A 67,805-nucleotide genomic window follows, 5' to 3' on the forward strand; every position below is an offset into this window, starting at 1 on the left:
TGCTAGAGGGAATGAACAGAACAGGTCATCATCAAGTGATCCATCCCCTGTCGCCTATTTCCAGCTTCTGGTAAACAGAGGTTAGGGACACCATCCCTGCCCATCCTGGCTAACGGCCACTGATTGACCTATCCTCCATGAATTTATCTAGTTCTTTTTTTAACCCTGCTACAGTCTAGGCCTTCAAAACATCCTCTGGCAAGGAGTTCCACTGGTTGACTGTGCATTATGTGAAGAAATTCTTCCTTTTGTTTGTTTTAAACCTGCTGCTTATTAATTTCATTTGGTGCCCCCTAGTTCTTGTGTTATGAGAAGGAGTAAATAAGTAAATATGGAGTAAAATGATCCTGAAATATACATAGGTCATGGTTTCTTTCACTCTAGTGTCCCACATGGGGTCACAGTGACATACTGGATCAAAAGCCGAATTGAATTCTCCATTGATTTCAGTGGGTTTGCATAGGGTGTAAGAACCTAATCCAAAACCCACTGAAGTCAAGGGGGGTCTTTCCATTGAGGTTTTGGATTGGCCCCTACATCAGTGCAGAATAGTGGTGCTAATGGTATAATCTGGCTGCTGTGAAAAGTTTTTGTCCTCTGATGATTGTGCAATGGTGGAATTTGTTGGGATTGTGCAATAGTGGAATCATTTGGGATTTTAGCCACATGTAATTAAAGCAGCGACTATTTGTAACGACGTCTCCTGGTGGAGACTGCCATTCTTTGAGAGAACCTGATCACGGGAGGAGTGAAACACGATAATGCTTAGCATTGACACCTGGAAGCGAGCCTCACAACACCTCTGTGAGGGAGATGGGCAAGTGCTAGAATTCCCTATCCCCACAGAATTGCATAGGTGAGGAAACTGGAACCGCATGTGACTTTGATTCATAGACTCTAAGGCCAGAAGGGACCATTGTGATCATCTAGTCTGACCCCCTGTAGAACACAGGCCAGACGATTTTCCTCAAATGATTCCTGTTTCAACTAGAGCAGATCCTTTAGCAAAGCATCCAATCTCGATTTAAAAATGGTCAGGGAATGAAACATTGTTCAGCCCCAGGCTGGGCACTGAGCCGGGATTAGAACTCAGGCCTTCCTCATTCTTTCCCCTACACCAGGCTGGTTTCTAACATCAGCTGTAGCTTAGCAAGACAGTAGTGGGGTTAACCTCATGTGGGGTGGGGGGTGGGGGGGAGAACCAGATCTTTCATTAAGTGTCTCTCCAGCAGATTGCTCCCTCAGCCAGCTTCTAAGATTAGCTCCGGCTGAAAGTTCCAGCAGGTGCAGCTGCACGTTAAATTTAGACTCTTAGGGAATGGATTCTTTTTTCTCCAAGTGCACCGAAGGCAGAACTGGCCTGCACGGTCACACAGAGCTTTGCCACTTGAGTCATTCCTTCTGACACCCGTGGCTGGCTGAGCTCTGACTGCTCTTGCCCGAATAGTCTGCGCCCTGACTCGAACCTCCTGGGGACAGACCAAGGGATCAGCACAAAGCAACTCAATACATCTTCAGCCTCCTTCTGGAGGAGACCTGCATTTCATTAAGAGGAGAAGTGACTCTTCTGACTGTGTTTCTGTCACTGATGGGTAAATTTTGCATCTCTGGGGCTGTTGGCTGTGCCAAGAAACATGGGCCAAGGAGGCCCAGCAGCAGAACGTACGTTCGGGTAGGGGCTGGCATCTGAGTGGGTTATATGAGATTATACAAGGGAGAGACTCCACCAAAAGACAGTGCCCGTCCTCATCCCCCACGACATTGGACCAGATCCTCAACTGGAGCACATCAGCCTGGCTCCTTGATTGTCTTACAAGACATCCTGACACTATGAGCAGGCGTCGCTCCAGTTTTATGACAGTGTAACTCCTTTGAGTTCAGTGGCATTACAGCAGCATGAAACTGGAGTAACAGAGAGTGTGTGTCTGAGTCAGATCTGTGTGTCACTCCATGGGGCCTGATTGTCCTCTCGGGCCTGCTGGTGTCAACTGGAAGTCACTCCAGTAACGTTAGTGAAGTTATATCTTGCGTAAATGAGTGTGAGTGGAGAATGAGGGCCTGTGGGCTCCTGTATGGTGGTTTTACCCTGATGCATCAGTGGAGTTACACCAGCGGAAGTGAGGTCAGAATCAGTCCCCTCCATGTGTGTCCAATCACATCATCTTGTCCCTGTACACAGGGAACTTCATAAAGTCCCTTCCCCCCGAGGATCGCAAAGCTCCTCCAGAAATATTAATGAAGTCAGCCTGAGACTGAGAGGGATAGGAATAGTCCATGGGGAATCTGAACTGCCCCAGGGTTAAGTGACTTACCCAAGGTCACAGAGTGGTACTGAGTCTAGTCTCACTTACACAGATATGAATCAGGAGTAAGATCATGAAGTCATTGGCATCTACATGAACATGTGTGAGACCAGTGTCAAGCCAAGCAATTCTATCGGGGAGCCAGGAGTAAGACCCAGATCTCCTGACTTCCAGTGCTTTAACTACAGGATACATAGATTCCAAGGCCAGAAGGGACCATTGTGCTCATCTAGTCTCACCTCCTGTATAACCCAGACCATAGAACTTCCCTGAAAAAATTCCTGTTGGAACTAGAACATAATTTTTAGAAAAACATCCACTCTTGACTTACAAATTGCCAATGATGGAGAATCCACCACGACCGTGGCAAATTGTTCCAATGGTTAATTACCTTCCCTGTTAAAAATGTATGCCTTATTTCCAGTTAGAATTTGTCTAGCATCACTTCTTAATCTTCTCTTTGTAAGGCTAAACAGATTGAGCTCCTTGAGTCTGTCACTGTAAGGCAGGTTTTCCAATCATTTAATCATTCTTGTGTCTCCTCTCTGAACCCTCTCCAATTTATCAACATCCTTCTTGAATTGTGGCCACCAGAACTGGACACAGTATTCCACAGTGGTCACACCAGTGCCAGATACAGAGGTAAATATAACCTCTCTATTCCTACTCAAGTTTCCCCTCTTTATGCATTAACCCAGTGGTTCCCAAACTTTTCCCCTTCACGACCCCGTTTTCAGATATATTGCTTCCCGTGACCCCAGACAGCCTAGAGGACTCGTTTTTAAAATGGCGTTCTCCACACAGCATGAGCTCACACACGTCCTGTACACGAGGTCATGCTCCATGGAGGATGCCATTTTGTAGAGTAAAATGACATCCTCCATGCGGCGTGACCTGGCGAACGCCATATTGCACGCTCATGCTGTGCAGAGGATGCTATTTTACAATCCCGCACATTCAGGATTGCTGCACCCCCATCCGCTGATGGCGTGACACCCCCCCCCCACTTGGGGTTGCGACCCATAGTTTGGGTACGGCTGCATTAGCCCTTTCGGCTGTCGCATTGCACTCGGGGCTCTGTTCAGCTGATTATCCACCACAACTCCCCAGAGCTTTTCAAAGTCACTGCTTCCCAGGATAGTGTCCCTCGTCCTGTAAGCAAGGCCACCATTCTTTGTTCCTGGTTGAATACATTTACAGTTGGCCCTATTACAAAGGCCTATTGTTTCCCTGTGTCCAGTTTACCAAGCGATCCAGATTACTCTGCATCAGTGACCTGGCTTCTTCGTTGTTTGCCACTCCCCCAAGCTCAGTGTCATCTGCAAACTTTATTGGTGATGATTTTATGTTTTCCTCCAGGATCATCGTCCCCTCTGACATAGCTGTGTGTATAAAACACATCCACATGCACTAATTCAATATATTTCAAAGGAGCAGTTTCCCAAAGCCACACAACATTTCTCAGCTGATCAGCGTGTGTGTTTGCCCATCAGCTTCATTCAGATTAAGCCTCTTGAGTCTGTGTGTGCATCTGCTCATCCATTCACATCACCGGCTCAGACTGTGAATCTGTCGGAATCACTCAAGCATTATATGGAGGGTCTCAGCGGCTGAGTGGTGGGAGTTTCTTACTTCTCAATCACTTGTCTGAATTTGATCCTAAGCCTTTTCAGTGGCCAGGACAAAGTAAACTAGTGTGTCTCTGTTTGATTCCTTGGGGACAGGTATCTGTGTCACAGAAACCAACATCAAAAATGTCATGGAGGTTGCACTACTCTCCTAGCCCCATCGGTGGTGCCCTTCAAGTCAGGCTCGAGGCATATTGGTGGAGCGTTGGGTGAGACGTTTGCACTATGGTTGCTTGTAAGTGCCCATTCTGGAGGTCAGGACAAGGCCTCGCTCTCCCAGGGTGTCATTCAGGCACCTTTCACCAGCGCTAAATAGACGTAAAAATGTAATTGATGTTAGAGGAATTTAAAAAGAAAGGCTAAGGGCCTATTTTGCAGCAGAGTTGAGCACTCACTGATGCTGACTTCTTTGCATCCGTCTTCAGCACAGAAGATGTTTGGAAACCCCTGCTCTTTTCAGCGCTGCTGCTGGCCCTCTTCATTTATGTATTCATTCATAGAGTCTTAGAATTTAAGGGCAGAAGGCACCACTAGTTTGACCTCCTGTATAGCAGATGCATGTCTCCATGCATCTGAAGAAGTGGGTTTTTTACCCACGAAAGTTTATGCCCAAATAAATCTGTTAGTCTTTAAGGTGCCACTGGACTCCTCGTTGTTTCTGTGGATCCAGACTAACATGGCTACCCCTCTGATACTGTATAGCACAAATCCTTCAGTTTCACCTTGTTGCCCCTGTATTGAGCCCAATAACTTGATTTTGACTAATGCACATCTTCCAGAGCGGCATCTTGATCTGACGACATCAAGAGATGGAGAATCCACCACTTCCTTTGGGAATTTGTTCTAATGGTTAATCACCCTCACAGTTAAAAATGTATGCCTAATTTCCAGCTTGAATTTGTTCTTGTTGTGCCTTTCTCTGCTAGATTAAAGAGCCCTTTAGTATTTGCTATTTTTGTTAGGATATAGATATTCAGGCCTGTCTGTAAAGGCCTAGACTCTAAGAATTTAGGTGTATTCTTATCACTTGGCTAGTTATAGAGGTATAAAAGAAAGAATCAAAATCACTGTCTGCCGGTGTAAGGGCCTTCTCTTACTGTGACAGTCTGAGGCCCTGTTCTTAGGCTAAGGCCTTTGGCTAAGCAACAGAGGCAGCCAAAAGCTGGGAAGCGACAGGTCACCTCCTCACATTCCAAACTAGTCACATTGAAAGAAGGTGCTATTGGGCTGTGAGGAATACAATCCTGTCCTGATAATGCCGATCGCCTCCAGAGAAAGGGAAGCGCCTAGAAAATGTAAAAGGAAACTTAGTCTGATGTCATCCAGTCTGGCAAGAACTCACTTATCAATAGCTGGGATGTGAAATCCTCACTTCTGTATTGTTTTGTCATTATAGTTCCCACTTTGCCATTGTTTGTCTGTATAATCTCTGTCTGGTTCTGTGATTGTTCCTGTCTGCTGTATAATTAATTTTGCTGGGTGTAAACTAATTAAAGTGGTGGGATATAAATGGTTACATAATTATGTTACAATATGTTAGGATTGGTTAGTTAAATTTCAGTAAAATGATTGGTTCAGGTATAGCTAAGCAGAACTCAAGTTTTACTATATAGTCTGCAGTCAATCAGGAAGTGTGTGGGGGGGAATGGGAACAGGGAATGGGGGTGGAGAAATTGGAATCATGTTTAGCTAAAGGGGGAAATGGGAACAGGGACACAGGTAAGGCTCTGTGGTGTCAGAGCTGGGAAGGAGGATACTAAGGAAGGAAACTGGAATCATGCTTGCTGGCAGTTCACCCCAATAAACATCGAATTGTTTGCACCTTTGGACTTCGGGTATTGTTGCTCTCTGTTCATGCGAGAAGGACCAGGGAAGTAACTGGGTGAAGGAATAAGCCCCCTAACAATTTTCTTCCCTTGAAGGTACTTATATACCGTAATCAAGTCTGTTTTATTTCTGGCAAGCTGAAGGCTGAGCTCTCTAAGTCTGTCACTGTCAAGCATTTTCTCCAGTCCTAATCATTTTGGTCCTTTAAGATTTTGGGGTTTTTTATATAGATGTTATGTTGGCCTCTGATGTTATACAGAGATTAGATTGAAACATATGCATAGCACCCAGAATGCATTAGTGAAGGGCTGGGTAATTTTCAGATCCATACTAGGAAGCTATAGTTAGATAGGATAAGAAAACAGTAACCAAACTGCATGCTTCAGGGTATAAGATGACCCTCTCTTCTTGGGAACAGGAAGGAATCCTTCCCTTCCTATGGGAAGAACAATTACCCCAGTGCATGACAGGGGAAATGCTTTCTTCTGAAACACCCAGTGTTGTGTCTTGCAGCAGGACCGAATGCTTTAGCTCCACTAGAAGTTGTGGGCTTGAGATGCTGGGATCAGTGGGTGAAAACTTACTGCCTGTGTTATGCAGGAGGTCAGACCAGATGACCATAAAGGTCTCAGCATCTATTAAATGGATCTAAAATAACTTAGCCTGCCATCTGATCGGAGCATATTAAAAGCCTATTAAAGTCTTATGGAAAATCTTTATTTAAGCTAGGTTTTTATTACAGGTGGTTTGTACATGGGTAAGATACAGTCGCTTGATTGCAAATAATGCTGGAGAGCCCCATTTGCAGGGGTCTTGGTCTGGATGGCTGGGAGGAAGTGATGCTGCCACTGAGGTGTCTGGGCCAATCCTCTTCTCATCTCTATGCTGCCTTTTCTTTGTCTCGTTTCTCCTCTTCTATTGCCAGGAGGCGCTCCCTCTCCTTGATCAGCTGCACTCCACAGTAGGTGACGAACCAGATGGACAAGGTACTCAGGGGGAAACCTGCGAGCCAGAGGGACAGACAGTCAGCTTGGCTTGGGCGCTAATGAAAAGGGTGAGGTTCTTCTCCAAAGCTAGTCTGAATGCAACTCAGCATCCTTGCTCGGTGTGGGGCAGGTCCTGAGAGGTGATAAACATGGGGAATCATGTCTGTGCATGATCCACAGCCCACGGCAATCCATGGCCCTCTTTCCATCGACTTCCCTGGGCTTTGGATCTGACCCCATCTGCACTCATCCATTGGGGTGGAGTTCTCCAGGGGTGGGCCCAGATCTGCCAAAGTAGCACGGTCTTCTACAAACCATGAGGCCCTCCCAGCTTTGAATCCTGTGGAAATACTTTCTCAGCTCCCCAAGCTCAGATGGACTCCTTCGTCCCACTTAGGGCTTGTCTGCACGACTGCGTAAGTTGATGTAAGTTACGTCGCTCAGGGGTGTGAAAAAGCCACCCTCCCTGAGCGCCGTAAGGTACATCAACTTAAAGCTCTGTTCACATCGTGCTATGTTGGTGGGACATGCTCCCTGCCAACATCGCTTCTGCCTCTCGTTGAGGTGGAGAGTAATTATGCCGACGGGAGAGCTTCTAGTACAGGGCCATAATTCCACTGGGCACGGGTCTGGCAGCGTTAGAAGCCACAACGGTTTCCATAGCAGAGAAAGAGAGGTCTAGGCCCTGTGCCTGTTAAAACAGGACCTCTCAATGAGTAACACGACTAGCTCTGACAATGAACTCAGCCATCAGGAACTTCTGATGTTCTGAACCCCCCAGGTCACACGTTATCCCCCTCCTGAGCCCCGGTCAGTCCCGTGGGGGAGCCTGGAAGGGGAGGAGACACCACTCAGTCAGCTACTTATAGCCCAGGCTGTTTCAACATGCTGCTGCCACCTCTCGGTGAGAAACACACCGTCAGGGTAAGTTATTAGGGGATGGGAGAATGAATGGGATTTAATAACAGAAGGGATCCAATACAGGTGCCTAAGAAGCTGTTAGAAATACAAGGCTGGTGAGTAATCATAGAATCATAGAAGATCAGGGTTGGAAGGGACCTCAGGAGGTATCTAGTCCAACCCCCTGCTCAAAGCAGGACCAACCCCAACTAAATCAAGAGAGCGTGTGTCTGCCAAATTCATGGGAATAGCAGCTGTAATGGAAGAAGGAGGAAGCGGGGAAATAAATCCCTGTTATTATTATTTATGTTGCAATAGCATTGACAGGTCTAAACCATGGTCAGAGCCGCACTGTGCTAGGCCCTGTAGAAACACGGCAAGAATGATGGTCCCTACCGCAAGGAGCATATACGCTAACGCCAAACGCTCCTCCCGTTAAATCAGGGTGCCAGACTGGGGGGGTCGTTGGTTTGAGTTTGGTGTAGTGACTCCTGTATGCAAAGGAAAAGGGCTTGTTCATCTGAGGGAGACCAGAAGGGCTTTACCTGTCAGGAGGATTCTCTTGGCAACCAGCAGCATGAAGTCCAGGCTGTTGAGGGCAAGGACGTTGTAGAGGACAATGGCCCAGAAGTTTGCAGCCCCGAAGATCCCTCTAATCCGCCGAGACATCGGCTCTGACATGTTGGCCTGCCCGGTGAAACAGAGGGAAAGGAGTGTAAGGGGAGAGCGCTGCCTCCTAAGGGGAGTGGGATTTTTGTTAGCGGTGCTCTCTGAGAGCCCATCTTTCTATCTCAGGTTCCACGACTGTGGTATCTGAACACCACGCCATCTTTAGCCTCAGAGCATCCCCGTGAGGTACAATCGTGCTATTACCCCCATTATACAGATGGGGAACTGAGGTGTGCAGAGACTAAGGCCTCACTCCCACTGAGTTCAGTGGCCCCAAGATCATACAGGGAATCTGTGGTAGAGCAGGGAATCGAACCCAGGTGCAAACAACCTGAACCATCCTTCCTGTTTAGTCTTGTCGCTCCTCTCTCTGGCCCATTCGTTGTCTCCCTCCATTTGGCTCTCAGGCTCCCAATTCTGCCAGGTGTTGAGCCGTGAAGTCTATGGGAGCTGGGGGCACTCAGCACCTTCCAGGAGGGATTCCCTGGACTAGGGCTGCCAACCCTCCAGGATCGGCCTGGAGTCTCCAGGAATTAAAGATTAATCTTGAATTAAAGATGATGTCATGTGAGTCAACCTCCAGGAATATGCCCAACCAAAATTGGCAACCCTACCCGGGACTGGGCCTGCTTCCCACAAAGATCTGCTCTGTGTAAAGTGCCCGTAGCAGAGTGAGGATCCCCCTCGCTAATGGACGGTAGCGTGGGGCAACCAGGCTAATGCGTGAGCTGAGCCAGCCCGAGCCACCACCTTCCATTCTGCGAGCACCAGCCTGCAATGGCGTTTGGTGCTCCGGAGGGGATGGAGCCAGGATGGAGCTGGGGCAGCCGAGTCTGGCCAAGAGAGCAGAGACCCTCAGTAAATTTCATTGTGCTTCACGCTGGCTCGTGCCCACGGCTGACGTGGTCATCCTCATTTTCCCTACGCTCTTCCCCCTGCCTCACGGCTGCCTTTGCCCCTCTCTCCTTCCTCTCCTGTGGCTGCCTGGGCCGTGGTGCTCTCTCCACCTCTCATAGCCACCTTGCCAAGCACCTTGCCCTCCCCACTTCAGTGACCCCCACACCTGTCCTGGCCTGGATTATACCCCTGGGTCATGTCCAGAGTTAGACTGTAGGCTCATCAGGACAGGAAGGCTGATGGGAGTGGAAGAATTCAGCATCTCCCGTCATCAGGCAGGCAGACAGTCCAGGTTCACTCCATACCATAGCTACGTTGTTCTGCGATTCCTTCGGTGAGACAGGGCTCCTTTGCCACCATCCCTCCTGGTCTCCAGAGAGGGAGCCTGGCCTGCAGAGGGGGGCATGGCTGGGATGTTGCTACGTGTGGCTGATCTCCAGTTGCTGGAATGGTTTCCTGGGGCCGTGGGCAGCCAGGTGTAGAATGCAGCAGCGTTTAGGCTCTGTTCACAGCCAGGGATCCCAGGACTGGGGGAGCACAAGGATGTGTTAAAACTTCTCCTCCGGTCCTGCACTGAGTCCCACTCAGGTAGACAAGGGAATGACCCAATGTTTGCAAAGTGCGTACTAGATGATGGGAGGGAATTTTTGCCTCTCCTGTGCACCTTAGTAATAGGAGGCTGCTTTGAGGCACGCTGCTATGGGCACGATCCTTTGTCATGATTGTTATTAGCACTGCCTGGAAGCTGTTAAGATTTAGAAAATCCTAAAGCCCCATGACAACAGCAGAATGTGATAGTCACTTGCACATAATCCTCAGTGCCGCTGCTGTGACTGGAGACGGGAAGTGGTTTTTACAGCAAACTTCAAAGAGAACTAGAAATCCCAGGACCCTTGGAGCTGAGAAGTATGGCGCCTTGGGCACTAACATTTCTCTGGCTTTGTGAGTTATAATCTGGTTACAAGTTCAATTTGAAGAAGCAAGGGGATGGTTAGCTCTGAAGTGTTTCTTTGAAGCGCGTCGGTGTCAGGGCCGATGGTTTAGGTTTGATAAAAACAACAGAAATGTTTCCCTGATGTGATTTCTTGCATCTTTCCCAGCAGCACCCTCCTACTGGCCACTAGCTCCCAGATTTAGATGGGGGTCACTTGTCTTTAGAACGGAGCGAAAAATGGCATTTCAGACCTGCGGGAAATTCCAATATTTCGATGTTTGTTTTCATCCCAGATCGGGATAAAAAGTTGAAATGTCAACCAAAAAAAAAAGAAGTGCAGAATGAAAAAAGGTTCTGGAAAAATTCCATGCGGACACATTTTGTTTCTGGTGGGCATTAACTTTACTTCCACCTGAGTCGCTGTGGGTGCTTCAGGGGTTGTAGTTCTGGGTCCCTCAATGCCCTCTCCATTTTCCCCTAGGGGAAGCTCCAGTTCTGTGGCTGGAATAACTCTCCCCTGAAGCACTGCAGCAGCTCAGGTGGGCTTTGGATCAGGCTCTGGGGGGAGGGAATTTGGACTTTGTGTGTGCATGTGGCTGTTCATGAACGTGGAGGACTTGGAGCACGAAGGCTGCCATGCCGAACCCTTGTTGGTAATCCCAGCAGAAAGGCCATGGACTCTATGGCCATGGACTGAGCTGCCCTCCCTGCCCTAGAGGTGATTCCCTTCAGCTCTACCAGCCTTTCAAAACCAAAACGAGGGTGATCTGAAGTATCCAAAGGGCTTTAGGTGGGAGGGATGGGGTTGTCACCCCTTCCCAGCCAAAGATGGGGAATGTTCCTGTGTTGCGGTGTATAGACCCTACGAGAGAACGGACACTAAGGCTACGTCTACGTAGCTCATGGCAGTGAGACGCCTAGCCCGGGACGACAGCCTCAGGCTGGCTCTACCGTGCGAAAATCAGCTGTGTAGACATTGTGGCTTGGGCTCTGAAGCCTAAGGAGGGGGTGGGTGTCAGACTCTGAGCTCTAGCCTGAGAGACAGCATTTGCACAGCTGTTTTTAGCACAGTAGCGCGAGCCTGAGTCTGTTGACCCCCACGATGGGATGCTCATGTAGACATACCATAAAGGGTTAAAAAAGGGAGTGATCACCTCCCCAGCTGCACCTATGGGTCAGCTACGGACAGGGGAGGATCAAAGGCTGCAGCCCAGCCAGAACAGGGGGGCTGGAGATCCAGAAAGTCCCAGGGTAGGGGCTCAATGGGGTCAGACAGGAGGAAGCTGCCCAGGAAAACCAGTTCTCTGCCAGAAAGGATTTGAAAAGATTATCAGGCAGGAGGAACCGTCAAGGCCATGAGGTAGGAAGCAGCCCAGGGAAGCAGTAGAAGATTTATGTAAACAAGTCCCTGACTGCATCACCCAGGGTCCCTGGGCTGGGACCTAGAGGAGAGGGCAGCCCTGGGTCCTCCTCCTAGCCCCGCACAGAGTACAGACTGCTGAGAACCCTGACCAGAGATGGCAACAATAACAGGAATTCTCAACTTTGCCTTTGTGTTCCTGCTTTAACTTACTTCATTCCTGCCCTGTTGAAGAAAGAAGGGAAGACACCAGTAAAGGGGGCAGCCCCCAAAAGAGGGGATAAGAAGAGAGGCCCCAGGCCGAAAGCCCAAACTCCTGGGACTACTGAGAGAAGGTCCACTAAAGAGACGGGAAGGACTTTGGGTGGGGCCAGACTCCTTTCAGTCCTGAAATGGGAGAGACGCAAGTAACCCAGCCGGAGGACTGGGGTTACAGACGCAGACTGATGGATATAGGTTCCATCCCTGAACAAACTAAGGGAAACCGAGGCAGGGACGACAGCAGTACTGTGGCAGACTGCCAGGGAGTGCGGCAGTGTCGCAGTTCCTCAGTTACAGCTCCCCATTTGACCGGAAATCTAAAATGCTGTATGAAGCCAGCGTTTTGGGCCCCTGGGTGTAAACTGGTACAGCTCCCCTGAAGTCACACGTGTTCTTATCCATCTGTCACCCCAAACCAGATGATCCACCCCACTTGACGGCAGGTTGCCATTGAGTTTCTTACCTCCAGGCTGCCAAAGGGCTCCATCTGGAAACACTTCTGCACCCAGAGCTCGAAGTTGAGTCCGAAGCAGTTGCAGACAGACCAGATATAAACGATCTCGCAGGGGCCCAGCCACAGGGTGGTGACAGCGAAGGTGCAGATGGTGGCCCGAAGCTCCTTCACAACAACATCGTGGTTCTCTCCAAGGTGATCGTACACATACCTAGGGGTCAATAGGATCAGTATTGTTTAGTGGAGATCTGCATTGTATTCCTGGTTCGGCCACTGGTCTGCTGGATGACCTTGGGCCAGAGGCGCCGACACTGAGGGTGCTCCGGGGTTGGAGCCCCCAAGGGGGAAAAATAGGGGGTGCTCAGCACCCACCAGCCACAGCTGTCTGGCGGCCCAGGGAGGGGCTTGGGGAAGGGTGGAGAGCAGCAAGCGGCTGGTGGGCAGGGACCTTGGGGAGGGGACAGAGTGGGGGCAGGCAGTGGCGGAATGAGGGTGGGGCCTTGGGGGCCGAGGCGGAGTGGAAGTGGGGGCTTGGGGCAGAGCGGGGGGGTGGATCACTGGTGGGGAAAACTTAAACTTGGTGCTTTTGCCTTGGGCGAGTCTTGTCACCCCTCTGTGCCTCAGTTTCCCCATCTGTAAAATGGGGATGGTGGTCCTGGCCCTCCTTTGTGCTTTGGGAGCCAGGGATGGGAAGTGCTGTGTAAGAGCTCGTTGTTGTTGTTGTTGTTACTCCAGCCCCTGGGCTAGAGCAGCAGCTCTGCCGCTTGAGCAGAGAATTCCTCCCTGCGTTACAATATGGAGAGCGTTAGCTTCCAACCAAGTCACTCCAGGACTGTCTTCTGCAGGCGTTTTGTCTCCTGGGGATTGTACGGGAGGAGGAAGAATTTGTAGGGGTGCCCTGGCAATGAAAGAGTTACATCTGCTGGGGAGTAAATGGTGGGGAGCTGGGGATGGCTGCTGTCTGGCACTGCGAGGGTTACACCCTGCTGTGGGGCAACTGGGAGGAGAGCCAGTAGGGAATCGCTAAGACTTTTCATGGGGGTTTGCCCTGGGGATGGGATTCTGCAGCAGGAGGGGCCGGGGCAGTGTTACTTGCGGGGCTGACAGGACGGTGTCTGGGAAACCTCCAGCAATGAGTGTGTATCGTATCACGGTAATACAAGCCACTACAAAGCCCCTCTCGCTCTTCTCTCGCAAGGATATGGGTTTTACGATATACAGTTATTGTGACACCTCTTCCTAGGGGGGCCACGTGCTTGGTTTTTGACCAGAAAGGTGGGTTGAAAAGGGAACCTGATAGTGTCCAGTCAGATCTACTGACTGGACACACAAAGTCCAGTTACTGTGGGAGGGGGTGGGGGGGAGGTGCCGGGTCATTACCCATGCCAGCCCCTACTCAGCCGGGGCCGCCTCCTACCTGCATTGGGCGGCTGCAGTTCCCAGCCCCGGCTCTGCAGATGAATCCCTTCCAACCCCGGCAGGGGAGAGAGGGGAATAGCAATAGGAGGAGATGTTTGCGGGATCTTGGGGGGGACGAGGCGGGGCTGGGACGGGGCCTCAGGGGGACAATTCAGGGTGGGGAACGTTCCAGCACTCCTGCTGGAGTGTCCAGTTTTTAAATATTACAAAGTTTGCAACCCTACCACCTCGCCATGTATGAATCATTTACCAGGCTCCCTGGTGCACAAACATTTAATCACAGACCACCTGACACTCTCCTCACACAGTCACTAGCGTGTTATTGTTACTGAAAACAGCTGAAAGGCTGAGGAAGACACGGATGCAGCATAAGCCTTGGGATATGGTCAGAATGAGGTAACCAGAGATCTGGGGGGGCTGGATTTGGCGGAGTGAGAGAGAATCAGACTGGAGGTGAGCCAGGATAGAATTGTTCAGCAAAAAGGTTTGAGACAAGTTCTGGGTGGTGGTTCGTGTTGGTTCTTATTGTCTCCAAACCAGTTGGCTCAGCTCTTTTTAAAAAACTTTTTAAAAAACCAGTCTTTAAAAAGACTGCCTGGATCACAGCTTAGGGAGCTGATCAGCAAAGAGATGAGAACTGAGATGCTTTAGGATTCTCTGTGACCAGAGTGAATAATGCTTAACATCCTTCTGCCGTTGAGAGCCAGTTACATTGCCATTCAGGGAGTCAGTCAGACCATGGAAGAGAAGGCCCCAAACCCCAGTGGAGATGACAGGCCTCCAAAGAAGACTTACTTGCATAGCCAGTCGTTAATCCCTCTGTCAAAGTGCCTAAAATACAGATAGGCGAAATGAGAGAAAAACGTTAACATGGGAAGCGTTAACAATTGCCTTATATTACACCTTCATTCAAAGACGTCTGCTCTCACTTGCACCCATTTTACACTGGTGTAATGCCATTGAATTTACTCCCGATTAACCAGTTTGTCCGCCAGGCGCAGAATACCAGTGTTAACTTTAACTGTCTCCGATGCAAATGTTTCACCAAAGCATCTGATTTTGCAGTTATTTCTCTGCAAACGCCACTGAAGTGAATGGGCCACACTGGGACCTGGGCGTAAGCAGATGCCTCTTCCAGAGCCATCTCTGGGCCACTGACTTCAGTGATATAAACAGTGATGTAAGCTACATTTTGAAGTGGGCCAGAAAAGGGGGGTAATTCTCCTTTCACACCACTGTAACACTATGAATAGTTGGGAACAATCCGACGTTATCCTGACGGATCCACCATTGAAGCCGGAGGTGGGAAAGGTTTCATAGTTCACTGGCTGAATGTACCTCTTGGGGAAGGACGGTTTTCTGCATTTCCTATTGTCTAGTTTTAAAAATGTCATAGGTAATGGGACTTCCACCTCTTCCCTTTGGAGACTGTTCCACATGATAATACATCTCCTTGTCAGGAAGTTCTCCCTGATATTCAGCCTACATGTCCCTTCTCTTCTGTCCATCCCATTACTCCTGCTTACATCCCCCTGGACAACGCTCAATAATTTCTCTCCATCCTATGTGTTTACACCGTTCTGGTATCAGTAGGCAGGGGTAATGGGCCAGGTCCTCAGCTTGTGTAAATCAGTCTAACTCCATAGACTTGAGCAGAGAAATGACTGTTGACACCAGCTGAGGATCTGGGCCTATGGCCACATCTATCTAACTAGGTAACATATGTAGCATATGATCATTCTCCCTTCCTTTGCGACCTTAGCCAATAAGATCTTGGGACTATTTGACCAACTGGTTGCAAGGAGAGAGAAATGACAAAGCCGTGTTCCTTCTCAGTATATTTCCTTTGGACTGACTGGATGAGTCTCCTGCTGCCTGGGTCCATTAACATTTTAGATGCACTCACGTTTCTGCAAAGACGTAGAGCATGGTGATGCATTTCGGGGGCTGCGGCGGGTCCAAGTGATCCAACCTAGCAATGGTGTTGATAATTCCAAACATCACAGCAGCTTTCACCCAGTCATACACCAAGTTAGAGTAGGCCAGGCCAGCTGTATGGTACGTAGCAAAAAAAGGAGTAAAGAGAACTGCCCAGTGAGAGGCAGGCAAACAGTAGCATGATCTAATATTAACACGAGAGCTCTGCAGAAGACAGAAGTTCTGTTTAGCGAAGGATTTTGTGATTTCGAAATCTGGCTTCGTGCTTAATAAGAACAGACCCCAGAGTTTTTGAAATTCTCTGGAAAGGAAAATTCAGAACAAAAATCATTTTGCGTCATTTGAAACGTGTTTCAAGACTGCCCTTTTTATTTTCTACTATGATACCCTACAAAATAAAAAAAATTGAAATGAAAAGTGGTTTCAAACCAAAAAGTTGAAATGTTTCGTTTGGAACATGTCAAAATGGGATGTTTTCATAGTGTCAGAACTCCTCCCCCTCCCCCCCAGTTTTCTTCCAAACCAAAATTCCGGTGAAACTGACCCGATTTCACAAAGTCTTTTTATTTAGATGCACTTGCAAATTCTGATAGAATATGCATTTAACCCGTTCTAGTTAAGACAAGGTGGCTCTCTTTTCCTCTGGGGTCCAGACCTCATATAGAAGTAACTTGGATTGTGAGCTCTTTTGAGCAGGGATTGTCTTTTTGTTGTGAATTTGTATGGCACCTAGCACCACGGGGTCCTGGTGCGTGACTGCGGTTCCTAGTCACTGCCATAATACATTAATAATAATAATAATAATAATTAATAATAGGCTTAGGACTCTGCTACCTCTTCTGAGCTAGCAGACCTGGTCTTTTCAACTCAAGCAGTAGAGGCTTGTGCTTTTATATCTAAAACTCCTGGATTTGGTTCCTGCATATGATCCATCGAGGAGAATGGTTATAGTAGCACCTGCCAGCCATCTCAGCACCAGTATCAGCGGTTAACACACTTTAACACAAGGCATCACACTTTAAAACAAACCAAAGTTTGTTTTTATTCCATTCTCAAACCTTCCCGTAAGTTCAGAGGCTGAGCTTTGGCCTCGTTCTGGTCTCAGAAAGCACCCTGGCAAGTGCACCTTCCACCGGAAATGTACCTCCAGGCTCAGCCAGGGGCAAGTTTTCTCTTTATCTGGTTGTTGCCCGTGGTGCTTGAGTCAAGGCTCTGCCTCCTGTGACACCTCGGCCTGTGCCCACACACCCACATAAGAGGCCCGATTCTGCTCCCGGTTACATCAGTGCGGATCTGGAGCCACGCCACTGAAGTCCTCTGCGTTTTAGCCTCTGGTGGCCTCATGCGCTCAAGCTGGCGGGGCTGAGACCAGAAGCTCAGACTCTGGCCCCGCGAATACAGAGTCATGATAAAGAGTGGGGAAGCCGTTGTTGAACACGACAGTGGATACTTTGACGGTGTCTCTTGTTGTTTTAGAACTTTGGCCTAGGCGCACCCTGGCCAAAATGTTCATACGTGGCCACGAATTCTGGGTTCCCCGGTGCCCCATTCGAGACACCTTGGGGCTGATTTTCAGAGGTGCTGAGCTCCCACGATTCTCACTGAGATCAATGGGAGCTGCTGGGTGCTCAGCACTTCTGCATACCAGGGCCTTTTTACTTTAGCTGCCTAACTAATGATTTAGCTGCCCAACTTCAAGCATCCACGGTTAACCATTTTGGCCTTGATTTATCTTCCCTTATTACATGACATTACTTAGGCACCTGAATAAAAATATTAGTTAACATTTCAGACTCGAGACGTTCCTAAACCTGCTAAAATCAGAGACGGCCAATAAGCAACTAAGGGGCAGGAATGAAAGGTGGTTCTCTGGGTCACTCACCTAAAGCCCAGTCCGAGAGCCGAGTCACGAACTTCACGTCTGCAGGAAGGGTCAAGATGTAGAAGAAGTGGAAAAACACATCCACAGCGACGATCGCTCCCAGGTGGAGAAAAGCGTGGACGCGAATGTTCCACATCTCATTGTCTTTGCGTCTCAGCTCGCTGGTGCTTACCTGTTGGGAAGACGAGCATGGGAAGGGTTGAATTGAAAGGGACGCATTTGCTATGCAACCCAGAGAATGTGCTGAGAGTAAAACAGCCACCTTTGGCCATCTCTAGTAGAATTTCTGAAGCCTTGTCTACACTGGGGTTTTGCCCCAGTTTGAGCCATCGGTGGCCGCTGTTGGTGCATCTGCACCAGTACAAATGCCGACTGTGCACAGGGTAACCTGCTAAAAGTTGATACTAATGCAGTTTAACCCCACTGTCAAGCAGTCCATTGATGCAAAATAGCAGTTTTGCCTGTCTGCATTGGCAATGGGTGCGGCTGAGCTCTGATGACTGTGGCGAGGGCAAATCCAAGCACAGAGGTAATGACTCCTTTTGGACAGAGCGTGTCATTTGTAGGCTACGGCCTTGCTGGTGTGCGAGAAACAGCAACAGAGCTGCTGATACGCTCTTCTGGGCAGGGACTGCGTCCTTCAGTTCTGACGAGTGCAGTGCACTCCCATGGCACTAACACAACGAAATGGAAACAATACATCATTCATTGTAAGGACGGTCTTGAGTTTTTTATTTTGTCAGTGATCTGGAAAAAGGGGATGAACTGGTGATCTCGAGGGAAATGTCACAACACGGAGAACTATTTGAGGGGGAATAAGTGCTTAAAGGGATTGGTTAAAGCTTAACCTCAGACCTAGATTGTGGCAGGCTCTCTGCATGGGTAGGAATGAGGCAAGGGACACACACAGCCCTGCATGCCCTTTGCAAGGGCCAGTCACAGTAATGATTCTTACACTCAAAAGAGCATGGTGACTTGGTCATGCCACCTGGTGTATTACTCACCCCAAAGGCAGCAGGGAGAAAGCAGCCTCTGAGCTCCCCTCCATGTGCTCCCTACACAGGCTAGCTGGTTGGGCATGACAGTGCAGGGGGTACACAGTGATCTGTGTGCACCAAGAAAACAGCGAGGAGTTTGGTGGCACATTTATTTGAGCATAAGCTTTCATGGGTAAAGACCCCACTTCTTCAGATGCATGGAGTAAAAATTACAGATGCAGGCATAAATATACTGGCACATGAAGAGAAGGGAGTTACCTTACAAGTGGAGAACCAGTGTTGACAGGGTCAATTCAATCAGGGTGGATATGGTCTACTCCCAATAATTGTTGAGGAGGTGTCAATTCCAGGAGAGGGAAAGTTCTTTTGTAGTGAGCCAGCCACTCCCAGTCCCTGTTCAAGCCCAAATTAATGGTGTTAAGTTTGCAAATGAATTGTAGCTCTGCAGTTTCTCTTTGAAGTCTGTTTTTGAAGTTTTTTGGTTGCAGGATGGCTACTTTTAAATCTGTTATAGAATGTCCAGGGAGAGTGAAGTGTTCTCCTACTGGCTTTTGTACGTTACTGTTCCTGATGTCCGATTTGTGTCCATTTATTCTTTTACGTAGGGACTGTCCGGTTTGGCCAATGGACATGGCAGAGGGGCATTGCTGGCACATGATGGCGTATATCACATTAGTAGATGTGCAGGTGAATGAGCCCCTGATGGTGTGGCTGATGTGGTTGGGTCCTATGATGGTGTCGCTAGAGTAGACATGGGGACAGAGTAGGCAATGGGGTTTATTACAGGGATTGGTTCCTGGGTTAGTGGTTCTGTTGTGTGGTATATAGTTGCTGGTGAGTATTTGCTTCAGGTTGGGGGGCTGTCTGTAAGCGAGGACTGGCCTGTCTCCCAAGGTCTGGGAGAGTGAGGGATCGTTTTCCAGAATAGGTTGTAGATCGTTGATGATGCGCTGGAGAGATTTTAGCTGGCGGCCGTACGTGATGGCCAGTGGTGTTCTGTTATTTTCCTTGTTGGGCCTGTCCTGTAGTAGGTAACTTCTGGGTACGCGTCTCGCTCTGTCAGTCTGTTTCCTCACTTCTCCAGGTGGGCACTATAGTTTTAAGAATGCTTGATAAAGCTGCAGAACTACAATTCATTTGCAAATTTAACACCATTAATTTGGGCTTGAATAGGGACTGGGAGTGGCTGGCTCACTACAAAAGCAACTTTCCTGCCTCCTCATCAGTTATTGGGAGTGGACCACATCCACCCTGACTGAACTGGCCTTGTCACCACTGGTTCTCCACTTGTAAGTTAACTCCCTTCTCTTCGCGTGCCAGTATATTTATGCCTGTGTCTGTAATTTTCACTCCATGCGTCTGAAGAAGTGGGGTTTTTTACCCACGAAAGCTTATGCCCAAATAAATCTGTTAGTCTTTAAGATGCCACCGGACTCCTCGTTGTTTTTGTGGATACAGACTAACACAGCTACCCCTCTGATACTTGTGTACACCAAGTTGCTCTGGCATGCACAGTCCCGGCTGGTCCTCCTGCTGGGACAGGGTGACTTCACTCTGACCCTCTGCTTCAGTGGGCTTTTCAGAATGGCCACTGCACTGTGTGCATATTCCCTGACAGCAGTTTCACTGCCGTGCAGCGAGTGTTGTAATAAAGGAAGGGAAGGGCTGGAAGCCCCGTCACCACACTGGACAAGGCTCTCCGGAATCCAGAGCAGGGGAGAATCCTGCATCAGTTGGGGCTGCTCTTTTCCCGCTCTGATTTCGGGGGCTCACTGGTGTGCTCTGCAGTAACAGTCGGTGCTATTCCTCCCAGTCCCTGCAGCCTCCCTTGAATATTGGAATATAATAATGATCATGACAAGTGTTTAAGATTATGCCTTGGCCCTCAGCAGCTCCGTAAAATTGCTGCTGAATAAGAAATCCGCTTATATTCGCTACGATTTCTTCATTCCCCACGGGGCGGGAGTTCTCGGAAAGCACTTTGGCGGCAGCTGTAACAGCCCAATTGACAGAAACATGATTTCTAAGGATTAAAGCATTGGCCAGCATCGCTTGTGTATGTTACTCTCACTCTGCCTTTGATATCGGCCTGCAAGCAGCCAGGCTGTCAGGAAATGAAGAGGCTTCCAAGCACAGGACCAGAGAAGGCACTGGAGTTTAATCCGGCGGGGATCAGCTGTTACTGGCTAGTTATCCCAGGCAGCTGTCATTTCTCCCCTCTAACAACGGGTTCTGGGACATTGAGGTCTAAGAGGAAACATCTGTGACGCAATGCAAGGGGCTTCAGCGAATCACAAGGGCCTCCGCTTATCTCTGTTTCCAAAGCCATCCCTACGCAGTGTCGCGGGCTGGGCGTTGGGCTGGATGGAACTCCTGACTCAGCGTTCCCATGGATACCGCACGCAACATCCTTCCAGGTGATTCACCCCACTGCGGAATGAAGGTCAGCTGCCTTCTATTTGCGCTCAGGGACAGTGCAGAGCCTAGCTGAGAGGAAGGCTGGTGCAGCGGTTAGGACTCCAGTGTGGGAGGTAGCAGACTGGGGTTGAGTCCCTGAGCCACCACAAACTTCCAGTCTGACCTTGGACAACTCACTTAGCCGCTCTGTGCCTCAGTTTCCCCCTCCGTACAATGGGAATAGTAGCCCTGCCCTGCCTCTCAGGGGTGCTGTGACAGCGCGTTAAAGAGTGTGAGGCCAGCAGAGGTCATGTTAACTGTGGCCATATAAGCCCTTTCAATAGATTATCAGCGTGGGGATGGTAACAGTGCCAGTGACTGACAAAGACCCTGTTTTCACTTGCTTTGGGCTGAAATTTGCCACACAGGGCATCTGCCTCAGGCGGAATGACTTCCGGAAAGTGTCGGCTCACATGGCTCAGCAGTTTCTCAAAATGAGGCTGGGGGGGATTGGAAATACGTTGTTTTACCCGGGGTTAAAAAATTTCTGGCAATCTTTCATTTGAGAAGCTCTAGCGCCCCCCAGCTTTGGAGCAGGCACTAGAAATTTGACAGGAGCATGGCCTTTCCTCAGGAAGGCGCTCCGGGCTGGGGCCGTGGGGTTTAGAGTGCGGGAGGAGGCTCTGGGCTGGGGCAGGGAGGTTGGGGTGCGGGAGGGGGTGAGGGCTCCAGCTGGGGGTGTGGGCTCTGGGGTGGGGCCGGGGATGAGGGGTTTGGGGTACAGGAGGGGGCTCTGGGCTGGGGCCGAGGGGTTTGGAGTGCAGGAGGGGGCTCCAGGCTGGAATTTGGGTGTGGGAGGAGGCTCAGGACTGGGGCAGGGGGTTGGGGTGTGGGATAGGGTGCAGGATGCAGGCTCTGGGAGGGAATTTTGGTGTGGGACGGATCTCAGGGCTGGGGTAGGGGGCTGTGGCAGCGGGAGAGGGTTTGGGGTGCAGGCTCCGGGCAGCGCTGACCTCAGGTGGCTCCTGGGAAATGGCCAGCATGTCTGTCTGGCTCCTAGGCAGAGGTGCGACCAGGCGGCTCTGTTCCCGGCCAAAGGAAGCTACGGAGCTGGCGCTTGGGGTGGGGGGCAGTGCACAGAGCCCCCGTGGCCACCCCTATGCTTAGCAGCCAGAGGGAGGTGCCAGCTGCTTCCCAGGAGCCACATGGAGCTGGGCAGGCACTCTGCCTGCCCCGCTGTGGGTGGTCAACCGGACTTTTAACAGCTTAAAGGCCTGGGATAGGAGATGGGCAACAGCTTCACCCCAGGCTGCCTCTGAGAACATGATAGGGAGACAAAGGAAGACTGCAAGCCCTGGAGATTAAGGGCTGATGGACTGAGCTAATTTGAGATGGATAGAGGGAGACCAGTTAGCAGAAAGCTGGGACCTCTAGAGACTGCCACAACAAGAGTTGACACTGAGGCAGGGATAGAATCCAGTTCTCCAGGGTGGTATTCAACTGGATAGAATTTCCTGGGCAGGGTCCGGTGGGCAAACTAGTAAGTGATCATGTAATTAAAGATTGACTCATTACAGATACATACAAAGGTATTTGGTATTTTCTAGCTTTTCAGTACTTGACTTTGCAACCTTAACCTTAGTTTAGGTGTTTTGTATGCAATTTTCTAAGCTGTTGAACAAGCAAACTGACCTGTCCCTGTATGCCTCTCCTCCTATCTTCCTCCCATCCAGGCTCCTATCCATCCCCGGTGCCTCCTGCCCTCTCCCCCTCTGCTCCTAACTGCCCCTCCTCCTCCACTTTTACTCCTAGCCGCTCCCTCCCCCTCTGTACCTATTCTACTTCCCCTCTCCCACCGAGCTCCTGCCCACTTCCCTCTCTGCACCTATCCAACCCCGCATCCTCTGGTTCCGTCCCTCTCTCCATTGGTGTCCACCCACTGCTTCCCATCTGAGCAGCTGCTCCCCTCTTCTGCTCCTATCCAATCCCCCCAACCCTGGCTCCTGCCCCTTTTCCCTTCTATCCATCTCCCTACCGTGGTTCCTGCTACGGTTGCCAGGCATCCGGTTTTCAGCCGGAACGCCCGGTCAAAAAGGCACTGTACAGACACATAGTAAAGCACAATCCTACCACTGGTGCAGGTGTAGCAGTGATAAAACCCATGGGAAATTAAAATTCCCCAGTGTACACACATCCTTACCCTGTCAGCTCTTTGGGGGAAGGGACCGAGTCTTTCTTTGATTTTTCTGATGCACCCATCCCATCTTTGGGTATTATGCAATCGTTATTATTATTATTTGTTAGTACCAACAATATTTCAGCATCCTGCATCCCACAGATGGCGCCATTGTGCAGCCCACCGTTTCTGAAAGGGCAAATGGCGGCTGGGGTGGGAGGAGACGTCTTGTGTTTTAGGCAGTATCAAAACGTGTCGTCTGGGAGATTCTGGAGGGCTTGGTATTGCCTGGAGGGGAAGTGTTGAGCAGTAGGCCATAAGGGAGAGGACAGTTCAGCTCTGACAAGCTGCGATGAGGTCAGGCCTTGGCAGCTTTCAGCGCATCAGGGCCTACAGCAGAGTTTGCCAGGGCTGTGGAAAAGCAGGCTTTGTGTCTGTGGGCAAGCTAGGCCCTGAATATTGCCCCATGCAGTCTCATTCATCTGAATGGAGCTGGGGAGGTGTGGCATCTAAATGGACAACTCAATGCAACAATGCACATCAAAGCCCGGCCCAAATTTGGATAATGTGGGGGGGGGTGGTTGGGCAGATGGGAGGATTTCAGAGATGCAAGTTTCTGATGTATTAATGGGTCAAGTCCTGAGGCCCTTACTCAGCTTTTATTCAGGGAAACATCCATTGCAGTCAATGTACTTTATAAACATTAGTCAATTCAGCCTTAGAGCATCCCTGAAAGTTCCTAGATTTAAAGGCTTGAAGGGACCGTTAGACTACCTAGGCTGAGAGCTTGTCTATGCTTACAGTGCTTTAGCATCACAGCTGCGCCACTGTAATGCTTCAGTGTAGACAGGACAGAGTTTGCCCACAGGAGGGATTCTCCCATCAGAGCAGGCAATCCACCTCCCTGAGAGGCGGTAGCTAGGTTGACGGAAGAATTTGTCCATTGACCTAGCTTTGTCTACACAGGGACTTATGTTGGCTTAACTACACCCCTCAGGGGTGTGGATTTTTCACACCCCAAGCGATGTAGTTATGCCGACCTAATTTTCCAGGGTAGACCAGGCCTGAGTTAATTGGTATGACCAGTACACCCAATTTACAGGTGGATAAACTGAGAACCAGAGAGGCTAAGTGACTCCTCAGAAGTCATAGAGCCAGTTAGTGGCAGAGTCAGGAGTAGGGCTGGTTCTAAGGGTGGGCAAGCAGGGCAGTTGCCCTGGGTGCCAGCTTCCGGGGGAAGGGAGGGTGGCGAACAGCTATACCACTTGTCTTTTTTTGCTCCCCTCTAACTGGCCAGCTGCATTTTGTTTTTGTTTTTCTCTGCCACTGCAAGGGGTGGGAGAGCAGGGGTGCCAAAAAAGTTTTCACCTTGGCCGGCCAAACAGCTGGGGCCGCTCCTGGCCAGAAGTGAGCCCTGGAGTCCTGACACTGTGTTCCTGGCTCCAACAATGAGCTCGCGTTGCCTCCCCAAAATAGCCCTCAACGACCTGCTATCATTAACGCTATAATAAAGTGTGTAACTTGCCACGGCAAGTTCAAAATGTAATAAGGACCTTCAGGGCCAGCTTTTCAGCCAGCCTCTTAAGGATAAGGGCAGAAGAATCTGTCGCATGTCCATTTAGCACGGAGGTCTTGCAGGTGCAGCTGGAGAGTCTGTGGAAGATATTCAGAGGGGGTAGCCGTGTTAGTCTGTTTCAGCAAAAACAACGAGGAGTCTTGTGGCACCTATGCTCTAATAAATTTGTTAGTCTTTAAGGCGCCACAAGACTCCTCGTTGTTTTTGTGGAAGATATGCTGACCTAGCTTGTTAGGCATGTATATAGGTTATATATATATATATATAGGTTATATAGGATCTAACTAGCTATGCCTTCTGCAGTCATGTGCTACTGCAGCTGTGTTTATCTCCTGCTGTATGTTTGGCTTGCTTGTGAATTTCCCTTTATTTTCTCTAATAATCCCTCCTTTTTTTTTGTTTTTAAAGGCAATACCATTGGCGAGGGGCCTTGGGGAGAAGCAACATGAACTCAGAGGAGGCTGCTCTGGAGAGAGGTAGATCTGAGCACTCGATCCAGGGTGAAGGACCACTTTCTCCCTAAATAAAAGGGAGCTGCTGGGCTCAGTGCAGGAAGCCCTGGGTGAAATTCTATGCCGTTTTGCTATGCAGGAGGTTGGACTAGATGATCTTGATGGTTCCTTTGGGTTTTTTGAGTCTGTGAACCAGTCTGCAGGGGATGAAACAAAACGGCACTGACATAGGCCAGAGTGGGTGTGGGGTGAATCTAAAAATGTAGGAGTCACGAGGTTTGGTGGCACTGAATAATTATAAGGCTTAATTACAGCCTCACATGGAATGTCGGGCCAATTTCTGCTCTCCGTGGCACCACTGCACAGATGGAGTAATTCCACTGGTATCAGTCAGCCAATTCTGGATTTACCCCAGTGAAAACGAGGGCAGGATGTGGTCATAGAATCATAGAATATAAGGTTTGGAAGGGACCTCAGGAGGTCATCTAGTCCAACCCCCTGCTCAAAGCAGGACTAATCCCCAACTAAATCATCCCAGCCAGGGCTCTGTCAAGCCTGACCTTAAAAACTTCTAAGGAAGGAGATTCCACCACCTCCCTAGGTAACGCATTCCAGTGTTTCACCATCCTCCTAGTGAAAAAGTTTTTCCTAATATCCAACCTAAACCTCCCCCACTGCAACTTGAGACCATTACTCCTTGTTCTGTCATCTGCTACCATTGAGAACAGTCTAGATCCATCCTCTTTGGAACCCCCTTTCAGGTAGTTGAAAGCAGCTATTAAATCCCCCCTCATTCTTCTCTTCCGCAGACTAAACAATCCCAGTTCCCTCAGCCTCTCCTCATAAGTCATGTGTTCCAGTCCCCTAATAATTTTTGTTGCTCTCCGCTGGACGTTTTCCAATTTTTCCACATCCTTCTTGTAGTGTGGGGCCCAAAACTGGACACAGTACTCCAGATGAGGCCTCGACCAATGTCGAGCTGGCTGTATTTCAAGGAATCCCTGTTGAGGTTACAGGGACAAACCATCCCGATGAGTCGAAAGAATAGTAAATGTGGCAGGCGACCAGCTTGGCTTAATGGTGAAATCCTAGCGGATCTTAAACATAAAAAAGAAGCTTACAAGAAGTGGAAGGTTGGACATATGACCAGGGAAGAGTATAAAAATATTGCTCGGGCATGTAGGAAAGATATCAGGAGGGCCAAATCGCACCTGGAGCTGCAGCTAGCAAGAGATGTCAAGAGTAATAAGAAGGGTTTCTTCAGGTATGTTGGCAACAAGAAGAAAGCCAAGGAAAGTGTGGGCCCCTTACTGAATGAGGGAGGCAACCTAGTGACAGAGGATGTGGAAAAAGCTAATGTACTCAATGCTTTTTTTGCCTCTGTTTTCACTAACAAGGTCAGCTCCCAGACTGCTGCGCTGGGCATCACAAAATGGGGAAGAGATGGCCAGCCCTCTGTGGAGATAGAGGTGGTTAGGGACTATTTAGAAAAGCTGGACGAGCACAAGTCCATGGGGCCGGACGAGTTGCATCCGAGAGTGCTGAAGGAATTGGCGGCTGTGATTGCAGAGCCCTTGGCCATTATCTTTGAAAACTCGTGGCGAACGGGGGAAGTCCCGGATGACTGGAAAAAGGCTAATGTAGTGCCAATCTTTAAAAAAGGGAAGAAGGAGGATCCTGGGAACTACAGGCCAGTCAGCCTCACCTCAGTCCCTGGAAAAATCATGGAGCAGGTCCTCAAAGAATCAATCCTGAAGCACTTACATGAGAGGAAAGTGATCAGGAACAGTCAGCATGGATTCACCAAGGGAAGGTCATGCCTGACTAATCTAATCGCCTTTTATGATGAGATTACTGGTTCTGTGGATGAAGGGAAAGCAGTGGATGTATTGTTTCTTGACTTTAGCAAAGCTTTTGACACGGTCTCCCACAGTATTCTTGTCAGCAAGTTAAGGAAGTATGGGCTGGATGAATGCACTATAAGGTGGGTAGAAAGCTGGCTAGATTGTCGGGCTCAACGGGTAGTGATCAATGGCTCCATGTCTAGTTGGCAGCCGGTGTCAAGTGGAGTGCCCCAGGGGTCGGTCCTGGGGCCGGTTTTGTTCAATATCTTCATAAATGATCTGGAGGATGGTGTGGATTGCACTCTCAGCAAATTTGCGGATGATACTAAACTGGGAGGAGTGGTAGATACGCTGGAGGGTAGGGATAGGATACAGAAGGACCTAGTCAAATTGGAGGATTGGGCCAAAAGAAATCCGATGAGGTTCAATAAGGATAAGTGCAGGGTCCTACACTTAGGATGGAAGAATCCAATGCACCGCTACAGACTAGGGACCGAATGGCTAGGCAGCAGTTCTGCGGAAAAGGACCTAGGGGTGACAGTGGACGAGAAGCTGGATATGAGTCAGCAGTGTGCCCTTGTTGCCAAGAAGGCCAATGGCATTTTGGGATGTATAAGTAGGGGCATAGCGAGCAGATCGAGGGACGTGATCGTTCCCCTCTATTCGACACTGGTGAGGCCTCATCTGGAGTACTGTGTCCAGTTTTGGGCCCCACACTACAAGAAGGATGTGGATAAATTGGAGAGAGTCCAGCGAAGGGCAACAAAAATGATTAGGGGTCTAGAGCACATGACTTATGAGGAGAGGCTGAGGGAGCTGGGATTGTTTAGTCTGCAGAAGAGAAGAATGAGGGGGGATTTGATAGCTGCTTTCAACTACCTGAAAGGGGGTTCCAAAGAGGATGGCTCTAGACTGTTCTCAATGGTAGCAGATGACAGAACGAGGAGTAATGGTCTCAAGTTGCAATGGGGGAGGTTTAGATTGGATATTAGGAAAAACTTTTTCACTAAGAGGGTGGTGAAACACTGGAATGCGTTACCTAGGGAGGTGGTAGAATCTCCTTCCTTAGAGGTTTTTAAGATCAGGCTTGACAAAGCCCTGGCTGGGATGATTTAACTGGGAATTGGTCCTGCTTCGAGCAGGGGGTTGGACTAGATGACCTTCTGGGGTCCCTTCCAACCCTGATATTCTATGATTCTATGAATAGAGGGGAACGATCACGTCCCTCGATCTGCTGGCAATGCCCCTACTTATACATCCCAAAATGCCATTGGCCTTCTTGGCAACAAGGGCACACTGTTGACTCATATCCAGCTTCTCGTCCACTGTAACCCCTAGGTCCTTTTCTGCAGAACTGCTGCCTAGCCATTCGGTCCCTAGTCTGTAGCAGTGCATGGGATTCTTCTGTCCGAAGTGCAGGACTCTGCACTTGTCCTTGTTGAACCTCATCAGATTTCTTTTGGCCCAATCCTCTAATTTGTCTAGGGTCCTCTGTATCCTATCCCTACCCTCCAGCATATCTACCTCTCCTCCCAGTTTAGTGTCATCTGCAAACTTGCTGAGGGTGCAATCCACACCATCCTCCGGATCATTTATGAAGATATTGAACAAAACCGGCCCAAGGACCAACCCTTGGGGCACTCCACTTGATACTGGCTGCCAACTAGACATGGAGCCATTCATCACTACCCGTTGAGCCCGACAATCTAGCCAGCTTTCTATCCACCTTATAGTCCATTCATCCAGCCCATACTTCTTTAACTTGCTGGCAAGAATACTGTGGGAGACCGTGACAAAAGCTTTGCTAAAGTCAAGGAATAACATGTCCACTGCTTTCCCCTCATCCACAGAGCCAGTTATCTCGTCATAGAAGGAAATTAGATTAGTCAGGCATGACTTGCCCTTGGTGAATCCATGCTGACTGTTCCTGATCATAGATATTCATAGATATTTAGGTCAGAAGGGACCATTATGATCATCTAGTCTGACCTCCTGCACAATGCAGGCCACAGAATTTCACCCACCACTCCCACAAAAAAACCTCACACCTATATCTGTGCTATTGAAGTCCTCAAATTGTAGTTTAAAGACCTCAAGGAGCAGAGAATCCTCCAGCAAGTGATCCGTGCCCCATGCTACAGAGGAAGGCGAAAAACCTCCAGGGCCTTCCAATCTGCCCTGGAGGAAAATTCCTTCCCGACCCCAAATATGGCGATCAGCCAAACCCTGAGCATATGGGCAAGATTCATCAGCCAGATACTACAGAAAATTCTTTCCCAGGTAACTTGGATCTTACCCCATCTAAAACCCATCACAGGCCATTGGGCCTATTTACCATGAATATTTAATTACCAAAGCCATGTTATCCCATCATACCATCTCCTCCATAAACTTATCGAGTTTAATCTTAAAGCAAGATAGATCTTTTGCCCCCACTACTTCCCTCGGTAGGCTATTCCAAAACTTCACTCCTCTGATGGTTAGAAACCTTCGTCTAATTTCTAATCTAAATTTCCTAGTGGCCAGTTTATATCCATTTGTTCTTGTGTCCACATTGGTACTGAGTTTAAATAATTCCTCTCCCTCTCTGGTATTTATCCCTCTGATATATTTATAGAGAGCAATCATATCTCCCCTCAACCTTCTTTTAGTTAGGCTAAACAAGCCAAGCTCCCTGAGTCTCCTTTCATAAGACAAGTTTTCCATTCCTCGGATCATCCTAGTAGCCCTTCTCTGTACCTGTTCCAGTTTGAATTCATCCTTCTTAAACATGGGAGACCAGAACTGCACACAGTACTCCAGGTGAGGTCTCACCAGTGCCTTATATAACGGTACTAAGACCTCCTTATCCCTACTGGAAATACCTCTCCTGATGCATCCCAAGACGACATTAGCTTTTTTCACAGCCATATCACATTGGCAGCTCATAGTCATCCTATGATCAACCAATACTCCAAGGTCCTTTTCCTCCTCCGTTACTTCTAGTTGATGCGTCCCTAGCTTATAACTAAAATTCTTGTTATTAATCCCTAAATGCATGACCTTACACTTCTCACTATTAAATTTCATCCTATTCCTATTACTCCAGTTTACAAGGTCATCCAGATCCTCCTGTAGGGTATCCCTATCCTTCTCTAAATTAGCAATACCTCCCAGCTTTGTATCATCTGCAAACTTTATTAGCACACTCCCACTTTTTGTGCCCAGGTCAGTAATAAAAAGATTAAATAAGATTGGTCCCAAAACCGATCCCTGAGGAACTCCACTGGTAACCTCCCTCCAACTTGACAGTTCACCTTTCAGTAGGACCCGTTGTAGTCTCCCCTTTAACCAATTCCCTATCCACCTTTCAATTTTCCTATTGATGCCCATCTTATCCAATTTAACTAATAATTCCCCATGTGGCACCGTATCAAACGCCTTACTAAAATCTAAGTAAATTAGATCCACTGCGTTTCCTTTATCTAAAAAAATCTGTTACTTTCTCAAAGAAGGAGATCAGGTTGGTTTGGCACGATCTACCTTTTGTAAAACCATGTTGTATTTTGTCCCATTTACCATTGACTTCAATGTCCTTAACTACCTTCTCCTTCAAAATTTTTTCCAAGACCTTGCATACTACAGATGTCAAACTAACAGGCCTATAATTACTTGGATCACTTTTTTTCCCTTTCTTAAAAATAGGAACTATGTTAGCAATTCTCCAATCATACGGTACAACCCCTGAGTTTACAGATTCATTAAAAATTCTCGCTAATGGGCTTGCAATTTCTTGTGCCAATTCCTTTAATATTCTTGGATGAAGATTATCTGGGCCCCCCGATTTAGTCCCATTAAGCTGTTTGAGTTTCGCTTCTACCTCAGATATGGTGATGTCTACCTCCATATCCTCATTCCCATTTATCATGCTACCATTATCCCTAAGATCCTCTTTAGTCTTATTAAAGACTGAGGCAAAGTATTTGTTTAGATATTGGGCCATGCCTAGATTATCCTTGACCTCCACTCCATCCTCAGTTTTTAGCGGTCCCACTTCCTCTTTCTTTGTTTTCTTCCTATTTATATGACTATAGAACCTTTTACTATTGGTTTTAATTCCCTTTGCAAGGTCCAACTCTACTTGACTTTTAGCCTGTCTCACTTTATCCCTACATATTCTGACCTCAATAAGGTAGCTTGCCTTACTGATCCCTCCCTTCTTCCACTCCCTATATGCTTTCTGCTTTTTCTTAATTACCTCTCTAAGATGCTTGCTCATCCAGCTTGGTCTACAACTCCTGCCTATGAATTTTTTCCCCTTTCTTGGGATGCAGGCTTCCGATAGCTTCTGCAGCTTTAATTTAAAATAATCCCAGGCCTGCTCTACCTTTAAACCCATAAATTCTTCAGTCCAATCCACTTCCCTAACTAATTTCCTTAATTTTTGAAAGTCAGCCCTTTTGAAATCAAAAACCCTAGTCGCAGATTTATTTTTGTTAATCCTTCCATTCAGTTTGAACTGAATTAGCTCATGATCACTTGAGCCAAGATTATCCCCTACAACCATTTCCTCTATGAGGTCCTCATTACTCACCAAGACCAAATCTAAAATGGCATCCCCTCTAGTCGGTTCAGCAACTACTTGCTGAAGGAATCCATCAGCTATCGCATCTAGGAAAATCTGAGCCCTATTATTATTACTAGCACTCGTCCTCCAGTCTATATCTGGGAAGTTAAAGTCTCCCATGATCACACAGTTTCCATTAGTATTTACTTTATTAAAAACATTAAAAAGGGCTCTATCCATATCCAAATTAGATCCCGGCGGTCTATAGCACACCCCAAGCACTATCCCAGGGGAGGCTCTAATAGTTTTCTTCCCCAATTTAATTTTTGCCCAGACAGACTCAGTCATACCCATTTCATCGCTTCTTATTTCTTTACATTCTATCTTATCATTGATATACAGTGCTACTCCACCACCTTTACCTTTATTTCGGTCTTTCCTAAACAGCACATACCCTTCAATACCTGTAGCCCAGTCATGACTACTATTCCACCAGGTCTCTGTTATACCTATGATATCTGGTTTCACTTCCTGCACCAGTAACTCTAGTTCCTCCATTTTGTTACCTAGGCTCCTTGCATTAGTGTACAAACATCTTAATTTTTGCTGTTTAGCCTCACTCACATTCTGTACCCTATTAGGCACGGTTATTTTACTACCAGTATAACCTATTAGACTTGTATCTACACTGCCCTTTCTCCTACCTACAGCTGTATCCACTCTTACTTCATTTTCTTTCCACTCTATGCTGAATTCTGGCGTGGAGATTACCTGGACATCTCCCAACCATCTCCCCCAAATTCCTAGTTTAAAGCTCTCTTAATCAGTTGTGCCAGCCTCCATCCTAGAAGTCTATTTCCTTCCCTACTCAGATGAAGTCCATCCCGAGAGAACTGTCCTCTATCCATGAATGCCTCCCAATGGCCATACATCCCAAAGCCCTCCTTATAGCACCACTGCCTAAGCCATCTATTGATCGTCATAATCTTGTCACACCTTTGTTGCCCTTCTCTAGGAACAGGCAGAATCCCACTAAAGATCACCTGAGCCTCAATTTCCTTAAGTGTCCTCCCCAGCCTAGCATAGTCTCCCTTAATACTTTCCAGCGAGAATCTAGCCGTATCATTTGTTCCCACATGAAGGATAATTAGGGGATTCTTTCCCGCTCCCTTTAGAATCCTTTTCAACCTCAGGTCTACATCCCGTATCTTAGCACCCGGAAGACAGCACACCCTCCTATTTTCTGGATCAGCTCTGGTTACAGGCCTATCTATTCTTCTCAGTAAAGAGTCCCCAATCACATAGACCTGCCTTTTCCTAGTGACGGTGCTATTCTCCAGTCTATCCCCTGTTCCCTCTGGCTGCAAGTTCTTTCCATTCCCATTCTCCCTTGTAATCCTTTTTAACCCATCCTGTATCCTCCTGGGGCTCATATTTGGTGTAATCTCCATTAACTCTTCCCCTTTTCCTATAGGACTAACCTCTCTTCTCTTCTTCCTTGCCCTGTCACCCTCAGTGACTACCTGCTGAGCCCCTTCTTCATTTTCCAACTCTGCAAACCTATTCTTAAGCTCTATTTCTCCTTCACTAGCCCGCCTTTTCCTCTGCCTAGTTCTTTTAGTCACATGCTTCCACTGACCACTTTCCTCACCCAGTCTCCCCTCAGAATTCCCTAGTCCTGCTTCCATCTGCAAGTCTGAGCTTTTCCCTTCAGATACCTCATGTCTTTGCTCCATAATCTGCTCAAACCCCTTCCTAAACTCTACCAGACTTTCCACCTGCATCTCCAAACCTTGGATCTTTTCCTCCATCAGCTCTATCAGACGGCACTTCATGCAGACAAAACTCTTACCAGGTGCCACCTCCAGGATCATGTACATACCACAGCTTCCACATCCAGTCATCTTCATTGTGTCATCTGCTACATGGGTCACTCCCACTGCCACCTCTGTATCTGTCATATCCTTTCCACCTAAATCCTGTTAATCTGGGAAACACAAACCACACCAAAACACCACCACCCACAGCAAAACCAAACCCCACACGAGCACCACAAGACAAACTCCCACTCAAACTCCCCTGTTTACAGCTCTGTTTGCTAGCTCCTGTGCCGCTGCAGCTGTCTGTGCCGCTGCCTGACTGGCTGCTACCTTTATAGGACCCCTAGTCAGTGAAGCCCCGCCCCCTAATCAGGGCTCAGCTTCTCTCCCAGCACAAAGCCCCTACAAGCCTCTACACATACAAATACTACCAATACAAAACCAAGTGCATTTCCTCTCCTCTAAGTGCTTCAGAATTGATTCCTTGAGGACTTGCTCCATGATTTTTCCAGGAACTGAGGTGAGGCTGACTGGCCTGTAGTTCCAAGGATCCTCCTCCTTCCCTTTTTTAAAGATGGGCACTACATTAGCCTTTTTCCAGTCGTCCGGGACTTCCCCCGATCGCCATGAGTTTTCAAAGATAATGGCTAATGGTTCTGCAATCACATCTGCCAACTCCTTTAGCACTCTCAGATGCAGCGCATCCGGCCCCATGGACTTGTGCTCGTCCAGCTTTTCTAAATAGTCCCAAACCACTTCTTTCTCCACAGAGGGCTGGTCACCTCCTCCCCATGCTGTGCTGCCCAGTGCAGGAGTCTGGGAGCTGACCTTGTTCGTGAAGACAGAGGCAAAAAAAGCATTGAGTACATTAGCTTTTTCCACATCCTCTGTCACTAGATTGCCTCCCTCATTCAGTAAGGGGCCCACACTTTCCTTGACTTTCTTCTTGTTGCTAACATACCTGAAGAAACCTTTCTTCTTACTCTTAACGTCTCTTGCTAGCTGCAACTCCAGGTGTGATTTGGCCTTCCTGATTTCACTCCTGCATGCCTGAGCAATATTTTTATACTCTTCCCTGGTCATTTGTCCAATCTTCCACTTCTTGTAAGCTTCTTTTTTGTTTTTAAGATCAGCAAGGATTTCACTGTTAGGCCAAGCTGGTCACCTGCCATATTTACTATTCTTTCTACACATCGGGATGGTTTGTCCCTGTAACCTCAATAAGGATTCTTTAAAATACAACCAGCTCTCCTGGACTCCTTTCCCCCTCATGTTATTCTCCCAGGGGATCCTGCCCATCAGTTCCCTGAGGGAGTCAAAGTCTGCTTTTCTGAAGTCCAGGGTCCGTATTCTGCTGCTCTCCTTTCTTCCCTGTGTCCCCTGTGTTGATGTCACATCATATCACATTTTCAGTCTTGCACAGGAGAACTTATGTGGCAGCAGCTGTGCAGGTTGCAAATGGTGTTTGACTGGGAGTTCCCCAGGGATAGTAATTAGTGGATGTGTGAGGTTGGCCTTGGATCTGGCAGTCGGCGTCATACCTGCTTTGCGTGGAAGTGAGAAAGAACGGACCGTAGATGTCAGGTGGGTTGAGCATATGCTTTGGGAGGAACACTAGAATTAACTTGGAGAAGTTATTTACTGCACTGTGTGTCACTTATTGGAGACAGATAAGGCTCAGCCCTGTAAGATGCAAACTGAGCATCCTCAATTCCTATTGACTTCATTAGCAGATGAGGGTGCAACGAAACCTCTCATCAACAGGGTTTGAACCCAGAACCTTATGCATCAAAACACAGATCTCTACCTTGGGAGACAAAATGTAGCTCTGTTAGCTGGCAGCAACATCAGGCTGTTCTCCTCAATGGTGGGTCGACCCCTAGAGTGAGCTACAACACCTAATTATGTTACCAGGGCACTCAGCACTTCACAGGAACTGGTGCAGACTGAGAAAACAGCTAGGTAGCTGGGATTTGGCCACTTACGTGATGAAGCATAAGGCTGTCTGTAAACAATGTGGCCTGAACACACAAGTCCAGTGACAATGTCGTCATTATGCAGTGCCATGTTGAATCTGCAAGATCGGCATTCTGGTTTAGTCTTCAAAACTAAAGAGACACTGTCAAGATGCAAAAGACATTTTTGCCTGCATCGCTAATACCAATACAGGGTGATAAAAGGGAAGAGTTTGTTTAGCCATTTATTCTGTTTTATGGTATGTACGTCACTCCACTTGGGCAATGAGGATACACTAGTCGGTTTCACTTTCTAGTTCTTCTGCCTCAGCACCAATGCGGCCACGTTCGAGTTTCCATCCCTGCAGGGAAGCATTTACCAGCCCCATGTTTTCACTGAAATTTTTTTGAATTAATTAAAAGATTTCTATTTCCGTTACGTTTTATCGAATGTTTTTGGGTTCAGACCCTGAATTTTAGACCTCCAGTCGACAGTCTTCCTTTAAAAGAAAATTAAAGGGGGGCTGATTAATAGTACATGATCTGCCAGCATTCTTGGCTGTATTGGGGAGTGGATTTTTTTCCTAGCCTTTTTGGGGGGAGAAATGGGGGGAAAAAAAAGAACTGGCTGTGATGTGGGGGGTGACAGTGAGCACAGTGCTGCTATGTGGCTTTGCATTTAAATATCTCACACTGCACAGATGTCAGTTGGGTTCCTGCACTGGGAATGCATCTCTTTCAGGTTTCAAGGCCCTCCTCAAAAAAGGAAAAAGGAAACAGTATATGCTTCTTCCAAGGCTTAACGTTTCCATCTTATTTGGTGTCCTACTGAGTTGTGGGTTCTGTTTCTCCTTTTTGAACAGACAGTTGGGTATCAGCCAATGACTAGGATGACTGGATGATTGCATACATTTGGAAGTTCTCCTTGCAAACATAAGTTCTTTGTTGCACCAACATGTAATATATGTATGTGCGTTAGTGTATATATAGATACACACATATGTACGTATATAAAGACACAGGAGTAGGATAAAAGAGGAGCAGGAGGAACTCGTATATTTAGTTGCCAAGCCACTTCCCATTATAAAAATTCTTTTGTCTGTTTTTAATTTATCTATATATAGATAAATGGCTTGATTTTTCTGCGCCTTAGAATATCTACATCTCCCATTAACTTTAGTGAGGCTACGGGCATTCAGCACCTCTGAAAATCAGGCTATATAAAATGTAGCTCTGTATAGCTCAAAAGCTTGTCTCTCTCACCAACAAAGTTGGTCCAATAAAAGATAATCCCTCACCTTCCTTGCCTCTCTAGACTGAAATTCTGTCTTGTATGAAGGCTTATAGTGTCTGTCGGTTGCAGCAGCTAGAGGGCGACGTGATCACGTGTCTTAGACTGCCTAAGCAGGTCTGACATTCCATCCAGTAGAGGGCAGTGTTGCATGCACACATTGTGGGAGGATGGACAGACACAAAGATGTGACACACAGAGGGACGGAAACATATAATGTGTCTAGTCCACATTGGGGCCCACGTGGCAGCTGCAGAATGTGTGACCATGTGCACATGGGGATAACTGCATGTACAAATGGGAATTTGTAGGGGCAGCTAACTATCTGCACACCTCTGAGTACTTTGCAGGTGCAACTTCTGTCTGTCATCTAGGTTGTCATCTGGCCCCCATAGTACCTCAGCTCCTCACAAACAATGAATTTATTCTTGCAATACCCTTAGGAAGTAAAGAAGAATGATCATCCCCATTTTGAAGATGGGAAACTGAGAGACAGAGAAATTAAGTCCAAAGTTGCACAGTGAGTCTGTGGCGAAGCCAGGAATTGAACCAAGATCCTCGTCCAATGACTTCACCACAAGAACACACTTCTTCATATATTTTTGGTAGAAACACCTCAGCTGAAAACTTGACCCAGTGGTGCTGAGTTTTAGAAACAGCTTCTTGTTTTGCATCTGGAATTTTGTTCCATTATCTAATAGCAGGTGCAACTGATGTCAACCTGATGTCTAGCCACTGCTTAATTTGTGCCAGGGCTGAGCCCAGGCACCTCTAGGCTTGGCAATTCATAGTCTTGGCACCTCTGGGCTTGCTGCATCAGAATGTAAAAAAATTGCTTGAGCCCTGGCACCTTTTTCGTCCTGCTTTGAGCAGGGGGTTGGACTAGATGACCTCCTGAGGTCTCTTCCAACCCTGATCTTCCATGGTTCTGTGATAACTTAAGCACTGTGTCAAGCTACCTGACTTGTGCCCTCAAATCAGGTAAGTGTATGTCTAAATGAAACCGACTGCGCCAGCAATTATTCGTGGGAGTAAAACTACAGGTTTGAAGTGGGAGGCTGAGCTGAGGGTCCCTTTTAAAATCTGCCCCGTAAGGTGTAAGGAGGAAAACCCACAAAGCTAGTACCTGAGAGTGGAATCGATCAAAGGTCATGATGGGTCCGAAGAAAAAAAACGGGAGGTAGAAATTGTATTTCAGCAGGTCAATGATGGAGTAAATCCCTTCCTTCCTCTCGGAGTTCTCCAGCGCAAAGCTCATGCAGCGCATGATGGTAAAGCCGCTTCCTCCATAAAACAGAACATCTTGAAGATCAAAAGTTCTTGTTACAAATCCATTCTAAACCAAAAAGAATAGTTACTACGTCATTCAGCTGAAAAGGTTGTCTTCTGTGCAACTGGCCGCAGTGGGCATCTCCTACTACCTAGTCTTGCTTCAGATACGTTTTTCTATGAATGGTGCCTTATTTTCTGAGAGCCTAGCTGCATAGATTTTTAAGACCAGAAAAGCACCATTATGATGATCTAGTCTAACCTCCTGCATAACATGAGCCCTTGAACCTCACACACTAATTTCTGCCTCAAGCCCATAATTTCCATTGGAGCTATAGCGTATCTTTTGAAGAGACACCCAGTCTTGATGGAAAGACTTGAACGGATGGAGACCCCATCACCTCCCTAGGTAAGTTGTTCCAGTGGTCAGTTACCTTCACTATTGAAAAAACTGCCCCTTATTTCTAGCTTGAATGGTCTGGCTCTTACAACCAGAAGGATCACAAAAACTTTACGCTGAAATTCACCATTATGCAGGAGTCTAGCACAAGGCCAATGGTGAACATAAGAACTCAATATAGCACCGAAGCGGTGTGTAGCTTTTGTGTTGGCCTTTGGGACAGGTGTGAATGTCACTCTTATAGAATATCACACATAGGGATGACGTCACCAGCGCTGACCTACAGCCACCTCTGGGGTGGAATGTGACCACTAGCCAGTCTATATAGATGGCCTGAATGGAAAATTGCAGCTGCAAAATTGCAAAGGGGCATTTAGATTGATAAAGTAATTACCAGCGGTGGGACTGGAAACTCAGACTATCACCTTTACAACTGCAAAATGTGCTAGGGGAAATGGCTTGGCGTGCAGAAGCGCTGAGAACCCAGAGCTCCTATTTTCTCTAACGGGAATTGCAGGTGCTCAGCACCTCTGAAAATCAAGCCCTGATGGACCATGGGTAGGCAGGACTTTGGTTTTAAGCCTTATAATAGCCCTGTAAGGCAGAGAAGTATTACTGGTCCTGAGTCAGCAAGCTTGTTAAGGAATACGCCTACCAGTAATTTAGTAATAATATCCAGCTCCTCCATAGAGAATTTCAGCCATAGATCCTGAAGCACTTTACTAATGCGTTCAATACCATTTTAAAAGATGGAGAAACTGAGGCACAGGGAGGGGAAATGATGCACTCAGAGTCACCCAGCTAACTCGATGCAGAGCCTGAGTCCCCGTCCGGAACCCTATGCACCAAGCCTGAGCTGGGGCTATCACTACTTCAGTGGGACTGCTCAGGTGCTTAAGTACATTGCTAAATTGAAACAAAAGCGTTTCTGGGGATGCTGAGGCACAGACAGGCTAAGTGACCTGCCTGAGGCCCCTAGTACATCAGTGGCAGGGCCAGGAATAGAATCCAGGCGTCCTGATTCCTGCTCTAACCACTAGAGGCTAGTGTGCTCCATACCTGTGGCTCTTCCTCAAATGTTTTAGTCTGACCCAAATCACAGGCCCAAATACACTGGTGTGTGGCCAGGGAACGACCCCGGCACTGGGAACAAAACAGAGCTGCGCGCTGGAAAGAAACCGGTGATGCGCGTACCTGCCATGTGCTGAAAGGTTCCAGCCTGAAAGAGGCCAGGCTGCAAAGCCCGGCCACAAAGCAGAGCCACCTCTGCTTAGCCAGTGCGACAGTGTAGAGCACCACACAGTGAGCGAGGACAATCATCAGGTAGGCGCGTCCCATGGCGCCCAGCACGGCCAACATCCCGTAGAGCATGTAAACCACAGATCTGTGCTGTGAGAAAAGAGAACGTGCTTCAGGCCTCTCCTCGGGGAGTCTAACACCCGGCACCCACGGGCAACAGAACCCTGCCGCCCACTGCACCGCGGGGGTGCCAGACGGATACCAGGGGGGAGCAGGAACAGTTTTATTTTCACTAGAGCAGATCAGTGTATGTGTTGTTGTTTTTTTCCTACATTCAGCCAAGATGGGGGGAGTTTTCTGCCCCTCTCCTTGTTCGCATTAGTCCTCTTAGAACCACGTCACCCTGGGAGCTCGTGTTCAGCTGATTATCCAGCAGGACCCCCCATGTTCTTTTCAGTTTTGCACCATTTGCAGCTTTTTCCTGGCATGTGACATCATTCCGAGATAGGTGCTATCTTAGCCCCACTGACAGCAGTGTCACTCACACTGACTTCAGTGGGGCCAGGATTTCAACCAATAAATTTCTCTTTCAGGTACTTATCTGCCTCCTATCACCCCGGCACCTCACAATCTTTAATGTCTTTATCCCCACAGGTTTCAGAGTAGCAGCCGTGTTAGTCTGTATCCACAAAAAGAAAAGGAGGACTTGTGGCACCTTAGAGACTAACAAATTTATTTGAGCATAAGCTTACGAGGAGCTGTAGCTCACAAAAGCTTACGCTCAAATAAATTTGTTAGTCTCTAGGGTGCCACAAGTCCTCCTTTTCTTTTATCCCCACAGTACCCCAGTGAGGTAGGGAAGTGCTGTTATCCTCACTTCCCAGGTGGGGAATGGAGCCACAGAGACATGAAAGCCCAGATTGTAAAGGTATTTAGACACCTAACCTGTGTTGCAACCAATAGGAGTTAGGCACCAAAACACCTTTAAAAATTTGGCCCTAACTGACTTGCCCAAGGTCTCCTGAGTCGCAGGCTAGTACGCTAACCCCTGGACCGTCCCTGCTCTCTGAGCTGCAATAACTGAGGCAGGAGATCTCAGATTTGTGGATTTTTTGTGACACTTTTTTGAAAAGGAAAACAATTTTAATGAAACATTTCCTCACTCCACCCACAAGCAGCTGTAGTAAGTAATGAGCAATGATCCTGCTTTTATGCATCTGCCCTGATTAAATGAATGACGGACAAAGAGGTAGAAAACCATCCCCCAAAAGTATGATTGGAAAAAAGCAACTTTGTCTGCAAGGTCGAGAACCAAAAAGTCCTTCAGCATCTCTCTCAGTCACAGCCACTCATGGCCTGATCACCCACAGCAATTGTTAGTTAGTTTTACTATGGTAGTGCCTAAGTGACAGACAGTCTCTGCCCTGAAAGGCTTTTAATGGGACACACTTGGAAGGCCATTCATTGGGTGAGCCCCCTCTCCCATCAAATTCTCAGTATACACAGATGGTTTTTATGATATTGTCCAAAGGTCCAAGTATTTAGCTTCCACCAGACCCTTGTGAGTGTGGATTCCCTTTGGCCCAGCTGTATTCTTTTGTCTTAGGCCTGGTCTAAACTAGAAAATTAGGTTGGTATAACTACGTCACTGATAGGGTGTGAAAAATCCACACCCCTGAGCGGCGTCATTTAAGCCGACCTAATTCCCTGTGCAGACAGTGCTAGGTGACAGAAGAATTCTTCCGTCGACTTAGCTACTTCCTCTCCGGAGAACCCCTCCCGTCAGCGTAGGTAGTGTGTACACTGAAGCGCTAATGCATCGCAGCTGTCGCGTTTCGAGGGTAGACAAGCCCTGAGCCCCACAAGGGCGGGTCAGATCATGAGGCATTTGCAGCCCCCCTAGGTCCAAGGAATATGCCCTGTGAACAGTGTTTATTGGAATCTTAAATGACGCCATCACCAGCTGAGCAAGGAAAGGGATCTGCGTTTGCCCCGCGGGGATACCATGCGCGCCCCTGGTGCTTTTAAATCCGTGTCTGGGCAGTGGCCCTTGCTCACCTGAGGAGCCACCATGGAGCAGATCTTGGCAAACAGGATGTGCCCCGAAAGGGCAAAGATGATGATGTTCCTGAACGAGGTGAACCACATCGCCCATTCAAAGTCAGCTGCGTCCTGCAGGAACAGAGCCACGTCAGCACGGACAAGCCACGGAACGGCTACTGCAGTCGCTCCAAGGCCCCCTAATCTCTGACTTCCTGCTTAGTAACCCTCCTCCCCGCAAGACTTCAGCTCCCACAAATGTCCTTCTCTGTCGGAGAGCACGGATACAGCGCCTGCTCCTTCTCGGTGCTGGAGGCCCTCCACTTCCATTGACTTCAACAGGAGTCGAGGGCGCTTGGCACCTCACGGGATCGTGCCCACAGTTCAAGTTATTTTCATGACCTTTCTACCGTCTGTGGATTTCAAAGCAGGTTAGCTTAGCTCTATCAACCCCGTACGGGCTCTGCTGGGATCACTTGTGTCTATAGGTGCATGTAAACGCCGTGCACGCTTGCTGTGTTGCGTAACTAATACATTCCTCAGTGAGTGAACATTTAATGGATGACACGGTCGTTTCGACATGCAGCAGAAAGGTTCACGCGGACTGTGCAAAGAGACCCGAGCGGCGGAAAAGTCAGGGCTCTTTTTTGTAGCTGGCAGCCTTGGTGGTGGTACTTTAAGCAACCAAAGCCTTAGCGTGCCTGCTGTTGGGTTGCTTACCATTTTCCTGCCGAAGTAATGCCAGCCCGGCTTTATGCCCTGCCGAAAGGCTTTTCTGTTCATATTATCTGCAAAAGAACAGGTGTTACCCGGGGAGAAACCACTCTGATGCTGAAACTGTCCCCAGCCCGAGGCCGCAAAGCACTTAAGCACGTGCTTAACTCTGAGCACATACACAGCTCCCACTGGAGCCACCGCACTCGCTTACAGGGACGGGCGCACTCCAGGGCATTGCTGAATCAGGGCCTGAAACTTCCCCGTGACTGGTCAGCACAGGGGACGAGCATCAGGGTAAGCAGGGGAGGGGTTTTCCCTGGCTTACTTGCCTCCTTCTGGTAGATGGGAGGAGAAAGAGCAACAGAGAGGAGATAAGGCCCTTGAGGTTTTCAAAAGTGACCGGGGGTGGGGATTTACCGCATGGCTTCTGTGGAAATGAACGGGAGTGGTGTAGCTACAGCTCTTCTTCCCCTCTGAAAAATCCCACTCAACCCAAGGAGCCATCTCCTCCATCACTCCAGCTCTTCCGAGTCGCCCCCTGTGCACTTAGGGCGGGGTACTTCTGGGGGCTCCCAGACAGGTTCTCTGTTACCCCTACAGCCAGCCCATAAGAGTCCAATCCTGGGCGGTGCTGAGCACCTCTGACTCCCATGGGATTTGGGCGTGGAGCCACTCTTCGGAAACCTGCAGGCCTGATCCAAAGCCCACTGAAGTCAATAGGAAGAGCTTCACTGATTTCAATGGGCTTAGGGGGCAGGTTCTCCGTCGGTTGATTGGATTGCTCTTTGGTCCATTGGCGCAGTATTAGTCTCAGTCATAGCTATGCCCAGTTAACTGTGTGGATTTAGGGTCTAGCTGAAGGGGGTTGGCACGACCACCCTCAGCCTGAAGCCCCCTGTTTATGCTCCAAACAGATACATCATAGGCAGCAGCAGTCCAAGCGTCACCTGCATCACCCCACCAACGTGCTTCAGACTCAACCCAGACGGATCATCCCTAAGAGGTTTGTTTGCACTGCTAAAGGTACCAGAGGAAAGGAGCAAAGACCAAAGAGCCTCCAACCAGGGATTTCTCCAACCTCCTGCCCCTGCCCTGTTTGAGGAACCATCATGAGATGATACACTGTAGATAGGAAGAATTGGGAGCTTTCATAGGGGGAGGGGGACCTAGCCGTCAGCCGTGCCGTTGTCTGGTGTTACATAAAAAGATGGGTTGCATTACTGATTATCAGAGCCCTTGAAGATAATGTATCGGCCTGTCTAGGACGTTGACATAGGGGCTTTGCCACTGCTTTGCGCCTGATGTTGCCATTCACACCTGTGTCCAGTGGGTGTGGAACAGTTCCACTTGGATTGGGCAGCATTTCACACCTACTTTGATCAGGTGTACGTGACTCCCAAGGTCATTCTCAGCAGAGAATCAAGTCCAAGAGCTTTATACTTATGATCATAAGAAAACATATTCCAAATGGGTGGAAATTGGCTTCTTCTGAATTCTGGGTTGTAAGAATACCGGGTTGGAATACGCCTACCACTTACATACCCACACCTGGCGAGCTTTGATTAGGGAAATTACCTCTAGATGCGTCAAAGATCCCATTCCCACTGTACACCAGAGCACACGTCAAGATCAGAGCGTAGAACCCCAGCTCGTAACTCGGTAACACTGCTTTAATACCCATGTTGGTGGGTTACCACCCCAACAGCCAAGGGTCTCCAGATCTGGCAGAGAAAAAAAGGAAAGGAAAAGTTTGGTGTCTAGAGCTACACACACCCACACGGTGTGTGGGATCTCATTACATGTGAATGACTTGAAATTGGAGGATTGGATCCATTTTGTCGTCTTTTGTCTGCAGTGTTCTACCAGGTGACGGGCTCCTTTACCTACCACCCCTGGGCTGGCTTATCCTTCTACTATCCTTCCTGAACAAGAAGGGGAATTTTCTCAGCCCTGTGATTCCAGCCTGCCTTTATTTTTCGAACACAGGAGCTGCTAGTCTCAACACAAGAATGGTCCATCTAATTCCACTCCGTCTCCAGCAGACCACGTGCCCAGAGAAATCAGAGGGGCTATTTGGTCATGTGTTTGCTCATTCTGACAGAGCAGCATTGCTCTTTACAGCGCTCGGGCCAGTCTGGTTTTAAATATCCCAGGGGATGGGAGTCACCTCATTGTCCAATATGATATCACGTCTCTATTGCTCCTCACCACTGCAAAATCCCCTTCCAGTCAATCACTGCCGATGCCGCCCATTCACCTTCTGCTGGGAGCTCGGACGGTCAGTGGCGCATTGTATTCAGCGCCTTAGTGTTGCAGAGCACTTGGCTATTATCCCTTTTTCCCAAAATGGGGCTAATCGGCTTAGGCTAGCTTCCTCATCTGGGGATGGCCAGGCAGTGAGCCACTGCGCTTTTGGTGCACTGACTGATCTGCCTTTATTGGACCAAAGAGAGGCACCAGCTTTTAAAAATTCAGTAAAATTAAAAAAAAAAATAACCCGCCAAAGGCAAAAACTTCACAAGTCAGATATTAAATCAGGGGACGCCAGAGTTGTTTTTTATTGCTGCTCACACATGCAGTCCCTTTCCTGATCCCCTTTAAAGTTCACTCTGCTAATGTTACTGAGTACACAGGATTAACTGCTCCCCTGCCGATCTGTATTTTCCGCATCTCCCTGCAAGATAGCCCAGAGTGGCTTCCATCTAAGCACATCTCCCTGGCTGAGCCATGAGCCTTTTGGCTCATCTGCCTATGGCTCATCAGGGTCTGGCCCACATGCTCAGGGATCAACTGCTTATCGTATTTGGGGTCGGGAAGGAATTTTTCCTGGGTCAGATTGACAGAGACTCGGGGGCTTTTCTCTTTCCTCTGCAGCAGGGGGCACGGGTCACTTGCTGGTTTGAACTAGAGCAAATGGTGGATTCTCTGTAACTTGAAGTCTCTATATCATGCTTTGAGGATTTCAGTAACTCAGCCAGAGGTCAGGGGTTTGTTACAGGAGTGGGGGGTGAGATTCTGAGGCCTGCGTTGTGCAGGAAGTCAGACTAGATGATCATGATGGTCCATTCTGGCCTTAAAGTCTGTGAGCCTATGAGACTCGGCTGCTGTAATGGAGGCGGTTGAGTCACCGAATGAGTGACTCTGCTAACTGGGTAAGTCCCCTCCAGGGGAGAAATTCACCAGCTACTACTACTAATGGGCACGTCTACACAGCCCATGGTTCCCAGCCCGGGCTAACAGGCTTGGGCTAGCGGGGTTTGCACTGGCGCGCTAAAAAGAGACAGCGCTTTGAAGTTGCAGTTCGGCCAGAACCAAGCTCAGAGTCCCACTGTCATAGGCCCTGTGAGCAAGAGACAGTCCCTGCCCCACAGAGCTTACAATAGCGGGAGACCAGCCAGCCAAAGGAAGAGGAAGGAAGTACCCTGTGACAGATGGGCAACTGAGGCACAGAGAGAGGAAGTAACTTGCCCAAGATCACCGAACGCCGTCCTGCCTCTCGGACAGCTTTGACTGAACAAGCAATGCTGCCCGTAGCTATTCCCTCAGCGGTGTCTGGACAAATGATGCATGGAAGGCGATCGGGTTATCAGTCAAGCAAATCCACTCAGAGCAGTTACCAGCTGGTCACTAAATCTTTCCAAGCCGTTGGAAACCACATTGCAATCATACCCCCCCCCCCGAGATCCTGCCCTCGCAGCCCTTCAAACAAGGTGCTGGTGGATCGGCCATGGGGAGGGGGGCTGTTTAGATACAAATGTTCCAGTCTCTGATCCCAGAATAGGGAGTGGGGAACACAACATACAGGAGTCCCACTTGAGGGCTGCAAGGTCTTGATGGCTCTGGAAGCTCTAAGTCCAGCCCTGAAAAAATCTGACCCTGTTTAACATGACAAGATACACATAAAAACTCTAATACCCTTCCCTAGACTAAATTGCTTAACAGTGCAGAGGACACTAGCAGGGACCTGCTGCAGATGACACATTGTCATTGGTAAGCCTACGTTGCCTGTATATTGACAAGGATACCAAGTACGTTACCTGTTACACACCGTTCATTGTCACTGATGCTGCCGGCGACACACACTACACACTACACTGCCAAGGACGCAATAGCTTCTCGTCCATGAGTGTGTACTGCCAGCTACGTCCCGTATCTAGCATCCAACATACGGTGTGGATATCAGCTGTGCACTGTTATCCGCTACACACAGGACACGCGGGAGTGTCTTGCCATGGGACTTACTAACCCCGAACCAGTCAATGAATTTCGGGGGCGGGCGGGCTGTGTGCGTACATTGCATTGTACCCGGTGGTTCGTGCACTCCCTCGGAGCTGGGCGCCTCAAGTTTGGAGCCCCAGTCTAGAGCAGAGACAGGAGCCTGACTCTCCTACATGCCAGAGGCGTGCTCAAGCCCCCAGGCAAGAGGACTGCCTTCTCGTTCTCACCCGCTCTAGGCATAGTGAATGAGAAGCCTCAGCAGGAGAGACGGAGAAAGGCTTTCCCCCCGGAATCCCCGAGGGCCCAGTGGTTTGGGCAGTCAGCTGGGAGCTCTGGGTTCCAGGCCCGGCTCCGAATCAGGCAGAGCAGGATTGGAAAACAGGGCGACTGCTTCCCAACTGAGTGCCCTACCCACCAGGCTATGGGCTATCGCAGGGCTCTCTACCACGGGAGACAGGACCAATCTGGCTTAGGCTCAGAGGGTTTACAGTTGAGAAGCCCAAGCGGAGCAAGGTGTCTCCCTCCAGCCCAGAGCTAGAAGCCTTAGCTACCCTGGAGGAGCAGTGCTTAGGCTTCACCCATTCCCTGGGCATTTCCCGCTGGCTTGCTTCAGCAGCACCCCGCTCAGCTCGCTGGCATCGGTGCCACCCAGTCTGTGCCCCCCAACAATGCCTGGGGAGCCCGGATGCCCAGCGTGGGGCTGTGAATTCCATGGGGCGCCTGGAAGCTGGCTGCTGTGGCAGTGAGCGCTGGGACGCCTGCGTCCCCTCGTGGGGAGATCCCCTGCTCTCTCCCTGCCCCTCTGCCCACCGGTTAAATGGGGCACGGGGCTGTGAGGAGGAATGAAAGCCTGTGAGATGCTCCGTGTGTGCAGCCGGAGGCACCCAGTGGCAACGATAGGGTGGCCTGGTGCCCGGTTTCCGACCGGCGTGTCCGGTTGAAAAGGGGACCTGACAATGTCCGGTCAGATCTACTGACAGGACACCCGAAGTCCGGTTACTGTGAGCAGGGGAGGCGCCGGGTCATCACCCGCTCCAGCCCCTACTCAGCCGGGGCCGCCTCCTATCTTCACTGGGCGGCTGCAGCTCCCTCCGGACCCGGGCAGGAGGGTTGGGGGTGGGAGGGGAAAAGCAGCGAACTACGGGGGGTAGGGGGCAGAGGAGTGGAAGGGGGCGGGGCCTCAGGAGAATAGGCAGGGCAGGGGCAGGGCCTCAGGGGGGAGAGGCGGGGCCGGGGAGGTTCCAGCACTCCTGCTGAGTGTCCGGTTTTTAAATATTACCAAGTTGGCAACCCTGGGCAATGAACGGGGGATAGCGGGGTGCAGAGGGTCATCTCCGTCATAGGCTGGACAGGAAAGAGGAGCCAAAGAACCTGCAGAGAAGTGATGCTGACGGGAGACGATGCAAAATCAGCGCAGTTTGGGCTGGGGTGCCAGGGAGCCAGCCTGACGCTGCTGGGAGACTGGGATCCATCCCCGGCACCTCCTTCCCAGAGCAATGGGAGGCCGCCTACACTCACTCCTAGGCTCTGCTCCTGGGAGAGGTGGCACTGGCTTTGGGGGCGCCTTGTGGCACTCAGTGGGTTTTTGCAGAGCGCCGCTGAGCTGGGTGCGGGGGGTGACCCGTGCTGACAGTCTCCAAACAATTGCCATGAAGAAAGGCCGGGCATCCCGCAGAGGGGAATGAGGGGTCTGGCTGGGGGAAGGGGGCATTCAGCTGGAATACCAGGCTGGGCTTCCTGGCAGCGAGGTGGAACAGTCTCCCAAGGGATGGGCACGTCCATAACCAGACGAAAGTACTGGGGAGTATAGTGGAGGGCCCAGTCCTGGGCCTGCAGGAGGATTCAGCGCCCTAACACGGCAGCTGTTTTCCAATGCTCGTTGCCCTGCAGCAAGGCCCTTGCAGTTTTGTCCCTTATGAACGAGCAGGACAGGATCCGGGCCCAATTCTGTCCCCCGGGGTCCCCTGCTGCCTTCAGGGTGCTGCCGGGGAGAATGCAATGAGGTTGCATGGGTATAAACCAGGGTGGACTTTGGCCCCGGCTGCAGTGATCACAATGAACTGAATAGTGCTGCTTGGTTATTGGGAACCATGCGGAACCCACTGCTAGCTGGAGATGGCGTATTGGCAGCTGGACGGCCCCCCGCAATCACTGAGTGGTGCTGCAGTGGCCTGGATCATTACAATGGGGTCCTGCGCCTTTTCTCTTATGAGACTGGGTCGGCACTTACGTTGCACTTGTCAGCCACACATCTCAACATGCCCTGCAAAGAAGGTCAGCACCACTATCCCACTTTGCATATAGGGAAACCGGGGCACAGTGATGGGAAGTGACTTGCCCAAGAGCACCCAGCAGCAGAGCCGGGAGTAGGACCTGGATCCCTTGAGTCCCAATCTGGCGCGCTAGCCACTAGGCCCCATTGTGTGTCTTCCAGCCTGCAGTGCAAGACCCCTTCTTATGGTCTAAGTGCCTTTGCTTGGCACTATCTAGTTTTAACCCACTTGGAGGGTGTGCTTGGTGTTTTGTTCCTCCTTGTGGACGTCTCTTTAATCAGGCCCCCCACTCAGCACGACTGTGCACTTACAGGGTGTTTTTCAAGGGCATCCCAGGTATTGATCCCAGCAGGGCTGGGCGGGAGAAGGTTAATGGAGCAAAGTTACGTAAACGGGAATGCAATGCCCCCGAAGCTGGTCTGAGGCCGAGGTGGAAAAAAGCCTCAGTCTGCAGAACACAGAGCCCTTTCCAAATTTAGCTCAGCGATTGCCCTCTCTGCAGCTGCAGTCCTCTGTGACAGCACCGGGTGCCTGTCCCTGGCTGCAGTGGGGCTCAGCTCCCTCTTTTGCAGGTATGTGAGTGCACAAAGCCATGCACAGGTAGCTAAGCGTGCCCACTTCCCTGTCTCCCTGCTCCGCTCTACACCTGGGAGGCGCTCGGACATGCTAGCGGAAGTGCACTTTGCACGCTATGGCCACAGCTTACGGTTGCGTTACCGGCACTTCTACACTGTGGCTGAATCTTGTTGCAAGCGGTCGCTCTTACACACAGCGCTTGCGCCCTGTCCAGTGAAAGCAACCCGTCCTCACGTCCCATCCGCTGCAGCTGCAGTTAACAGTATCCTCTGGCCACGGACACAGAAAGACATTCAGCTCCACCGCGGTGCCAGGGACGGGTTGCAATCACAATGCAAGAAGGGGTGAGCTCGCCCCATGCAAATAGGTTGTTTAACAATGACCTGATTCACTCGCCTCCTTTTTTGACATGCATTTCCCTGCAACTGACCTTGACAAGCAGTTGGCACAATGCAGCACCACCCCGGATCTCAGAAGTGAGGCAAAGCAGGGGGATGGACGATTCCTTTGGAAATCCAGATCCCAATACTGTCAGTTGGGTGGGAAGGAAGAAATAGCAAGTTGTCCTTCTGCTACGGCATCTGTCTGTCCGTCCGGTGGCTCTTTGGTTTTTTGGCTGCCAGTCCCCCCCTGGGGTGGATCTCTGGAGTGAGTTGAGCTGGGAGTTGAGTGCGGAAGGCTGGGGATAGTTTTATTTTAGATCAACACTACAGAGGGGGGTTGGTTCAGAAGCTGCCTGTCAAACAGCAGCAGCAAAAGTTAATTCAGGGCAAGTGGGGGAGGATGGAGGAGGGAGAAGTGGAGGCAGGGCTGGCAGCCTAGGGCGACAGTCTGGGCATGTGCCAGCTGGATATCAGGTCCCTTCTCGCACTGGGAGCTGGTTAGAGTTTTACCTCCAGGCTTCTGGGTCAGTGGTATCCAATTGCTGCCCCTGGCGTGGTGTTTCTAGGGCAGAGAGTGTTATTGCAGCCTGACCTTCCGAGACGGGCTCACGCCCGGGCTAACCAGCCCACCACATTCACCCGGCTGCTCAGCAAAAGGCCCTTAGCTCACGTCGTACCACGGGCCACAGATTGAGGCCCCCACCCCGTGATGCGGTTTGTAAGGGTGGAAGCCTGCGCCCGGGTGGAGCCCGGTTACCTTCAGCAGGGCCCGGCGTGGGTGCAGGGAAATGTCTGTGCGGAGTAGCGTGCAGGGTCGGGGCCGTACCTGCTTACCAAGGGCTGCTGGGACTTCCCGCAGTTTGAAATTGGACTTTGCGCCAATGTGTGTGTAATGCAACCAGGTGAATCTAGCCTGGTTCCGGCCTCCATTGCAAACCTGGGGTTGTGTGGCCCCGACACTCACAGACACAGGAGCCCAGGGGGCCAAATTTCCAAGAGGCATCCGTGGAGGGGGAAGCTTCGCACAGCTCTGGATTCTCGCATCTGAAACCCCCAGGCGCTGGGAGCCTGTGGGTCAGACGCTGCACCAGGCAGGGGGAAACCGTCCCAGAATGGCCTCTCCAGCACTGAAATGGCCAGGGCCAAATGCAACGTGGGAGCCAGACCAATAACTGCACGGATGCTGTGTCAACTTCCCCTGCGGCTGAATCTGGCCCAGAAAACGCCACCTGACCGTGAACGTGGCACTAAGGCCTCAGCGCAGCCCGGCCATCTTCTCTGCCGCTGCGGCTTCGATCTCTTCTGCGGAGCAGCCAGGCGGGATATGAGAAGTGACAGGACCCTGGCAAGCCTGGAGCCCTGTGGGAGTAGCTTTGCAAAGTGAGCACTAAGGGACTGAACAGCCTGGTGGCTAAGCCAGGAGGAAGCAGGAGAAGGGAAATGCTCCCACGCTCCATATAAATTGAAAGCGACCAGACTAGGGTCAGGGAAGGGCTTAACAGGTATACATGGGGATGGGTAAACAGGTTTGGAGGTGATAAGATCCTGTCCCCCTTCCCGCACCTTAGCCTCTCCCCAGTCCTTTGGTCGTTATTGCCGGCACTTCTAGCTTTCCTTTGGCACTTCAGGTGCCAAAAATCTCCCTAGGAAGGTTGCTGTCCAGAGCACATTTCCAGGCCAACGACAAGCAAGAAGTAATGCTAAAGCTTATACAGTGCTTCAGCTGTAGGCATCAAAGGTGGGTAGAGATTATAATCACCATTATACTGATGGGGAAACTGAGGCACGACACCGCAAAGCAACTTATCCAAGATGTTGCAGCGAGTCAGTAACTGAGCCCTGCCGGACCCTGGAATAAGCAGGACGAGACCGTGGCTCAATGAGCATGTACTGTGCCGCCAAGAAATAACTGAAGAGGCAAATCTGGCTTTAAAAGTCAATCCCCAGACACCACAGCAGTGATCTGGGTTCAGCTATAAGCCCTCAGTTGTTTGTATGGAATAAGAGGCACAACATTAATTACACTAAGAGCCAGCTCCTTTCCCCATTGAAGTCAATGGGGAAACATCCGCTGACCTCAGTGATGCAGGATTGGGGCCCAGATGAGGTTTAGGGAAGCATTGGCGTTTGCTAATCAGGACCTTACGGTGCGCCAACCCCAGTACAGCAGGGAGCTTGGCCTGAAAGGCTCCAGGCATTGTTGAATAGATCAGTTCTCTTGTGCATCCTGTACAGTAACAGGGACATCGCCCCCACACCCACATGTCCCCGAACAGGGAAACATGACAGGGAAAGGTGGCCAGCCCCCTGCCCCACCAGGGAACACAGCACTGGAGACAGCAAGTAGCGAGACGGCCACAGCCTTATACAGAGCTCCAGCAGCTCTTGCAGCCACAGCAGAAGGGAACAGCTGATTTTCTCGTGACATAAGAGCGTAAGACTGGCCGTCCCGGGTCAGCCCAAAGGTCCATCGAGTCCAGGGTCCTGTCCTCTGACAGTGGCCAGTGCCGGGTGCCCCAGCGGGAATGAACAGAGCAGGTCATCCTCAAGTGATCCATCCCCTGGTGCCCATTCCCAGCTTCTCATTCTTGTTGGAATCGGTGTTGTGTAGGTCCTGCACAAACACAGAGACAGGCCCTGCCCCAGGAAGCTGACGGGCTACGCAGACTCTACTTCCCAGTTGGCAAGTGGATACGACGATCAGCCAGGAGAGCCCAAGATAACCACGCGATGATTCTGATCAGCACTCACAGGAGGGAGGCCACGGATGCAGCCCCCAGAAGGACAATGTCCCCCGAGTCGTCCCTGCCCCTGTCTGCGTGACTCCGTCCCTGCTGGCGTGACCTCGCACGCATGGTGCGTGCGAGGTCGCACCCACACAAAGGATGCTCTTTTGCTGAGCGTGCCAGAGGCGTGCGAGGGCGTGCCACACAGCAGATGCTGTTTTGCAGAGGGCGCAGAGCGTGCTGGGAGCATGCGAGGTCATGCCACACAGAGGATGTCATTTTGCAGAGCGTGCTGCCCTGCCCCCCCACCATGGCCTGAATGTGACGGGTGAGGTCAGCACCCGCTTGCATGACAACCTCTGTACGGGATACCAGACACAATCACGTCCGGTTTTATATCAGTACCGGGCAGGAGCCAAACCAGACGCAACCAGGGCCGTGTGGCTTGAAACTGGCCGAACGGCCTGCCGAATTCAGAGCACGCCCGCTGCTAACCTGTCGCACCTGCCTGGTTTTAGCTTTGCTTACTGCCCTCACTGGTGTAGAGTATGGCACCGCGGCTCGCTCTTAACAGCACATACGGCACGTGGAAAACGGGGAAAGAGGCTGCACCAGATCAGGACTCAGCGAATTAAAATTGCAAATAATAACAACTGGCTGGTGATGCTACAGATGCTGTTAGCCACGTGAGGGGCTTCTGGCTTAAACCTCAGACCCAAGGCCCTGCCGGCTCTGCAGGGACGTGATTTGTTGCCACTGAACCTTGCGTGGGGGGAGCATGAACAGACATACATGGCCAGGAGCCAAAGGCCATTGCAGTCAATGGAAAGACACCCCCACCCCACACTGGCTTCAGGGGATTTGGGATCAGATTTATAATCCCCACTGAGATTGGTGTCCTGTGAGCTACTGAGCGAGGGCGTCAGTGGGAGCGAAGGGCGTATTCAGCACCTTGCAGAGCTGGGCCCGTTGTCCTGCCCCCGAGTCGCTTAGATGCTAAGGGCCCAATCCGGTGAGCACTCTCAGTTACAGCTCCATGGGAACTGGGGGGTGGGAGGGACAGCACTTTGCAGGAGAGAGCCCTAAGGGGCTGCACCCCTCTCTCATGCTGCGTTGTCACTGCTGTGTGCCCCTGCCCCCTTTATGTGGCGCTCACGCCGGCTCTCACAGCCACAGCTGGGCAAGTGGCTTCACTGCGCCGTGCCTCGGTTTCCACCTCTGTAAAGACTGTGGAGAGACTCGGTGCTTCCCAGCCCTTCTTCCCACGGGCGGTGCCTATCAATGTGGGGAGAGTGCCAGAAGCTCCTCGGGCTGAAGGTGCTAGGCCAGAGCAGGATCCTGGTCTGAGCGTACCCAGGGTGAGCTGGGGGAAGGGTACACCGCAGGGTGGCTGGCACACCAGGAGCGGGACTCCCAGCCAGCGGAGGAGGTGACCTTTGAGGAAGGTAGCGGGACAGGGAGACACAGTGGTTGCACCAGCCGCCAGGGGCGTTTGTAGAAGCCGAGACCTACAGCTGGGTGATGGCTGCTGTGAAATCCTGTGGACTAGGCCAAGCGAGGGAGTAAAGGAGAACAATCAGCATCCCGCCAGCTCAGGTGGACGGGAAAGGGTCACATCAGGTACTGCAGCTGGACAGCTTTAGAGGGGCTTGTTAAACCCACTATTATGTGCCAAAGGGGATTGCGAGCTTCTGGGCCAGGGCTGCACTGGGCACAGCTCTTCCCCCTGGGGCAGGTGCATGACTGGGCAGGGTGAGACAAGGGGACCTTCCCCTGAAGCATCAGCTGTGGGCTTGTCATCACTGGGCTAACTGCTTGCACCACGCGCAGCAAAGCACGGATCACGGTGCTGGCCTCAGTCTGGTATCTCATGCCAAAGAGCAGGAACTAGAGCAGTTTTGAATTGGATTCTCATCTAGGGGAATTTCGGAGCAAGTGGCTGTGAAGCTAAGGAAAGGGCTCGAGCAGGGATGAGCCACCAGCCAGGCAAAAATACCCAGCTCCAACCAAATGCATTTGGAGACACAGGGCTGATGAGCAGAGTCCCAGGAGAGGAAGCAGGTCCATGAAAGACAGAGGAAGCGAAGGGATGCTGTAATAGATATAAAATTAGCCGGCCAATCATAAGAAAAGGGCATTTATTATGGGATGACAGCGGTCTCTCCAGAGTGACGGTTGTAGAGGATTTTCATATACGCCTGCTCTTGCCCATCCGTCTAAAATCCAAGAAAGTCAGCCCCCAGACTGGTAAGTTAGACCTGCAGCTAAGGTAGAAGGACCGGTCCATCAGTGGCTATTAGCCAGGACGGGCAGGGACGGTGTCCCGAGCCTCTGTTTGCCAGAAGCTGGGAATGAGTGACAGGGGATGGACCACTTGATGGTTCCCTGTTCTGTTCATTCCCTCTGGGGTACCTGGCACTGGCCACTGTTGGAAGACAGGACACTGCGCTGGATGGACCTGGGTCTGACCCAGTCTGGCCGTTCTTATGTTCTTATCCAGAGTGTTTCTGCAGAGTCTGATGTAAGTCAGAGAAGGGGCTCCTGGAAAGAGCTGTTTAGCAGAATTCAAAATTACCCCAGACTTTTTTTGGCCACTTTGTAGCAAAAAGCCAACAAAACAAAACAAAACCAAACCACAAAAGAAAGAAAGGAGAAGGATAAACCCTACGTCACTGGACTCCCCTAGCTCTGATCCACTGCCCGGGACCAACCTTTAGTTGATTGGACTTTGATTAGAAGAGATTTTAGCATTTGCCTTAGCAAAGCAACGTGGGAATGGCAGCTCTAGTGACCTTGGTCCAGGTCATCGCAGGATCCCTTCGTTTCCGTGGTTCTTTTAAAGAGAGGAAGGGCCATGTTCTCAGCTGGCGTGAATCCTTGCCACCCCCTCACACTGGCTGATCCCTAGTGTCTATTTACAGCAGCTGTCCTTGACATCCTGTGTCTCTGTCCCTTTTCCTTGCAGGGAGAGAACTCAAAGTGTAACTCAATTGCTCGGGAGAGCTTGTAACTAGAGGAGCGATTTTTCCCCTCTAAAGGGCTAACAAGGGGTTCGCCCCTCCTGCAGACCTTGGAAGGTCCATAGAAAGGGGAGAGGAAAGCCGCTTGATCTGTGCCCCCCGCCCCCAGCCTCCTCTTTGTAAAGCACTTTGAGGGCTTTAGATGCAAGTTCAGAGCTATAAGTGCAAGGGATGTTAGTTACTACCAGAGTCAAGTGACCTTTCCCTTCCAGTTACCCCGTGTCTAAGATGAGTAGGAAGCTACTGGAGACTTCTTACATTTCTGTGGCATCTCCAGAATGATTACATCTGCCCCTGCCGTTCCATTCTTGGTGTGAGCCAGTCCGATCCGCCTCTCTGAGGCTATTTGGATGTTATATATCCTTTAGTTTCTTATTTTGCCAGTTGCACAGACAGCAAGTTTGGGGCTGATTTGGGAGGATCAAAAGCTTCTGTGTCTGTCTGGGCTCTCTGATCCCCAGCACCGCCATGGGGGCAGGGATGTGGTTTCAGGCTGGAGTGGTATCGCGAAAGAAACTGGAACAAAAATGGTGCTGATTTCATGGCTTTCCCTTCCCTCCCAAATGTCTCCTGCCATCTGGCTGCAGTACATGCTGCATGGGAGTGCACACAAACAGCCGGCGATACCCTGCCTTCGGGAAACAGGGCCAGATTCTGGTCTTCGAGCCAGTGGTATAAATTGGGAGTAATTCCACTGTCACGCCATAATTGCACAGGTAACTGAGGTCAAAATCTGCCCCGTACTGGGTAAGGGATCTGGGACAGGACAACCAGCCCTGTGGAATTAGAGGGGGAGACCATTGTTGGAGTTAAGGATGTGCTAATCTCCCCAGAAAACTCAGCCGGAGGATTCCCTCCTTGCACACCTTGGGTGTGTGACAAATGGTAGCAAGCCCACTGTGCACACACTTCACTAGGGTTATGACTTGGGGAGCCTCGAGCTAAGCGGGGAGGCGAAGGAGAGGGAAAACAGCCCAGCCCTGCTGAAAATCGGGGCCAAGAGCACTTTCTGCCTCAGTTTCCCCGTTTGTGTATTAGGGCTAATAATGCTTCCCTAGCTAACAAGCACTCTGCGGAGCTTAATTAATTCCCATTTGTCAGGCCTCAATGGAGAGGATTCTAGCAATGCAACGTACTGGTATACACACGCCCCACCGTGCCAGGACTCGTTACTGTGATGCAATATTGAAAGAGACCCTGCACTGTCACAGCAGGTGTGTGTGTGTGTTGAATGCACACACAGCACTAAAGTAAGTGTGGTTTATACAGAGAGGCCCAGAGCCTCAAAGGTATTCAGGTGCCCAATTCCCACTGAAATCATTCCGCTGGAGTCGTCCGGAGCAGAGCGCCAGGAAATATTTTCAAACCCGCAAGAGCCCCAGCGTCTCCCGTGGGGCTGAAAACCCGAGTCCTGGCGTGCCCTGTGGCACAGAAACCCTGAGCCCCAGTGTGCTCTGCGGGACTGAAGCCCTGAATGCTGGTGGCCTCCCAGCCCCGCGGGGCTAAAGCCCCGAGACCTCCCGCCCCCCACAGCTGAAGCCTGGAGCCCCCAGTGGGAGATGGGGGGCTCTGGGAAATAATCTCTGAGAAGTTAAGCACTGAATGGGGAGTTAGACGCTTAAATGCCTTTGAGGAGCTGGGCCAGAGTTGCCATCAGGGAGCACAGGAAGAAATCACCCTGTATAATGGATGCTGTATTAAATTCCTGCCTGGAGGAAGTCAGAGCATCAGACCTTGGCATAATTTACTGTGTACTTAGAGGAAAAGTAATTAAGATAGCTACACCGATAAGCTAGGGAATACAGTTTGTCATGCTGTAGGTGTCTATGGAGAGCTCATTTTATCGACAGCATCTCGAGTTATGTCCAGCAATGGCAATATGTCAAGAAACCTTGGACAGCGGCAAACTAACACCAGGAGAGTCTCATGGCACTGAATGCCGATGAAGGCAGGGGACTGGCAGATTTCCCCAGCAGAAGGGGTGACAGGCCCGGCATCTCCCTATGATGCAGACCAACGTTTGCCCTCCCTGTACTGTCAGAAGGGTGGCACGTGTCGCATGCAGGGTTAATGGCCTGGGTGCTGCCAGGGGTCTAAGGTTAACACCATGGCAGGGGTGTCACTTAACGGTGCGAATGGAGCAACATTCTATAAATCCGGGGTGGGCGCTTGAGGAGGAAAACCACAAATAGCTCCGTGAGCCAAGATATAGACCAGCACAGGTCTCATCCACTGGGCTCCATTGTGCAGCTGGGGTGTGTTGTATTAATTTAGCTGGAACGTCTGGGCTAGCGGTGCTAATATAACCCGTCACTATCCACCATTAACCAGTGTTAAACAAGGTTTGGGGTTTGGGACACAGAGACCCCCAGCCTGCTTAGCACTACGGCAAACCCACCGTGAACCAGCCTTTTAACCCTTTCCGGATGATACAAGTAGGAAGGAAAAAGCATTTGAAATGTAAAAGAAGGCTTTTATTTTACCAGCATCTCTTGTTCCCGTTCCCTTTAGCTGGAGAGACAAACCCCCTTGTTTAACAGGCCCTACGGTGGTAATAAAACTGGCAATAGCTGGCTTTAGGGGGAACTGAGAAGAAGGTAGATAAGAGCGGTTGGAGCGGTCACTGCGGCTGTTGTTAAAGTCCAAGCCCATTGCCTTTCAAACACACCGAGACACAAAAGGGGAAATGAACAGCGCAGAGAACCTGCAGCTTGTGACCAAGTTGCTCTCTCTCACTCGCAACCTCACTGCTGGAAAAACAGCCTTAGCACACGGGCTGCTCAGGCACTCTGAGTCCTGACCAACTCGTACCAGCTGTTTAGGGCATGGCTTTTCCATGGTCACAGGCTCATAGGAGTGTGGCAGAATATACAGTCTTGGCAGGCTAAGCCAGGCTCGTATTAGACAGAAGGAAAAAGGCGAGAGAGAAGAAATGAGGTGGGGAAGGAAAAGGACACACTGCGGGAGGGGAGGAGGAGGAAGAGACAAAGTTTCACATCCCAGGTGGTGGCTGGGATTCACCTGGCGCTGGTAAAGGTGGTGCCACCTGGGTCCCGCTCTTTGGCCCACTCAGGACATCTCTCGGGAGTAGGATGAAGATGGTCCGGGCGGGGTCCTGGGAGACCGGGCGGGCGATGGCAGCCATGATGGCGAAGTTGCTTCAGAAGCCAACTGTTCTCGCAAAGGCTCTGGCTTTAAGGCCCCACAAAGGCGTGCTGGGTGGACTAGCTCACCCCCTGAATTATTCTGCCTACTAATTAGGCCTAGTTTCCAACACTCCAATGATGGTTCACTGGTTTCTGGTTCCCCACTTTTCTTGTTTACAAGGCATGAGTGTAACACAGCCCTGGAGTTCTAGCAGGAGCCCATTTTGTTTGCGCTAATTCAGGCTTTGTCTCCCGGGCTGTTTGTGCCCGCCAGCATTTGCTATTATAGGTTAGAGTGTCATCATCTGAACTTGCACTCGCTTTTCACACGTGCGCTCACCATTAGGGTCCCTGTGTAGGCCCACTTATCACAGCCGAGCCCCATCCCAGGGACGAGACAAAAGCTACGGTGAAGTTCTCAGTGACAGTATAACGAGCTGGAGCCACAAACAGCAAATCAGCTGCATCAGCTCCATCACCCTGGCCCTCCCTTCACCCGCTTCGTAACAGAAACATTGTGCCAATGAGCCCACAAGAAACCCTGGTTAATCGCTGGAACGGCTTCCAAGTTTACTGAACTGCATAGGTTTTAACTCTCGTAACAGTACTCTCCTGTACTGCACTCAGCCTTGCAAGATACAGCCACCCCCTAGCCCCAGTATAAGGCTCTCCAATCGCTTTCCAAAGGCTCATTATCCCCCATTGTATAGCTGGGGAAACTGAGGCACGGCAAGGTAATGGGATTGGCTCAAAGCCCAGTTCCCCCTCTGTTCATCCCCTAATTGTTTCATGACCAAACTAAGCCACAAAGTTAAAAAAGAAAGGAAAAGTCCTAGTAGGTTCGTTCCTGGTGGGTTAGAAGCGCCTCAAACGGCCGCACAGCTCACTGGCTTCCATCCGCTATACTGGCGAGGGTGACTTTCAACCGAGCGACCTGTACCGGACCAAGCAGGCAAGTGCCTATGCTCGCTACTGCCCCCCACTGGATGGAATCGAAGCTGTGGACTGGCATTCTGGATTCTGCACCGCTAACAGAGGCTTGGTCTACACTTAAAACTTGAACTCTGTTGGTCAGGGGTGTAAAACCCCCCTCCAAACCACAGCTACACCTACAAAGCCTGCAGAATAGATGCAGCTATGCGAGCAGAAGCATGGCTATGTTGGCACAGCTAATGTTACTGGGGAGGTGTGGTCCTACACCGGCAAAAAAAATCTCCTACCAGTGTAGGCAGCAGCTAGAGGGCTCTGCTGGCATGACTCTGGCGTGTAGACCTGGCCGTAGGCTCTCAGGTCAAGTGGAAGGGGCCAGAGCTTTTGGGGCAGGCGGCGCAGCGGTCTTTCTCAGTTCTGCGTGGCCACACTATGTGGCCGTAGAGCTTTGTTACAGTGGATAATCTGAGAGGCCCTTTGCGAGCCTCTTGGATGAATGACACCGCATAAATGGAGGATGGCTTGGTAGATTTTCATTAAGCCCCGGGAACCGCGGCAGTAAAAATCATTTAGCTTTAATTTATGGATCAGGCCATTTCAGCCCCCCAAACTTTATTTCTAATAGAACGTGATTTATTTGTAATGTGACTAACACTCCTTCCTCGGTGCGGGCGCCTGCTTTATTACCCCGGGGCTGGTGCTTTAAAACTGATGGGGATTTACGGCTTAGGCTGGCCCGCTTTTTTATTTTTTTATTGCACATGTACGCTGAGTCCCCGCTCCTGGAAGCAGCCTGTTATGGGAAGTCATGAAGTTGTGGGACCCCAGTGACAGCTAACTGACCCGGATGGGGCGGCGCAGCAGGGAGCCCTGGAAGTTAATGGACTCAAAGGGATGGAAAACACACCGGGGAAGACTCTGTTCCCGTCAGGACTGCAGCTTTTGCAGCAAAAGCAGGGGTGTTGGTGCTCTGCAATGAAAGGAAAATATCTTGAGGCCCTCTCCTTGGCTGCACAGTGTTTCGCCTTGGGGGTTAGAGGACACCAGGGCACCGTCCCTAGGGAGGCATGGGCCAGATTCCCAGGGAGCAGCTTACATCTCACCTATTTCCCGGCTGTAGTGGCCACCACAGCCCCTGTATAAATTAGAGCACCCTAGGGGCTGGCTGTAGTAACTAAGTGCATGTTCATACATTGCAATATAAGCCTAGGGTTCGAATTCAGACACAAGCCTAACCCTCCCTGCCCTGCCATCTACACAAATCCCGCACTCACCCAAGGCTCGGACCCAGGGTCCCAGGACCCCATAGTGGTGGCATGGCTGAGCCTGAATCAAGCTGGGGCCCGGGGTTCAAGCCTCTATTGCTTTGCCATGTAGACACAGCCCAACTGGCTTTGTGCGCTGGAAATCCACCAAAAGTATCCCACAGGCTGACCTTCTTTGTCCTTGGGACAGTCATGTGTTCCCCACAGGCACCAAAAAGGGCTGGAGCAGCCCTATTTTGGGTGGGCACTAGGAAGTCTGCGATATGGGTGGCCAGACTGGGGCCCACGTACTGCAGTGCGGCTGCTGAAGCCCCAGATTGGGATTCAGGGGGTCAACAATTCATAACCTGGGATGTGTTGTAGACAGTCAGGCCCTAGGTTAACACAGCCAGGGGCTGCTAACTTGAGTTCTGCTAACTGGGCTGACACTGTCGTGTGGCCAGACCCTAAGGGACTGTATTCTGAGCCGCATGGGGCAGAGCAGAGCTGCACTCCACCACCTATGCTGTGGTGGGTACGTTGTGGATCGCCGGGATCTGGCTTTACCAGCATTGTGTCGGCTGAGAGCTCTCCCATGCCGGGATTAAGCTCCCCGGAGCAGTGGGCCCAGCCTTGGGCTCTTTTGCCCACTGGGGTGGTGCCGCATGGCTGCAAGAGAGGGGCCGAACCTGGCCCATACGTCACACCCAGACCCCTGTAGCAGGGCTACTGGCGTTATATGATCTTGGGCGGACAGGACAACGGCTCACAGTAAATATTGAACCAACCCTTTTAAGTTCAGGTTAGTGCAAGCACCTCCTCCTGTGGATGGCCAAGTTCAAGCCCTTGGATTTCATCAACTGGGGAAGCCAATTCAGAGGGAATGGGTCCTGTCCTGCCCTCCCCGCTGTTACCTTCTTTCCCCAAAGCCCTGAGATGCTACAACTGAGGGGACAGAGCAGATGGCAGCTACAGCTCCAGGGCCAACGGTGGCTGGGCCAGGGGGCCTGGGCAGCAGGGGTTGGAACAGGCAGCATGGGGGCTTGATGGCTCCTGTCATGTCTGTCTCTCTTGTGTAAGCAGGGTCTGACTGAGCTCTCCCCCGCCGGCAAGCCGGGGAGGGGCAAAGACTCAGGAGCCGCCTGTTTTCACATGAACACGGCTACTCTGCCTAGGTATCCAGCAAGCAGAGCAGCGTTGCCCGAAGTGATCCACTTTGTTGGGTTACAAATCAGTTTAGTACTGAATGCAGGGGTAGTGAAATGTTGTTATCTGTATTGTCCTGATTGTGGGGCTCAACCGCAACTGAAATGAACTTGCTAAGCCAGGGGGCTTGGATGCAGACCAGGTGTCCCTGCCAGGACGTGTGGGCTCTATCCCAAAGCCCCAGGCATGGTTTAACCTGCCCCTCCCCACTGTTCAAAGACAGAGCTAAGCAGGGCTCCATGAGGCGTCTTTGGCTAAGTGCTTATTACAGCTGAAATCACTTGTGGGACAGCATTTCTGCCCAGCTTGCTTCAGCAATGAAGTTCCCCCACTAGGAGCTGACACTGGCTGAGAGCATAGGCGCCGACGCCATGGGTGCTCCGGGGCTGGAGCACCCATGGGGAAAAATTGGCGCGTGCTCTGCACCCACCGGCAGCCAAGCTCCCCACCCCGCCCCAGCTCACCTCACCTCCGCCTCCTCCTCTGAGCGTGCCATCCCCGCTTCTCCTCCCAGGGCTTGCCGCCACGAAACAGCTGTTTTGCGACGTAACAAGCTGTGGGAGGGAGCGGGGAGGAGCGGGAATGCGGTGCCCTCCGGGGAGGAGGCAGGGAAGAGGTGGGGCCAGGGCGGGGATTTGGGGAAGGAGTCCAGTAGGGGCAGGGAGGGGGCAGAGTTGGGGCGGGGACTTTGGGGAAGGGGTTGGAATGGGGGCAGGGCAGGGCTGGGGGGCACGAGCACCCACCGGCGCCAGGAGAGGTTGGCGCCTATGGCTGAGAGCTGAAAATCACGAAGAACTGGGGGGAAACGACAAGAGACCAACCTGCAGAGGTCGCAGTAGAGAAGCAGGCCGCAGCAGCAGGTGACTGTGTGCAGTGCAGTGGCTGGCAGGGTGGCCAGTTAAGCAGCGAGTGGCCGGTGGAGTGGAACGGCGGCTAGCGGGGAGGCCACCGAAGTGGAATGGCGGCGGGCGGGGTGGCCAGCCAGAGCAAGTGCTCAGATGGTGGAGCAAGTTGGGGGCCTTTTTTCCCCTGCCACCCCCCAGGGTGGGAGGTGACCTCACACAGATGCACCTCTGAACCCTGGGGCCTCCCTGACCAAGGACAACCACTGTGAGCGGGGTGTGGTGAGGGAGCAGCGAGGGGCACAGAAAAGGGGAAAACGGCTATTCACCGTCCCGTAACTGTTGTTCTTCGAGATGTGCTGTTCACGGCCATTCCAATCCAGTGTGTGCGCACCGCATGCATGGCAGCCGGAAGATTTTTTGGGCACGATGAAGGCGCGACTCCAGGGGGCGCCCAGACTGACCCTATGGATACTGCTAGTGGTAAAAGCTTCCGGCTGCCGTGCACGCAGTGTGCGCACACCTGATTGGAATGGCCATGAACAAGCACTCAGAGAACTTTGGATTGTAGAACTCAAGAACATGAGACAGACGACTCTGTCCCACGCACTGGGGCGTGGGTGTCTGGCTCACTGTTTTATGATTAGAAATCCTACTTGTGGCATTTTCCCTAATTAATGTGGGGTGACTTCCCTCCTTTCATTAAAAGTTTCTTTTCTACACTCAGACTCTGTGTGTGCGAATGGGGCAGTATTGCCTCTCAGAGGTGCCCAGGGGTGGTGTGTAAATTTCCCAGCTTACTGGCTGGGGACTCGAGCCGGTTCTGTGTTGTATTGTTGGAAAGGAACCCCTAGATATTGAACCTGGCCCTGGTTGCTGCCAACGCCCCGTGGCAGAAGGGTTATACTTGGATAAGCCCAGTAGTGCGTTTGTTTCTGGCACCCCTGTCCCTCTTGACTGATGATTCTTGTGTGGCAGCTAAGTGGTGTGAGAGGTGGGAGGCAGGTCCAGGAGCAAATTCAGCACTGTGGTGGCTTGAAACAAACCACTGCCTTATGCAGACAGCCTACGTTGGCCCCACCTGAGCCCTGCTCTTATCAGGTGCTGCCGGCTGTCCTGGATGAAGCATGGCTGTGGGTGGGAGCAGCGTCCAGAATTAGCACTTCACGGCCAGATGGACGAACCTACCCCCCGAGGGGTAATGAAGAGAACCAGTCAGAGAGTGAAGTAGGCATGGTCCCTCCCGAGTGATCCCATTCATCTCGGCCACACAGCAAAGTATAAATGGGTGTTGCGGCCCCTGGGCTGGCATCCTGTTTATCGTGCATATCAAGGCTTGTTTGCAGAAACCACATTCCTTCCTTTGGAGGCCATGGTTTGAGCTGGAGTTTGATTTCAAAGGAAACAGGACTGGCCTGGTGGGCAGGGAGTTTGCATGTTTCCAACACAAAGTATATCTATCCATGGCAAGCAAAGTAAACAGTCATGGGGTAAGAGGGAAGGTGCTCTCATGGACTGGTAACTGGTTAAAAGATAGGAAACAAAGGGTAGGAATAAATGGTCAGTTTTCAGAATGGAGAGAGGTAAATGGTGGTGTCTGTACTGGGCCCAGTCCTATTCAACATATTCATAAATTATCTGGAAAAATAGGTAAACAGTGAGGTGGCAAAATTTGCAGATGCTACAAAACTACTCACGCTAGTTAAGTCCCAGGCAGACTGTGAAGAGCTACAAAGGGATCTCACAAAACTGGGTGGCTGGGCAACAAAATGGCACATGAAATTCAATGCTGATAAATGCAAAGTAATGCACATTGGAAAACGTAATTCCAGCTATACGTATAAAATGATGGGGTCTAAATGAGCTGTTACCACTCAGGAAAGAGATCTTGGAGTCACTGTGGACAGTTCTCTGAAAACAGCCACTCAATGAGCAGTAGCAGTCAAAAAAGCGAACAGAATGTTGGGACTCATTAAGAAAGGGATAGATAATCAGACAGAAAATATCATGTTGCCTCAATATGAGTTCACGATACGCTCACATCTTGAATACTGCGTGCAGATGTGGTCGCCCCATCTCAAAAAAGATATACTGGAATTGGAAAAGCTTCAGAAAAGGACAAGAAGAATGATTAGGGGTATGGAACAGCTGCCATATGTGGAATGATTAATAAGACTGGGACTTTTCAGTTTGGAAAAGAAATGACTGGGGGGGGATATGACAGAGGTGTATAAAATCATGACTGGTGTGGAGAAAGTAAATAAGGAAGTGTTATTTATTCCTTCTCATAACACAAGAACTAGGGGCCACCAAATGAAATTAATAGGCAGCAGGTTTAAAATAAACAAAAGGAGGTGTTTTTTCACACAGTGCAGTCAACTTGTGGAACTCCGGGCCAGAGGATGTTGTGAAGGCCAACGCTATAACAGGGTTCAAAAAAGAACTAGATAAATTCATGGAGGATAGATCCATCAATGGCTATTAGCCAGGAAGGGCAGGGATGGTGTCCCTAGCCTGTTTGCCAGAAGCTGGAATGGGTAACAGGGGATGGATTGCTTGATGATTACCGGTTCATGCCCTCTAGGCCACTGTCAGAAGACTGGGCTGGATGGACCTTTGGTCTGATCCAGTATGGCCGTTCTTATGGCACTTGTCTGGCCTACATCCCCCTAGGATCTGAGCCCCTCACTCTTTAATGTGTTTACCCTTGCAACTCCCCTGAAGTAGGGCTGTCTATTGTCCCCGTTACAGATAGCGTCTCTGTGCCTTAGGCCTATAAATGACTTGCCCAAGGTCACACAGGAAGTCTGTGGCAGAGAAGGGAATTGAATCCAGAGCTACTGAATTCCAGGCTAGTGCTGTAACCACTGGACCAGCTTTCCTCACAGGCATAGTAGCTGCAAAGCTGTCTCTCTCCCTCCCCTCTGCATCCTGCCTTGCCCTGCAGTGAATGCTGTTTTGTCTAAAGCGATTCATTCCTCAGGAAGAACAGTTCTCTCTGTTACCAAAAAAAAAAAAAAAAAAAAGGCAAGTAGAAAAACTTTTAAACAAGAATTTTACCCTCCACCGGTGCCTGCAATTCAGGTTCCAAGCCTTTGGCTCGAAATGGGAGCAGTGTGGGGATCTATTCAGTATTTAGTACCAGGAGGCCATCCTGTCCTGTGGGAGTAGCAAGCTTTACAAGCTACCATGGCAGAGGTGAGGATGACAACAGAAACCCAATACTCCTCTTGGCCTGGACGGAGCTTAATTTAAAGCGTGGTGGCTCGGTTACAGGTTTTTTTCCATTTGCATCCTCGCTTCATTCCTCTTGCAAACATAGCAACTGCCCCCTGCTCGTGCAGTGGCAGCAACTGCTGCGTTGGCTGCAGTTTAGTCTGTAAATGCAATATGAACTCACTTGCATGGAGAGCCCCAACTTTTCATCCCCAAATTACCCAGCTAGGTGGGCTAAATCCTGCAGCCTTTATCCAGGCAAAACTTCAGCGGAGTGCCTAGCCTGCTGCTGAACAAATGGACGATCTCTTCTCTCCCACTGTGCCCACACCTAGGCCTTGCTCAAATCCCTCCTATAACCCACCTCTTCCAGGAGCCCCACATGTGGAAAAATATACCTAAAAAGAACAGGAGGACTTGTGGCACCTTAGAGACTAACCAATTTATTTGAGCATAAGCTTTCGTGAGCTACAGCTCACTTCATCGGATGCATCCGATGTATACATCCGATGAAGTGAGCTGTAGCTCACGAAAGCTTATGCTCAAATAAATTGGTTAGTCTCTAAGGTGCCACAAGTACTCCTTTTCTTTTTGCGAATACAGACTAACACGGCTGTTACTCTGAAAAATATACCTGTGAGCCTAATAACAAGAAGCAGCATGTTTAGCTGAAGGCATGGCTGCTTCCTGTTCCATCTGTGATCCCCTCAGACCTAAGCAGAGACTCATTTCACATTGGCCAGATAAGCGTCAGGTGGGAACTATATTTGGGAACTCTTTACCTGGGCTGGGCTGGGCTTGGCTTGAGCCAGCGACTTTAAGGTGAAAGGCAACTGTACCTCTTCACCTGAGCTATCCAGTCCCTTGTAAAAATAGAGGACATTAATTTTAACATATTAAAGCTTGGGGTTAGGGCTGTGCACATTTAGCCAATTTCTACAGATTTTTACAAGGTTACAGTGGGAAATTTTTGATCCCAGGGCTGCCCCTTGGATCAGTAGCGTTCAGGGTATGGAAGAAGTTTATATATTCATGAACCAACTCTAGCAATAACCCTGTATGCTCTCCTATTAATAGTTATAATGCAACTCGATTCACATTGATGTTAATTGATCCTTTGAGCCACACCACTGTCATGATGCACACTGTTCTCAGGCAGATGCCTTTAGGCAAATAAAAAGCAACTCCCAACCCACTCATAATGCTTTATGCTACTTTTGTTTCCAAGAGTTCTGATTGCACTGTTAAAAACTGTATCCATTCAACGGACAACTTCTGAAGTTCAGTAGAATTCCTACCTTCAAAAACAGACTCCAACGAGAGACTGCTGAATTGGAATTAATTTGCAAACTGGATACAATTAACTTAGGCTTGAATAAAGACTGGGAGTGGATGGGTCATTACACAAAGTAAAACTATTTCCCCATGTTTATTCCCCCCCCGCCCACTGTTCCTCAGACGTTCTTGTCAACTGCTGGAAATGGCCCACCTTAAGTGATCACTCTCGTTACAGTGTGTATGGTAACACCCATTGTTTCATGTTCTCTGTGTATATAAATCTCCCCACTGTATTTTCCACTGAATGCATCCGATGAAGTGAGCTGTAGCTCACGAAAGCTTATGCTCAAATAAATTTGTTAGTCACTAAGGTGCCACAAGTCCTCCTCCTCTACCTGCACAGAGTAGAGCAATCGATGCCCCCTTCAAGTTATGCCCTGGCCTTGTCTAGAGTAGGAAAAAAAGCGTGTTCTTAGCACATGTTGGCTAATGTGGTAAAATCTTGGTGAAGACAAGGTAGTTGTAGTTTTAACGCTCCTTAACAAGCTGGACTCTACAGCCAATTTAAG

General features: G+C 50.0%; 1 protein-coding gene across 3 annotated transcripts; it reads right to left on the reverse strand.

Moving 5' to 3' along the window:
- Window positions 1-6,478: 6,478 nt before the first annotated feature.
- On the reverse strand, window positions 6,479-49,916 carry HHATL (hedgehog acyltransferase like). Of its 3 annotated transcripts, none has more exons than XM_037891222.1 (12): window positions 49,676-49,916; window positions 43,754-43,899; window positions 42,182-42,249; window positions 41,480-41,593; window positions 39,377-39,571; window positions 37,640-37,849; window positions 17,459-17,630; window positions 15,545-15,689; window positions 14,434-14,469; window positions 12,229-12,430; window positions 8,190-8,331; window positions 6,479-6,760 (listed from the first exon to the last, which is right to left on the reverse strand). In XM_037891222.1, exons 2-12 carry the CDS (start codon window positions 43,857-43,859, stop codon window positions 6,639-6,641), a joined length of 1,512 nt encoding a protein of 503 aa, XP_037747150.1. In that variant the 5' UTR covers window positions 43,860-43,899; window positions 49,676-49,916; the 3' UTR covers window positions 6,479-6,638. The 3 variants fall into 3 exon arrangements, with proteins under 3 accessions (XP_037747150.1, XP_007055612.1, XP_037747149.1); XM_007055550.2 differs by lacking the exon at window positions 49,676-49,916 and adding an exon at window positions 46,227-46,363; XM_037891221.2 differs by lacking the exon at window positions 49,676-49,916 and adding an exon at window positions 46,216-46,348.
- Between the last annotated feature and the right edge of the window lie 17,889 nt (window positions 49,917-67,805).

Source organism: Chelonia mydas, chromosome 2 (genome assembly GCF_015237465.2).
Source record: "Chelonia mydas isolate rCheMyd1 chromosome 2, rCheMyd1.pri.v2, whole genome shotgun sequence".
NCBI lineage: Eukaryota > Metazoa > Chordata > Testudines > Cheloniidae > Chelonia > Chelonia mydas.

What these genes read in the sequence shown, in the direction of transcription:
- HHATL (XM_037891222.1), bottom strand. Translation starts at nt 43,859, where the DNA reads ATGGGTATTAAAGCAGTGTTACCGAGTTACGAGCTGGGGTTCTACGCT. An exon ending in GCTCCATGGTGGCTCCTCAG is followed by an intron (nt 39,572 to 41,479) that starts GTGAGCAAGGGC and finishes CTTTTCTCACAG; the next exon opens with CACAGATCTGTGGTTTACAT. An exon ending in AACCTTTCAGCACATGGCAG is followed by an intron (nt 37,850 to 39,376) that starts GTACGCGCATCA and finishes TTTTTGGTTTAG; the next exon opens with AATGGATTTGTAACAAGAAC.